Source organism: Rhipicephalus sanguineus, chromosome 8 (assembly GCF_013339695.2).
Source record: "Rhipicephalus sanguineus isolate Rsan-2018 chromosome 8, BIME_Rsan_1.4, whole genome shotgun sequence".
Lineage (NCBI taxonomy): Eukaryota > Metazoa > Arthropoda > Arachnida > Ixodida > Ixodidae > Rhipicephalus > Rhipicephalus sanguineus.
In genome coordinates this window covers 86701221-86773309 of record NC_051183.1, presented here as the reverse complement: position 1 = coordinate 86773309, position 72089 = coordinate 86701221, and the positions used below count along the sequence as shown (strand labels likewise).

At 44.7% G+C, this 72089-nt stretch overlaps 1 protein-coding gene across 1 annotated transcript; it reads left to right on the top strand.

Annotated features, from left to right (window-relative positions):
• The first annotated feature begins 19290 nt into the window (after positions 1–19290).
• Positions 19291–48257, top strand: LOC119402191 (venom metalloproteinase antarease-like TtrivMP_A). The gene is made up of 13 exons (XM_037669306.2): positions 19291–19389; positions 20028–20194; positions 21998–22090; positions 28646–28769; positions 31147–31298; positions 34329–34400; positions 36211–36338; positions 36687–36736; positions 38542–38650; positions 38768–38899; positions 39036–39186; positions 46447–46560; positions 48044–48257. The coding sequence occupies exons 1-13, from the start codon at positions 19341–19343 to the stop codon at positions 48083–48085; spliced, it is 1383 nt and encodes a 460-aa protein (XP_037525234.1). The 5' UTR covers positions 19291–19340; the 3' UTR covers positions 48086–48257.
• Positions 48258–72089: the final 23832 nt, after the last annotated feature.

Here is a 72089-nt window from a genome sequence, read left to right as displayed (position 1 = left end):
GAAAGAAAGAAAGAAATAGCGAAAGAACGAAAGAAAGAAAGAAAGAAAGACAGAAAGAAAGAAAGAAAGAAGGAAAGAGAGAAAGAACGAAAGAAAGAAAGACAGAAAGAAAGAAAGAAAGAAAGGAAGAAAGAAGGAAAGGAAGAAAGAAAGAAAGAAGAAAGAAAGAAAGAAAGAAGGAAAGGAAGAAAGAAAGAAAGAAAGAACAGTACGTCAGGCTGCACACGCCAATCTTAGATTGCCCCCCTCTTCCCTATTGGGAAAGGGCTCCTGGATTTTATGTGGCCTCCATTTACCTGTTAATATTGGTGACAGCTGTGCTGGCTTTGCCAAGAGAGCACAAGTGTTGACTTTGAAGAGTTGAAAATAAGTTGTGGTTCATTACGTGTGAAAAGTACAATGTCGAGAAGGGGCGCGCAATGGCAAGGAAGTCTGAAAGAGTTTTTACTTTGTGCTCTTTAACATCCTTCAAATTATTTCTACCTAAGAGATTTCCTCCGAATACGTATACAGACTACATTGTGATTCGTTGTTTTCACATTGCATCTTATGAAAATTGAGAGAAAATTTTAAATAGCAAGAAAGAAGAGATATTTAAACACACCTACATGCGCTATAAACGCCTATGGCTGAAAAATCGCGCAACTGGCCAAAATATACTCATCAGCGCACAAATCCAAACGTGGTCTCCGGGTTAAAAAACCACATAGCGTCATTACAGCTTGTAGAGAAAACTGTAGGTCATCTGGTAGTTCTTAATGCGCAGACGAGTTAGTCGTCTTGCCTCTTCGGAGCGTTCCACATATGTGGCGACTTCGAGATGGCCTTCGTCCCTCGCCTTTATAGCACGGCGCCAGGCATCGTTGTCATGTTACCTCTGCAACTAGCGTGGGTGGTGTTATCTGTGGTGATTCTTCCACGCCGTTCGCAGATCTCGCGCAAGAAAGGACACCCTCACACATCGTCTGTTCTACCACGGACCTATATTCCTAACATGTCGTTGATGTGTTTTATGGAGGTGCTCCGCAGACGCAATCGTGTCGGGCTGTTATGGGGTTATGTTGCGCTAATTTATCGCTTTGCGTCGCAGCATGCATTAGCTCGCTCATAAACGCATTCCCTCTATTGGTGATCAAGACTTGAAGGGCATCGTGTCCCCAGAAGTCGTGTAAAAATTTCAGAACCTCACAGGAAAAAAATTTGCCAGGGCTTTAAATAATAGCGGAGCTGTTAGGCTTTTCTTCAGGTCGTGTGGAGTCACCAGCAAACTGTCATCATCACGATCGGCCTTTTACATTTCCTGCTCGCTCCCCGGACACGCGCGCCAGCTGCTATCTTTCTCTCGGTACTGTTCTTCATCCCCTCTTTCGCTCCCAGAACACTTACGCCAGTTTGTCCGGCGTGGGATGCAAAAGTTTCATGGGCGAGAGAAAAAATACAGAGAGGGAGAAAAGTGAGACAGAAAGAGAACGAGAGAAAGTCTTGGCAAAAAAACATGGTTGATTCATCTGTCATAGAAATCGGTATAACACGAAAGTGAAGCCTGTCTTTACAAAGGTAGTGCTCATTGTACAGTGATATATGGGTGCTCGTACAATGTATATTGGTGTCTGGCAGCTTCAGCACCGTTTGACATGGATGCACCCACGTTGACGACTAGTGGCACACCACCATCGCGACGACTAACGCCCATGGTGATGACTGAAACGTTGTGGTAGCTGATGTTTTAAATATGTACTACCTGGGCACAGCGTATAGTCGATCCCGCACAAAGATAACATCAACAAGCGCATAATGAACACCGGTACTCGATATGCACTTCTTCAAAGCGTCGTAAATTAAGGATGGAAACGGCACCGCGTGCATTCCCGAGTAATAGGGTAACCTACGCCTGTGTTCTGGCATAGACAACCACACTGCGCTTCAGCTTTACGACAGACAAATGTTCGTAGCTTGAGCTACGACGACGTCCCTCGACATCGTTGTCTTTCATTAGTCGGTGCTTCACACTCGAAGCAGTCGGCGGCGAAACACCGTTGGTGCATGTGGAAGCTGCACTACTCCGCAGGGCAAAGAACATAACGAATGATGGAAGAGAGGGACGCACAGCATTGAAAGAGTGAAATAGAAATAGAGACAATGAAAGGAAAGAAAGAGAAAGCAAGATGGAGTGATGGAGAAAGACAAAGAAATACATAAATAGCTAAAAAAGCAAATAGAAATAAACATAGCTAACAAAGACACGCAAGAAGCAGAGAGATAACAGAAAAAGAAAAAAAAATAAAAATAAAGGGAAACACAGAAGGCCGCCAAGCTCTGGCTTTCCTTCAGGGTTGGCTCCGGCAGTGCGAATGTACCTTCATTGTTTTATTAAAATGATGCGCTAAATGTGTGTAGCCGCATCTGTTGGCATAGCAGGATCGCGTAGGTGGCACAGGGTATGTCGTTGTTTCAGTGGCATTCAATCTTCTCTATCCTTTCTTCTCGGGTCGCGGTCCATGTAGCGGGAAGTCTTTGTAGCTTCCGGCTAGCTAGATTTTCCGGGTTTCAGCCAGTGTCTTTTTTGTGGCTCTCTCTGTCTGCCTTCCCTTCTCTGCGGATTGCCGCTTCGTGCGCCACAGGAACGTAAAACATATGCCTCCGCCAGACATCCCGTCGTTCGATTGCGAATAACGCAGAGGCCGTATTCGGAAATTATCACTTCTGGTAATATCATCAGAGTACAGCATTGAATGCGTAGTGATTGATTGGGTGGTTGAGGAACGGCAGGTAAATAGTGACTCTAATCTAAGTGGCTACATGATTGCTTCGAATTCAAATAAATAAAATGCTTTCTCGTAACCTCTGAACTACATAAGAGTTGAAACTCACATGGACCTGAATCAGTCTTACGTTAAGAAGGTAGAGTCATTACAGTAAAAAGCAATATAGCAATAAGCAAAAGTGTTTATGACGTTGCACCAGAGAGGCGCTCATCCAGCCACTTGTGAAAGCGTTGTGTAACCTTATCGGTAAGGCCAAGTGTTGTACATGTGTCTATGCGGACGCCTTGTGTCTGGATACTAACCTTTACTTTTCATTGCATGAATGTAGATGCAAAATATAATCTCAAATATCACAACACCTTGTACTCATATCATAAAGGACAATAAGGAACGCTAAACGAAATATACATACCTGTCGTGCAATTTCAGTTGGGCTGAATAGGTGCTGTGCTGATCAGCGTCTAAAAGTGCACGACAGTACGATCAATAACGCGGAAATGGGTTATTAGGAATCTACTGCTATGTGCATGTTTACTTATAGTTTCTGTGGGTAGTGGTGACTCGTAGCCGTCTTCTCACTACTGCAGCTGCCACCGGCATTATGCGAGATTATTTCGTCTCCGAATACACGTCTATTTCTATTATAAGAAAGCAATTGACGATATCTTCTAGGTGCGCTCACCATGATACTACGATTGCGGATTTTCGCAGTCACATGGCATTAGTCCTGCATTACAGGATTTCATTTCTTTTCATTTTCTACCGGCCTATATGTAAGCGTTTTCATCATGAAATTTCTTTAGAATTGTCGTTTTCCAGCGTTCACGTGTCCCTGTCACATGTGCAATTGCTACAACAGCTCACGTGGATAGCCACATTAGAATGTCGTCTGGACGCTGTATTTCGCTGTATTAGATTTTCATTGTTTTCTGGGCTCCTCGTATGGATCATTCCGCATGGTGGTTTTTGTAGAATATTCGCTGTCATTAAACATTCAGGTGTGAGCACTCAGGCTGCGGCGGCGCCGTAGCCGAACAACGAGGGCTGCTGTGACGCCTGTGTATAGTTACATATGTGCCACGGATGACCTTCTCTATGTACTCGCAATGTACATTGTGCGTGCCCCACGCTGCTCTCACAGACAGGCACTTAGTGCTGTTCATTTATTTCAGCATCGGAGCATCATCATTTATTTCAGCAGCAGAGCTGTTGAGGTGCTAGCCATGTCCATCTAAGGTCTCTCGTCGTCACGCAGATCCCGCAAGCTTTTACCATCCACAGTGCATGCAACGACGCCTCGCAATACATCCTTGGTGTTGCGGATATCTCATTCGCAGCGGCATCGCTTGAAACGCTGCGTGCAAATACACCACAGCCATTAGAGTAACATGCGCTTTGGGCGAATGACCGGGTGGATTGGGCCACAGCACCACTGGAACGCTACCGTAGCGTTCCAACGCGACCGTAAATTGGCATATCGTCGCGTGGGATCCACATGGCTTAACATGAAAAACAGAAATCCTAAACTGCTGAAACTTTGGAGCAAAATGTAATGCCTGACAAAAGGGGCAACAGCCGATGCACTAGTACAATAGAGCACTACTATCACACCATAAGTAAGCATTGAGTAAAAAATAAAAAAAAACAACGTTACAACACAGATTTCCAAAACAGGAAATTGCAATAGCCTGAAGGACGGGGACATCAGCTTCTATATTTTAACGGTTTTTATTGAGTTGAGCTGGCTCTATTTTTTCCGTTATGGGCCCATTGTGGGGTATTACAAGCGGGGCTACAAAATAGAAAGAGCCCATTTACAGGCATACAATGATTCTGTTTGTGGAACTACGGACAAATGAATAAAGATCATAAATTTAGGCTTTCAGTAAGTAACGTATGCATTAATAACTCAGACTCGCTCAGAAAGAAGTATGTTTTGGATCTTAGGCGTCTCTCTTACTCACACTTAATTTAACGTTGAAATTCTGCACCGCGAAAGAATAAGAACGCGAAAAGACGCGTGAAAACGGGACACCCTGATATCAGCGCTCGTCCGGTTTCATGTTTCTCTTCTCGCCCATGTTTGATAGCGGTGCAAAATGTCTTTCATTTAAATGAACTGGCCAATTCCAAGACTCATACTCAGCTTACTCACTTTACTCAGCCGAACTCACCCAGACAACTTGCGGGTCAGATTCAATCGTTCGAATAAATCATTTGGCGGCCTTAGCTGCAAAATAATAACTTGCTGGCGCAAAAGTGGGACTGACGTGGGCGACAACATCCACAAATGTTTGCTTTCTAGCTAATTTAGTCGAAACGGTATATTTGAAAGCTGATTGCACTGAACACGGAAGGTTAAAGGGGCCATGACACCCAATTTTCGATCATATTCTGTGTTATGTGGATTAATCATTGTGAATTAACAAATAAGCTGGCGAAATTTTAGCGCATTTGGTCGAGCACTTAATTTATAATCGAATATTTTTATAACCACGCCAGCGGTCCGAGAGTCAGGCAACACTGGTGCACTCGCGAGCCGTGACGTAACGAGCAACTAGCTGTGCAAGCGTCTGCATCGCGGCGAACGATATTGTTCCGTGGTCAGCTGCATGTGATATTGAGATATTTCAGCTTTCTTCAGCTTGGTACTGAAATTCAACGATTTGCAGCGGCTGAAACTTTGGTAGAAGACGACGGCTCCGTAGCGTGCTGCACATGGCGTCACACGCGCCATTGCAAAATGGCGGTCGCCGGCGGTGGGCGGGGTTTACAGCCGGCGACTTCTAGGGCTCGTTTTCTACTGAAATATTCTTTTAGGGCCCACATTTGAAATGTGTATAGGCATAATATACCCTCTACATCTAGTTTTCGCTGAAAACCACAAATCTTTGGGCGACCGCGTCATGGCCCCTTTAAAGAACTCCTGAGGCATAGGCCGGACTAGACTTGTGAGCTCAATATCTCCCAGTATATAAAAAGAAAAAAAAGTGCATAAAGTAGACACAAAGACAGAAATGACGCCTTAGATTTGCTGTTCCAGAAAAGCATCACTTGAAAAGACGCCGCCGTACACGCAAACCGTTCCAATTTTCTGTGAAAATGTCATCCTGTCTCGGTAAATTTTACACTGCCTTTAGCTCTGTTGACACCTGTCACTGTTCTCACAGAATGAGCAATAGTGGGGGAGTTTATTTTAGGGGCTCTAAAAGCATGGCTGATTCCCCTTTCATAGGAGTCGGTATCTGTTTTGCAATAGGAGAATATTTCGGGCAAGTTTCAAAAAGCTTACGTTAGATGAAAACTGCTCTAAAACGAATGACAACGGAGCACCCACGTACATTTCTTCTTATCTTTATCAAGTCCTATAATGTAGATATATTTCTAATTTACTTCTATACACATATGTGACATTCAACAACGGTGTGGAGGCGTGCCTCACTTCAATATTGTTAAAAGGTGAGACACAGGTTAAGAGGCTACCGTAGCACTTTCTGAGGGACGTACACCATGATAAATTGTGTATAACTTGAAGCTTTTCCGTGTCAGCACTATCAAGTAAATCTTCATTAATGTTTAACCCATGCATCATTTCACTGCTTTAAATGAAAATCACATGTTATTAAGGGTAAGTTCACCGATCGCAGCAATCTATTCAAGCAGACAAATGATTCTTCGCTTTTTCGAAAAATAAGTACTATGCCAGAAATACGAAGCACTGATAGTAATCGCAGTGTATATTTAACAGCAATTCCAAATAAGGGTAACAGTGCTTTCAGATGTGTATATTACAGTAAGATATCGCGTACTAACAATATTAAAGATTATGATGTAATACGCTAGCAACGAAACCCGAACACTTCTCAGCGTATGACCGCGAACACTGCCTTTTACAACGCAAATAAAATTACCAATACGCTGCGCGTTGCCTTTGACTTCTTTAAATGGATACTGAAACAAAATCTGAAATTTTTGCGGAAGTGCTGAAAGTGAATTCTCATTTTGCGATTACATCTAGAAGAATTCGTTACTATCCAACTTTTCAGCGGGTAGCCTTATTTTCTACGTTTTTTTAAGAGGGACGTTTTGCTGGGCGAGTTGGTAATATTCCATTTTTAAACTTAGCGCAAAATAACACGGACAAAGTGAAGTGGTAACATACACAGCGCAGACTATCAACTGAAATTTATTGAAGAACATTCACACATATATACACAATGAACAAGACACGTGATGAAAGAATAAAAACGAGTTTTAGTGACTAGCACTCAAGTAATCTATTTCGATAGGGTGCAACACTATCGATGGCCTCGCGACACATGCCTCACCACATCTGTAGATACAGAACGCTTCCTCAATTTCTCGCTCCGTTTTCCCGTTAAATCTTGCCAGCACACTTGCTTCCGTCAGCCTGGGCGCGCAGCCGCAGTCCCTACAATGAAGCGAAAGGTTCGAACATGGTGGCCCATTCAAAGAGGCTCTGTGGTCAAATAACCTATTATTTAGGCAGCGCTCTGTCTGCCCGACATAGTTTTTCCCACAAGCGTGCGCCAAGTCACCCGGCCATCGCAAGTTGGAAGCCGTGATGTCAGGACACAATCATTTGACAGCCGGCTGGCCCGCCGCCATCTTTCGAAGCGCAAGCGCTGTCACATTACTGCACAATATGCAATATTTCGTGGTCCCTCTGCCAGCGGTGAATTCTCCTGTGATGATGGCGACCATTTCCAATTGCAAAGAAATATAACTGCTTACGGTTACAAGTCTCCTGTGCCAAACGACGGATAGGAGCAGGAGGTCGGCGACATACCATTCAGGATGCCAGAGCCAGCAACATGGTCCACCATGCAGCGTAAGCAGTGAATGAATTAATGTTATGGAAGATGTAAAATGCGTTGTTTCATCAGCTTCGTTGAGGCAGAAAAACACTTATTACGGCTTAGTCGAGGCATCGTAGTTCGTCGCTTTGTGATTACCTATGCGGTCAGCGTTCGGCTGCTACGCAGTTTTCGCGCGACGAGGCACAGAATGTGTGGAATTTCTCAGCCGTTTCACCGCGCTGTGCATAAGGCATCTACTGTAATAATAATATTATCTGGGGTTTAACGTCCCAAAACCACTATATGATTATCAGAGACGCCGTAGTGGAGGCCTCCGGAAATTTCGACCACCTGGGGTTCTTTAACGCAGTGACTATTCTGTGGTCCAAACCACACGATAGAGTGCAGCTTTATTCTGTGGACCACACAATAAACTTGCGCGCTGTGAGCTGTGCAGAAATGTTTTGTAGCCCAAGCAGCCCACCTCCCTTGACGACGGTTTCTGCGCACCGACCAGACCATAGGGTAAACTGCAGCATTGTTATGTGAACTAGACCATAAAATAAAGTGCAGCTTTATTTTGTGGACCACACCAAAGAGACTTGTGCTGTGGACCGTGCGCACCAGACATCGCTGTAGCCCAAACAGCCCACCTCTCTTGACGACGGGTTTCTCTCACAAATTGTTAGTCACTTAAGTCACTTTCACCACAGTACATTTGTGTCACGCAAAAAGAAAACGTGCACTAAGATCTGCACGGGAGACTGAAATTTTGAGTGATCCCCCCTAGTGTGCGAACACAGCCACAGATCTCCTTAAGAACAGCGTCAAAGTCACCGCGAGAAGGGAATCATAACAACAAAGGGCAACACTACTAAAATACTCTGGACTTGATTTCTCGCGTCAGGACACACTTCAGTCACTTTCACCGCAATGCATTAATGTCGTGCAAAAAGTTGGCCGCTTTATGCGTGCTTCGCTGCAAATGTCGTCTAAGGACGATAGAAGAGGCGCTGCGTGAGATATGGACGCCATCTGGAAATACATCGGGAAACATCAGTGCTGTGTTGCGGGCTGGTAGTCCCGGCGCAGCAGCAGACGAAGACCGGCGGTGACGCCAGCCAGCCCGAACACGCGGTTTGGCGCGAAGCGCTGAAGCATAAGCAACGTCCGCACTCAACGAGTACTCTCCACACACTATTTTATTTACACGTCGCCTGGGTAAAAGGAATGCCAGAGCGGCGCCCCATGGCATTCGTACAGCGCAATACAGAACCGAAACCGAAACACAACAATCAGCTCGTGCAGAGGGCACGGAGGAAGTCAAGTTTAACGCGCAGTCGCATTTTCAGCGCAGCTTAAGAAACTAGGGTCTTTAGAATTACGTATGTATGCATTTTCTATTAAAGGAACACACCACCTAATACTTGCCTAGTGATGTTGCGCCTCAGATATGCGTAATGTTTGCTTTTTGGTCAACAATGTACACAAGTATGAACCTAGTCAGCCGTTCAAGATGGCTGGCCCTTGGGCAAGTGGTTCAACTTTGGCCGGGTGGCTGAATCGAGGGACGTGCCGACAAACAGAAAGACAGACAGACAGACAGAAAGACACACCAAAATTTCTCCGTTTAATTATCCCACGAAAGACTATCGTCTTTACAAAAGTGCACCGAGATTGGCAAGGGGCTACTTTAGCTGTTTCTGTAATGTTTTCAGACGTTGACGATCATACAAGTACTCGTAATTATACGGCGCGTGCAAGTCTATCTAATTAAGTGACAAAGTGTGCTGTGTCCGGTGACTACTAGTAGGTTCTCGCCAATCTTATTGCGTTTTTTTTTTTTGCTTGACACAGGTGTACTGCGGCGAAAGTGGCTTAAGCGTTGCGTACTCGATGGATCAAGGCCAGAAAATTTTATAGACGCTGTCATTTGTTATTATAGTTTTCTGTTCGCGGTTGCGTTAGCGTTCTTTTACGGGTGATTTATGGCCGCGCCAATTCAGAAGAAGGATTGCTCAAAATGAGTCGCCCGTGCAAATGTTAGTGCACGTTTTCACATGACACAAACGTACTGTGGTGAAAGTGACTTTAGTGTTCCGCACGCGATAGATCAGGTTCACGAAATTTTAGAACCGCTGTCAGTTGTTATCCTTATACGGCTTCGTTTTGCTGCTTCCATTCACAATAACAAGTTTATCTGCGGCTGATATGAATACTGGCATATGTCAAAACATTCGAATCTTTCAAGCATACGCGTCTTCAATAGCGATTAAAAAAACGGCGAGCACATATTGAGACTCGCGAGAGAAGCTGTCGTCAAGGGAGCTGGAACGTTGGCAAATCGAAGCCTTCATGTGGTGGGTTCAGTTCCTTCTGAGGGCATTAACACACAGAATGAACCCTCGCAATTTGTGACAGAAAACCGTCGTCAAGAGGGGTGGGCTGCTTGGGCTACAGAACATATCTGCACAGCCCGCAGCGCGCAAGTATATTGTGTGGTCCACAGAATGAAGCGGCACTCTATTCTGTGGTCTGGACCACAGAATAGTCACTGCGGTTCTTTAACGTGCACCTAAATCTAAGTACACGGGCCTCAGACATTTCCGCCTCCATTGTAAATGCAGCCGCCGCGGCCCCGATTCGATCCCACGACCATCGGGTTAGCAGTCGAGCGCCATAACCACCAGACCACCGTGGCGGGGTGGCATCTACCGTCACATCTACGCTACCTCAGGCCACTTAGAGGTTGAATTAATCGAATATGTTGGCGTCGTCACAATTGAGAGCACGGAATATTCTAAAGGAAGCCTGATTCGCTTATCACCGCTAGATGGCGCCACCATCTCATACTTCTGCTCTTTTTTGTTTTTCAGGCTCAGCTAAGTGAAGCGATGGAGTGCTCCGCGCTAGCTAGTCAATCAATTTTTAAATATGTCCAGGCTTGGCGTGATGGCTGACAGCACGCATCCAAAGACTACGCCGCTTGTCTTCTCTAGGAAACATAGGCGTCTGGGTGTCGTGACTGAAAATGTTGTTATGACAGCTTTCAGCGCAGCAGTAGCTAGGGATTTCCTTCCGCCATGGCGAACGCTTCAAAACCGAAGACCGAACGCGGGAAAGCATGCGTCATGCAAAGAGGTTAGTCTGCCCGACGTTTCAGACGTAGCACAGTTGCAGGTAGGGAGCGCTGACAGCAATGAAAAGGCACTACAGCCGCCAAGGCTGCGGCGTCCGCGCGTGCGCAGGGCGTCATGACATTTTGCAGCTGCTACCGGCAGCCGCTAGGGCGCTAGGCACAACAAAAATCGCTAGAAAAAAAGATTTCTCGCCTTTTTTTCAGATAACTTTGTTGTATTTCCTATTTCTAGCAGTTGAACTCTTGTTCTGCTACAAAACACCACCCGCAAAGTTATCGTTCCGCATGCCTTGAAGATAATGCTGTCTGCACTGCGCGCACCAAGTGAACAGGCAGCGCATATCGGTCATCGTCTGGAAGCTCTATCGGTTACTCGCAAGATTCGGCGTCCCGGCACCCTTCATGAGCGTTCCTACACGCAAAATCAGTCAGGCTGTGTATACAGGACACATGCATTTAGCTCTTCGAAAACGCGTTTGAAAGCGACTGTTCCTAACAACTGCACTTGCATGATTTGGCAGGAGGACGCCCGGCTAATTCATTCTTCTAAGAATAATTTAAGAAGGCAAAGTCTTCTAAGACTTTGCCTTCTTGTGGAGTTCGAATTACACTTGTCTAGAGCGGCCAATCGACTGCTCCAGCCGCCATTTCTGCTGCGCAAAAATCCAGATACTGGTGCAGTAATGATAGCAAACATAGTTATATCGCGTTGCTAGGTCTTTGCGGTATAATTCAAGCATGAACCGAAGCTTGTTGCTAATGCGAGGTAGCAGCTGCCCACGGCGACAGCGTTCACCGCCACACGCTTGACCGCTCTAGGCAAACGTGACTCAGATTTACGTCGAAATAAATGTTGTTATGTTATGAAGCCTCAGCTCGGTACAATGTTAGTCGAACACCTGATTTTAAAGTGCGAAGGTGTATACGCTAGGCGTGCATTGGCCGTAGCGAGTGGTGATGCCAATGGCAGCAGTTACACTTACAAAAGATTCAGCGATTCTAGAAAAAGGACGTATTTGTTGATTGCTCCGTCTTAATTCTCTTTCTCTCTGAGAGTGATGAATTGAACGAAATAGCAATGAAGCTGATCTCTGAAGCAGCAATCGAAGTTGGAGGCAAAGCGAAAAGTGATGGAGCAAGCAAATTCTTACAAACAATCAAGGAGTTAATAAAAAAACGGCAACACATGAAAGTGACCAACTCAAGGTCTAAAACAGAATTCGCTTAACTAACAAACCCGATCAACGGAAAAGAAGGCAGTAATGTAGAGAAATACAACGCCAAAGAAGTAGAGCCAGCGCTAAAAAAATTAGTAGTTCGTTTGAGCTTCGCCTTCCAGAGTAGAACGCGATGGTGTAATCTGGTCCCGTACGCATCGCCTTCTCAATCGCTAGCACGGCTTAGCTGTCGGTGGACGCCTAGGCCTACCGCTAAGGAAGGAACGTCTGTGCGCGTAACATTAGGCCTTTCAAGCTATCCTAGAATGCCTACTGCAATAACTCTTGCAAAGTGCCCACAACTCCGTAATCCTTCATTTTGCGAATTGGCCAAATACCCACTACGCGTCCGTAGGCACAACACGTGCACATGCACAGCTGTACACTTTGATGGTGCTGTTGCGGCTGCTGCTGATGAATAATTATGCCTCAGAGCTTTGTAATTCGTATACCTTTAAACCACGAACTCGTTGCACAATTAGCATGTCTGGACACTTGTTGCAATTCTACGCTTCTGTCACGCAACAATAAATGCTTTAAAGACAATCTATGACGTTCGTATCGCCACTCTGGTCTAGTGGTTATGGCACTCGCCTGCCGACCCGAAGGTCGAGGGATCGAATCCCGGTCGCGGCGGCTGCATGTTCGATGGAGGGGAAAATGTTTGAGGCCCGTGTACTTAGATTTAGGTGCACGTTAAAGAATCTCAGGTGGTCGAAATTTCCGGAGCCCTTCACTACGGCGTCTCTCATAATTATATCGTGGTTTTGGGACGTTAAACCCGAGATATTATTATAACATTCGCATTGGTTTCATAAACAGTTTGAAGAACAGGTGTGACTCTGTGGTAGAACACCTGCTTGCCACGAAGATGACCTGAGTTCGATTCCCGCTCGAACCGAATAAGTGTATTTATTCATTTGCATCTATATCAATTTTCTCTCACAGCCGCCGACACCGACACCGGAAATACTGCGAAACAAGCTCTTTAGCGTTCTCGCGTTAAAACAAGGAGGCAACATCAGAACAGTTCAAGGAAACTCTGCATATGGAGGACAAAATACACGCTCACTGGCGCACTTTTTTCCACAGTTTTAGCTACATAGGATGCATCAGAACTCTACTCTGACTTATTCGGTTTCCAGGGATTTCATCCATCCTCGAGTGAAAGTACAGTTGAGCAAGGCTCTGAAGTTTGACATGGAACTGCTGCCGAGGATAGAAAGGCCAACGAGATAGCCTCGCGGGAAAACAGCCGCAGATGATGACATAATGGCCTATTTCCTAAAAGGTAGAGGGGTTTTAGGTGGGCGATAGTTGCGACGCTTTACGCGCAGTGTACCAAGAGAGAGAGATAAAAGCGAAGGAAAGGCAGGGAGGTTAACCAGGTTGTACCCGGTTTGCTACCCTACACGGGTGGAGGAGGAAGGGGAGAAAAAAGAATAGAGAGAGCGAGGAGGAAAGAGGGAACAAGTAATACGCGCACACACATCAGTGTTCACCGCATACACACAGACAGTCACAACGGAGAAATATTTAACATCGGTTCCTCTGCGAGATGTTAAAAAAAGGTTTCCAAGGACTGGCTCCAAGGAATCGAGAACTTGAAGAGCGCATTGAGCTGACGGAGTTGTGCGCATCGTGGAGAGTGCGCATCGTGGTCATGAGAGACCTCAACACAGCGAGGACTTGTAGGTTCTTGTCGTGGCAGTCATCTGTGGACGATGAAGCACACTGCGGGGCATTCTGCATCGGCTCTTTATGAGTGCGCAGTGGTGGCAGCGAGGGCCACGCGACATCCGCCGCCGCTTTCAAAGCTTCTGCGTCTTTCCGGCTCTCCAATTTGGTACACTGCACTGCCGCCCAATGCATCGCACTGTACCAAAACATTAAAAGTGCCAGTGAGCTGGAAATTACCAACATAATATTATTACAGATGAAAGACGACATAAAAGACTTGAATCATTATTAACCCATAAACTTACACTATTTTATATACAAAATATTTAATGAGGGATTTTCTCGTGAACACTTGAATTTAACCAACGTAGAAAACAGCGTGGTTTCCGCTAAGGATGCTCTACGATGGACCACATTGATATCATCAACCAAGTATATGAGAAATGGGCCTAAAATGAATAACCCTGTCATTAGGCATCACAGACTACAAAAAGGCATTCCATTTATTTATGTTTCTCTCTCTCTCTCTGTATATATATATATATATATATATATATATATATATATATATATATATATATATATATATATTATATATATATATATATATATATATATATATATGAGTGAGAAGGACTCACGTACGAAATGTAGTTTTATTAACGTTTCGGCTGGTGGGCCAGCAGAAACGATAATCAATATATATATATATATATATATATATATATATATATATATATATATATATATATATATATATATATATATATATATATATATATATATATATATATATATATATATATATATAGTACGTAGATTATGAAGAGTCTGTCGTCGGTTGCCGTAAAATAATTAGGAAAAAAGTTTACGCTTCTAAAAAACTGTATATTTGTCGACGTTTCCATCGGAGACCGATCTTCATCAGGATGAAATTTACCAGGCTTCGACGCCCTTTTATATCATCGTTCTCCGAGCCGAGAGAGAAAGAAAAAGGTTACGAAAAAGTACATGCAGAAAAAAAAGGGGAGGAGAGAGAGAAGTAAGAAACCTGACGAAAAAGAGTCGCGAATACGCTTGTGCAAATACTTTGACTGACATAAAAATAACACGTGTTTCTTGAAAAAAAAAGTCGTCAACACCCCACGTGCACTTACTTTGGCCTACGAAACATACGTGTTTCGTATGTTTCGTAGGCCAAAGTATGTGCACGTGGGGTGTTGACGACTTTTTTTTTATGTTTCGTAGGCCAGAGTATGTGCACGTGGGGTGTTGACGACTTTTTTTATGTTTCGTAGGCCAAAGTATGTGCACGTGGGGTGTTGACGACTTTTTTTTATGTTTCGTAGGCCAGAGTATGTGCACGTGGGGTGTTGACGACTTTTTTTATGTTTCGTAGGCCAAAGTATGTGCACGTGGGGTGTTGACAACTTTTTTTTATGTTTCGTAGGCCAAAGCATGTGCACGTGGGGTGTTGACGACTTTTTTTGTATGTTTCATAGGCCAAAGTATGCGCACGTGGGGTGTTAACGACTTTTTTTGTATGTTTCGTAGGCCAAAGTATGTGGACGTGGGGTGTTGACAACTTTTTTTTGTATGTTTCGATGCCAAAGTATGTGCACGTGGGGTGTTGACGACTTTTTTTGTATGTTTCGTAGGCCAAAGTATGTGCACGTGGGGTGTTGACGACTTTTTTTTGTATGTTTCGATGCCAAAGTATGTGCACGTGGGGTGTTGACGACTTTTTTTTTGTATATTTCGTAGGCCAAAGTATGTGCACGGGGGTGTTGACGACTTTTTTTGTATGTTTCGTAGGCCAAAGTATGTGCACGTGGGGTGTTGACGACTTTTTTTGTATGTTTCGATGCCAAAGTATGTGCACGTGGGGTGTTGACTTTTTTTTGTATGTTTCGTAGGCCAAAGTATGTGCACGTGGGGTGTTGACGACTTTTTTTGTATGTTTCTTAGGCCAAAATATGTGGACGTGGGGTGTTGACGACTTTTTAGGGGCGAAGCTCCTTAAGGCGGCACCCGTTCGTCCCTCGTAGTCGTCGTCGTCGTAGTAGTAGCAGTAGTAGTAGTCGTAGTCCGTAACAGGTCTTACGCTTTGACCTCCAAGGTGGTGCCGATGGGAGATTTTTCCTGTGCGTTTTTGAACAATAAAAAATTCGCAGCGTGCGCGTTATATAAAAGCGGAATTCTTCTGTCTCTCATTCCCCATTTGCAGCCATTGGCATGTTCCAGTAGGAAACGTTAGTAAAGTAGAAGTGTAAGTGTTAGCTAAAAGCCGACTTCTTCTGTCTCTCATTCCCATTAGCAGCCATTGTTTACCTCCAAGGTAGTGCCTGGTGAGATTTCTCCTGTGCGTGATCAAACAACAAAAATTTTGTTCAAAACGCCCGTGATTGATGAAATAAACCAACGAAAGACGCCAGATGTTTTGTAAAAGCAAAACGAAAGAACGCCAGATGTTTCTAAAGCAAAACGAAAAGACGCCAGCTGCTTAACGAAAGACGCCAGATTTTTCTAAAGCAATGGTTTTCGAAACAATGAAAATTCACAGCGTACATGTAAAATAAAGTGAGCTGCAAGTCGTCATAACTCATCCAACGTTTAGTATAAACGCGCCCGATCTCACGTCGGTTGGGCAGAATTCACGGAAGATTCACGGTTTAACGATGAACCTTTGCAGCTTCGCCCACTCATCATCATTCACTCCGTGGATATGCTGTGATTTTTTTTTTATGTTTCGTAGGCCAAAGTATGTGGACGTGGGGTGTTGACGACTTTTTTTGTATGTTTCGATGCCAAAGTATGTGCACGTGGGGTGTTGACAACTTTTTTTTGTATGTTTCGTAGGCCAAGGTATGTGCACGTGGGGTGTTGACAATTTTTTTAGGGGCGAAGCTCCTTAAGGCGGCACCCGTTCGTCCCTCGTAGTCGTAGTCGTAGTCGTAGTAGTCGTAGTGCGTATCCAGTCTAACGCTTTGACCTCCAAGGTGGTGCCGGTGGGAGATTTTTCCTGTGCGTTGTTGAACAATAAAAAATTCGCAGCGTTAGCTAAAAGCCGACTTCTTCTGTCTCTCATTCCCATTAGCAGCCATTCTTTACCTCCAAGGTAGTGCCTGGTGAGATTTCTCCTGTGCGTGATTAAACAATAAAAATTTTGTTCAAAACGCCGTTCACTGATGAAATAAACCAACGAAAGAAGCCAGATGTTTTGTAAAAGCAAAACGAAAGAACGCCAGATGTTTCTAAAGCAAAACGAAAAGACGCCAGCTGCTTAACGAAAGACGCCAGATGTTTTCTAAAGCAATGGTTTTCTAAACAATGAGAATTCACAGCCTACATGTAAAATTAAAGTGAGCTGCAAGTCGTCATAACTCATCGAACCTTTTGTATAAACGCGCCCGATCTCACGTCGGTGATGATGTACTGGGCAGAATTCACGGAAGATTCACGGTTTACCGATGAACCTCCGCAGATTCGCCCACTCATCATCATTCACTCCGTGGATATGCTGTGTTTTTTTGTACGTTTCGATGCCAAAGTATGTGCACGTGGGGTGTTGACAACTTTTTTTTGTATGTTTCGATGCCAAAGTATGTGCACGTGGGGTGTTGACAACTTTTTTTGTATGTTTCGATGCCAAAGTATGTGCACGTGGGGTGTTGACAACTTTTTTTTTATGTTTCGATGCCAAAGTATGTGCACGTGGGGTGTTGACAACTTTTTTTGTATGTTTCGATGCCAAAGTATGTGTACGTGGGGTGTTGACAACTTTTTTTGTATGTTTCGATGCCAAAGTATGTGTACGTGGGGTGTTGACAACTTTTTTTTGTATGTTTCGATGCCAAAGTATGTGCACGTGGGGTGTTGACAACTTTTTTTGTATGTTTCGATGCCAAAGTATGTGCACGTGGGGTGTTGACAACTTTTTTTGTATGTTTCGATGCCAAAGTATGTGCACGTGGGGTGTTGACAACTTTTTTTTGTATGTTTCGATGCCAAAGTATGTGCACGTGGGGTGTTGACAACTTTTTTTGTATGTTTCGATGCCAAAGTATGTGCACGTGGGTGTTTGACAACTTTTTCTTGTATGTTTCGATGCCAAAGTATGTTCACGTGGGGTGTTGACAACTTTTTTTTGTATGTTTCGATGCCAAAGTATGTGCACGTGGGGTGTTGACAACTTTTTTTTATGTTTCGATGCCAAAGTATGTGCACGTGGGGTGTTGACAACTTTTTTGTATGTTTCGATGCCAAAGTATGTGCACGTGGGGTGTTGACAACTTTTTTTTGTATGTTTCGATGCCAAAGTATGTGCACGTGGGGTGTTGACGACTTTTTTTTTCAAGAAACACGTGTTATTCTTATGTCAATCAAAGTATGTGCACAAGCGTATTCGCGACTCTTTTTCGCCAGGTTTCTAACTTCTCTCTCTCCTCCCCATTTTTTTCTGTATGTACTTTTTCTTAACCTTTTTCTCTCTCTCTGTCGGCTCGGAGAACGATGATATAAAAGCGCATCGAAGCCGGGTAAAGTTTATCCTGATGAAGATCGGTCTCCGATCGAAACGTCGACAAATAAACACTTTTTTAGGAGCGTATATTCTTTTCCTAAGAGATATATATATATATATATATATATATATATATATATATATATATATATATATATATATATATATATATATAGCAGAAGCAAGGTGTTGACGCACAAGTGAAAAGAAGCTTTATTTGACGTTTGGACCGTGGGCCCGGCCTTCTGACGCCGGGCCCACGGTCGAAACGTCAAATAAAGCTTCTTTTCACTTGTGCGTCAACACCTTGCTTCTGCTATTACTCCCGGATCCGGCGACACCTTTCCTCGAATATCTATCTATGTATCTATATATATATATATATATATATATATAGTATGTAGTACCCTCAAGGCCCGTGATACGTGTGATAGAATAGTCTTGAAAGCACTGTTTCACCTATCAGTGCCTAAACGCACACAAATACTCCAGTCAGCATCCACGAAGACTCCACAAAAAGGCATATCGGTAAGGGGCCAGACAATGATGTGTGCTCTCCCCACTGTTGCTCACTGGATGCATAGAAGGCCAGTAATGCCCACTAATTCACATCATGTCATCTTAAGAAACTCGCTCACCTCCATGTGCGCGAATCGCCATGCCAGTGTTCTAAGAACGAGCGTTCACTGTAACTTAGTGATGTTCCTTTATGTTTGCGTTTCTGAGCGCGGTAATGTTTTCATCGCCAAATAGATTACCGTCTACTGGAACATAGGTAGCATACAACTATTCGTCTTGAATCTGCGAACCTTTCTTCCTATTTTTTTCAGATGATGATTCGCCTTAGGAGACAAACCTACACTTTTTTGGTGTAAGGTATATTTGCCCTGATCATGAATCACACTCAGAGAAAAGGTCCTGTATGACCTTGAACACATCCAGGAACATGAAGATCTACCGAACATTGTTTTGAAGTGCAGTCTGTCATACTTTATAAATAACACGTTCACCTTTCTTTGATGCAGGTTTCCACTCTTGCAATGGGCAACAATTTTTGACCTACTCAGCAAGATGTTCCAGACGTTAGAGGTAGTTCTTTGTGACAAGCACCAATATATATATCAGTGACCGATATTTCAGCATTACAACAGGTTTGAAATCGTAGGAGTTTGCTTTGTTGATTATGTCACCTTGAAAATGCTTGTTTTCATTGTGTTCGCAAAACTTGCCGTCTTCACTTATGCAGGTAACGTTTCCTAAGTGTTCCTAAAACGGAAGATTCACAGCTATAAGTATACAGCTAGCGCAGTAACTTGATCCGAGTTTGCCATTAATATATTAGATTATTAAACATAGGCATCATTAGTACTTCCATATGCATAAAATATATAATTCCAAGACCAATCATGTGCCGTGCGAACCTCTATGTGCTGTCTATGTTAGACCAGATACTAGCGACTTAGGCTAGTGGCCCAAGTATTTGTACGCGTTCTCTGTAATTATGTCTCAATAAACACAATTTTCGTTTATTTTCTGTTGTGAGAATTTATTCCTGAGTTGAGATTCTTATGTTTAGGCTTCTTGTACCAGATTGTGAAGTATGATTAGACTGTAATCGCTCGCATATCGCTCAGGCAGAAACGTTGCTGTATGCTCGTATGTTTCATCACAACTTCACACATATATTTCTCACATATGCTGCGTTAATCATTACATACTGTTCATTTCATCCTTTTGATTATCGGCTGTTTTCACGTTATGAATTGGGAGCATAAGTGCATAGCTAAAAAATAGGAATCAATAAAGCTATGTTGGTGTAGACTGCCTTTATTCTTTCTTTGTCACGAATATGCTTCCTTTCCCTGCGTTGTGAACAATCAACAGCAAGTGAATTCTTGGTGTACCCGACTATTCTGGAAGAGCGGACGACAGCTTCGAATCTCGTGCTACAGCTCAATCAGGATATTACACTCCACCTGAAAAGATGTTCTGTATTGGCCGACGAAGTACTGGTGGCCACAAGCACTGCAGAAGGAAACCAGATGGAGCTGGTACGTACATATTGTATATGTGGTATATGTTACGTGAATGTTTCTGTGAAATTTTCGTCTTTGCAACTGCCAGCATTCAGGTTTTCAGGACGGAGTCGTCATTACATGACTTACTTTTTCCCCTTTATATGTGCTGTAATATCATGATCGTACAGAAGATCTGCAAGAGAGTCCACGTCAGAAAACATTCGGCAGATCCCACGCACCGTGGGATCTGCCGAGTCGATGTTATTCGAAGCATGCGGCGCGAAGGTGACTGTGGCATAACTTTTTTACTGAGCGAAACGTTACAAATTGACACTAAATATTTGTATAAATTTTATATGCACACATATATGTTGAAGGGCCGCATATGTTTTATATGACCAGTTGCTTACAGTTGCATAACGCTGCCAATGGCAACGTGGGCATTACCAATACCAGAAGCGGTAAGCTGATATGTAGTGTTTATACTTGTCCCTTATTATGGAGAACGCATGCACGTTTCACGAACCCGTGTGCATGTGTGGAAGAGCTTCTTGACAGTTCTTGAAGAAGGTCATCATCACCGTGATGACTTCTGATCGGATCCGGTCGTGATAGCGGTGACGAGGGGTCCATGTGTAGTGAAGTACGAGGTATAGTACAGCTGTTGGAAATTGTGAATGCCCCGCTCATTTCGTCGGCAAATTGTCTGTCGATATAGAATGTCGAGGCTGCTAGGCCTAGAGATTGCTATGTAGATCAGCATCAGTGGATAGTAATTGTCGTATTTGTAGACTGCCTGGGCGTATGTGGCCTACGTAGCCTAGTGTACAAAGCGGCTGTCAATCAATCTGGCATCATCCTCGGTCAGCATGAGGCCGTCGCCCAGCCTCGTAAGAAATGAAGCGGAGAGTGCGTCGTTCTTGCGGATTAACCACACTTTACGGTGCAACGATGTGAATATCACACGTACATTTCGTTAATGTATTCCTCCGGGCTCGAGCAATGCTTCAATATAGCTTGCTGAATCATAGGAATACAAATGCAATGTTTATTAGACCGCAGCCCGTGGTAAACGGGTATGTCCCACGCGTGTCTACAGGAAAAGGTTTGACGACGTACGCGACAGGATGTTCGCGTTATTCATGTCATGACCCGACAGTCATATTCGTGAAATCCTCTTACCCTCCCATGCCAATACTGGTCTACACCAAGCTAAGGAGGCGGTAATGAGAACACCCAGACGCAGGCGGCTAGATAGATAGATAGATAGATAGATAGATAGATAGATAGATAGATAGATAGATAGATAGATAGATAGATAGATAGATAGATAGATAGATAGATAGATAGATAGATAGATAGATAGATAGATAGATAGATAGATAGATAGATAGGAATGCTCAATATGTGAAAGGTTCGCTAAGAAATGCTTCGCATTTAATATTACCCCAGCGTGTAGCTGCATACCTTCATTAAATCCATCGTATTGAACATTTTATTTTCCGCAAAAATACAGTGCAATGTATTACGCATGTTTCTTTAATATCGAGATTTACGTCAGTATCATTAGGAAAATATGTATCTTTATTATTGACGGGTTACATTCGTAACGTAGTGTGGTGCCATGTTTCCTCATTTTGAGCTGAGCACAAAGAAAATAGCACAGCTCACCTTCAAAAAGAGTACCAAAGCTCGCTCCATCCAATGCAACGATTTATACTGCAGACAAGCTCTTGTAATTTGTATATAATACTTTCAGTTAAACTTGTGTATGAGTTTATTCCTCGGCAATTGTTGTACGTGACTTTCTCACAAAAACATGTTTCGACTTTGCAGGTCAATACATCGGGTATTCAAGCAAGTTTGTACCATGACACACACCACCAGTCTTCCGTGATCGTACGCGCGAGAGATGGCGCAGCGCAAGTAGTAAGCTATTCTGATTCGGTGAAAGGAGTATTTCCTATGCTTTACGCTTCTGTATTTAATAGGTCAATTTAGTTAAGCTGCTATCACAAAAAATAAGAACGCAGGAATAAGGGGCTGAATTTTTATCGTATACTATTTACTTTACTAGTCGGAAACAGCCACGTGACACGACAATTGATCTATGTAAATATGCAGTTTTTGTTCCGCTCACATCATCTAATAAATTTTGCTTATTATAATCTGGATTGAATAGTTAAGAGGTGTCACGTTTCAGCACGTAAACGTTGATGAATACAGGTGCACATTAATGTATGAGCCAGCACTCAAGGATCACCAAAAGAAGTAACACGCACTTCACTAAGCTAGCAATGATCAACGCGCTTTGTGCGGGCATTGAATTGTATATAAAATCGCACTGTCATTAAAATAAGACCACATCAGCACGGGTCACAGCTTTTGCTTCATGTGTTTCATTGATTTCTGAGAGACTAAAGGAACTTTATTCTCAATTATCACATAATGCGCGCGAGAAGGTCGCTGTTCCGAGGAATCGAAATTTAGGATTTGTAGTATTGATTTTAAAGGCCAACTGCAACGAAAATGACTTGGACGGAATTCCCTCATGATGCGTAGTATAGGTTAAGTAATGATAATGGCAGAGAATAATCTTGCAGTCGCGTATCTAATTTATGACCGGTGCTCCACTTGTCAGCTAGCAGATGACGTGTAGCTCTATGATGTGTCCGGGCAAATCGGATACAAACGGAAATGACGTAAATCCCAGCCCACCACCGCTGGGGGCAGAACTCTCCGGAACCGCATCCCTCCCCTTTCTGCGTGGCTCCCCTATAGGAGTGGCTAATTCAGAAGAGTTTCAACTCTATTGTAGTAGGACGTCATCTAATTGCGCGTTAGTAGACTGCTTGGACACGGAGGTCCAGGCCGGGACGAGCTTTCACTCTTTTCCGAAAAACCTAAAGGTCCGAAAGCTGCGGGTTATAGCAGTGAGGTTAAAGTATAGGGAACAGCGGTGAGTGCGGTGCTTTGCCCAGCGCAATTCAAAGATAACGTCTTGATATAAGACCGGTGTCTATTCGCCCAAATGTCATCGAATATGAAAAAAGCGCTGAATCCTGACGCAGTGCCGTCTATATTCAGCCAATGCAAACCCAACTGCAGGAAGCCCTGACCGCCGTTTCTCCGAACGTATTCGTAGTAAACAGTTTTATTATACAGGTATTCCTATTAAACAGATTTACTATAGCCTGGAACGCTTGTGTTAGCATGTTCCGCACGCTAAAATATTGCGCGACGCAATTCAAGAGAGATTTAGCGCTAAATAGAGTCACTGGAAAAATTTCAGAGTATCGCATCTGTTTTCCGCGCGCCGCCGCCGACGCGATTGGCTTACTCGCATCACGTGACCTCTCACCGCCATATCCCTTCCAAGCGCTTTGGGTGCAGGCGCGTTCAATGCAGAGCGTGGCCGGACATTTAGCATTACCACGGTTCGCATAAGTACTTCGTTGCTTTTTTAAACGCGTCATGCAGGTGCAGACGGGCGTAAGCAGACATTTTTTTCGGGGGGGGGGGGGGGCACGGGCCAGGTGTGCCACCCCCTGGCTACGCCACTGCATGCAGATGCCAGAAGAGAGCAGCTCACCATCAATCGAACGTGACTGGTGAGCTACTCTGGGAATCTCGTTTGCCGTGTGGGAAAAATTAATGTCAAAAGAGCGCCGTTTACGTGGCTGCATAGTTGGCCTGAACGAATTCGCCCCCCTCGAATAACACTCCTTCCTGCAGTGAACTACACTAACTTTGCTGGAAAAGATCTTATGCGACAGGATACTTCACCTTTTTGGTTCGCTGTGGTCAGCGATATTGAAAACTACATACCTTTCTATTTGCTCGGCTGTTTATATCTCGATCTGTTGAACAGATTACGCATGCTATCCGAGTTATAAGCGTGTCGCGCACGAGAGCGAAAACGAAGATTTATTAAAATAATAACTGTTTACTGGTATACCTTGAAGGCAATTGTGGCATGATCTTTGGCATTGCACAAAACAGAAGCGTGGAACTCTGTTGATAAACTTGGTATAAGGCAATGTTATCAAGCGTACTTTTACATTTGTTGCAAAAAAATGCTGCGAATGCTGCACTGCACCGAGCGTACCCTTAAAATACTGTATAGTTGGTGAGAAATGGTCACAGCAAAAAAAAAAAAAAAAGCAGATCCCACGCACTGAGGGAGTCGATTTTATGCGAGCTCTAGCTCTATATATATACATACTGTGTTGCAGTAGCATGCGCTTTAAAAACTTCGGGATGTGCTATTTCTGATCAAAAGAAGATAAAGCACCGTGCCGAGGAAGTTTTAATAAGAGTGCATTATGAAAAAAAAAAAGTGCAGCAGTGCAGAAACTGAACCCCAGCTGTTTACGCGCTGGCAACGCCAAAAAAAAGAACTGTTTGTCGGAACACAGCAACATATTTGCAAATTCATTGCAACGTTGGGAATATTAAGGAGACAAGAAATAGGAAATGAAACAATTAAGTATTGATGTCAATAATTTTTGATGGCCAATTTTCTACGTATCGTAAGATAAGATGCACCTTACCTACCGCACGCCGATTCGCCCGTGCGTTCGGCTGCTGGCGTTCCGAATCAAGTCGTCGCGCACAACTTCCAATTACCGTACACACACAACTTCTACAACATATATATCAACCAGTTGAACAGCAAGCACGGTGCGCAAGCAAGCTATGCGTCAGCGATCAGTCGAAGGACGCAATGTTGAATATTCTCGATGTTGTTCGATAACGTTCTCGAGTGCAGTGAACCTGAACACCGACTGCAAAGCTAGCGCAAACAGTCAAGATTCACCAAATGTCGAAGTAAATGGCATCTCGCACGATGTCACTGCGCTAATGCAACTATGTTTACAGATCCGGACCTAGCGAACACGACCGGGCGTGACACGAAAAGAGACCGATGAAGCCATGAAGAGAGTTCGCGAGCACATGGCAACATTCGCCGTACGTTTCATTAGTTACACCGCTAACCACGCAGTCGATAAATACCTGTCGATGACTCGAAATCACTTCTAATATCCTCTTGAAGAAACACACACATATAATGCCGTTCTGCCGAGCGTAACACGGCGCTGAGGCTAAAAGATCGGTCACTTCTCAACACACGCTAGCAACGCGCCGGACGGTCTGGAAGGGAAGTGGCCGCGGCCGCCCAATGTTGCCCGCGTGCAGCCTACCTTTGCGGTACTCTGATTTTCCAGTGACTCTAGCGCTAAACTCTCCACTGCGCCATCTACGAGCGAGTAATCAAAGCTCCAAAAGCTGATCGGCTCGTCATATAGCTGCAAGTAGTGAAAGCAGCAAAGTTCGACAAACATGTAGTCGTACTTGCTACCACAGCTGGTGCTAGCCACCGTACTTGATCTTTCCAATGCGTTCAGAACAATTCAAACACGTAAACATATTTAAAAAAACAATAATAATACAACAAAATATTAAACCTTATGTGCTACACCAGGTTTAATATAAAAGTCAGAGAAGTGGTTAAGGAAATGCAGGGACATATTCAGTCAACATAGGAGTGTGCTAAACCTATAATGAATATCGAAAACAACGCTGTCTCACCGTCCGTAGTCTTTCACTGAAACGAGAATGCCCGAAGCGTAAACCAGCAGCACCATAGATTGTGAACCACGGAGTTCTTCAAGACCGCAGGGCGAGACGATAGGTGCGAAGCCGGCAGGCCTTACTCAGATAAACGCTTTAACGCGCACAAGAACATTTATTATCATAAATCCGTGTTTCCTTCACAGTGCATGTTTAGGCAGTTTGTTTTTCGTTGATATCTCAAAAAAGAAGTGTGGGGCCCGGCCGCGAAGCAGATGTTGCGAAGCGCAGAGCAGATGATATACTTGCATCGGTCGGTCTGTCAGCCTGGGAGTAGCGTCACTTCCGGCGAGCTGTAATGACGTCGTTTCTTTAGATTCGGCATCGAACAAGGCTGGAACCATCAGCGGAGCAAGTGTTCGACCTAGATAAGTTTTGTTGGTATTTCCAAGCTTGTGCTAGTAGTACAAAGTATATCTACACGTGGCTAGACTTGGCTCGACATGTCACATGACTACGTGTTACGTGGTGTTCTGGTTGTAGTCACGTGGCTAGCAGTTACGTGGTTTTTGATGCGAACATGTAACTTGAATAGCTCTTACGTGATGTATGACGGGGACATGCCATGTAACTCAGTTATTATGTAATGTTGCGTAATTTTAGTCGCGTGACAAAATATTACGTGGTTTTAATCATATGTCACTAAATTTTGCGTGATGTTATGTGATTTTTAGTGGCGGGCGTAGTTACGTGATGTTACATGATTCTAGTCACTTGACTAGACGTTACGTGACTTCTGACACGTGGCTCTTTATTAGCTGATGCTTCGCACTAGTGGTGCTAAACCTGCAGGGTGTGTGGAGGTGGGCGGCCTTATTGGTTTGTCTATTTTTTTTCTATCTTCATCTCTTTCTTTTTCTTTCATCTTACTGTTTACTCTGTCTTTTTCGTCTATGTTTATTCCTATTTTCTTCTTCCTCTATCTATGTATTTGTTTGTCTTTCTCGCTCCTTCCTGCTCTTCTTTCTTTCTCGCCCTCGTTTTAATGATTCCCTTTTTTCTTTACCTCTTTTTCTGTATTTATGTATGTCTCTATCTTACTTCCTCTTTCTGTCTTTTTCATTTTCCTTCTCTCTATTTCTCTCTACTTCCCTTCTCCTCGACGTTGCTATAGTATACTACAGAAGCCTATGCTATGCCCTGCTGGCGTGTCTGGATACCCGAGTTGTTTGGACGCTCGCCTTGGGATCGTGGATAGGCGGATTCCAATCCTGCCGCCTCTTGGGAAATTTCTTTCGCCTCATTTTCTCTTCCTTTATATCTCTCTGCCTCTCTATTGTTTTCGTTCTTTCTCTGTCTCTCTGTGTACTCGTTCTGTCCACTCACCCATGAGGGTTATTTCAGGCGACGCCCGAGAAATCGGCTCACGCGTTTTAAGAGTGTAGCAGGTGACGAAGGAAAGCACATATGGGCGCTGTTATCGGATCGAAACAGAAGTTGAAAAGGGCGAAGCGTGCGCGTACTGGGTCATGATGAATAGAATTATTGTTCGCACTACTCGGCGCAACGAAAAGCTTACAGAGCTGCGCTCGTAAAATAGTGTTGGCGGCAAGTTTTTTTTTTTTCATTCGTAAACGCTTGCATTTCGAAGGCTAACTTTGGCAGGTAGCATTTTCTCCAGCTAGAGTGCTTTTAAATCGGCTATTGGAGGTGGTCAAAATTCTGTTGCGGTTTGGCTTTAAGGACACCGTGGAAGTTGTATCAAAGAGCTACTCCATCTCAAATTCTCTTAAGAGCCAAGCTCTTTAAAGCAGCCGTAATTTGTGCGGCCTATCCTGTGTGTCCTATTCTGTGCGGACTATCAGGTATGTGTCAGAGAAGCTGGGTAAAGCCCACTCCTCACCGCCGGTCCACTAAAAATGAAGAAGACAACAGTTAGCCCAACAAACCCAATACTTCCCACTGACCCAATAAAAAAGAAGGCAACAGTTGGCCCAAAGTGTTAGGCCGCCTTGGCTTTCAGTAGCAACCATGGAATGACCCATGTGTCCGACCATGGGACCGAGCATAGTTCGTACTCCCGAAGAAGACGCTGCGCTTCGCGAAGCAAGGCTCGCTGCTATGCGGAAAAGGCAGCGGCGATGTCAAGCCGATCCGAGTACGCAGTGGCGGCGACGATGCGAAGACTCCGAATACGCCAGCCGTGAACGTGAGTCGAATTCTGCACGCATGCGGGCTTTACGCCACAACCCACCATATCGGGAAGACGAGTATGAGCGGCAAAGAGCCGGCGCTACCATGACCCCCGAAGCAAGGTTCGCTGCTATGCGGGAGAGCTAGCGGCTACCCGACGACAACGCTGCAAACGGCCTTGACGACGACGACTACGGTGATTATTACTAATAAAAAGTTCTGGACACTCTGGTTTTATTAAACCAGAGAGAGAAGCCTAATAACAGCCTTACATAGCCTAATAAAAGCGCGCAGTTTACACTCGGCCGCGGAAAGCTAAAGACTCAGCGAAGCTGATCGATCATCTGCGTCATAACTACCAGAATAACCGCTTCGGCGTAGCTCCGGACAAACCTACGTATTACGAAGTTCAATCTACCCACACAAAATTTAATCTCGATATAGCCAAGTTCAACTTAGCTAGTGCCAAGGTCAACCTTGATAGAGCAAAGTTCAGCATTGCCACACCTAGCATAACCTCGATATAGCCAAGTACTACCGAGCTCAACCTAGCTGTAACCAAGTTCTGCCTAGCTACAACTACAATAAGCAGACCATCGATCAGCCTCGCTGTGTTTTAAGCTTTGGGCAGCCAAGTGCAAACTACACGCTTGTTTTCATCAACAATGGCTGAAGTCATGCAGCATGAACTTTTGAGCTAATTATCACTTTTTACAGGAAGGTATCATAAACCACAAGCTGCGGATAAAGCCTGTTCCAGAAGGCAAACGTTCCTCCCAAGGTGAAATGCTCCATAAGATATACGAAGTCGATGTACCGACGAAGATTCCTATAAATATGGGTAAAATGTTTTATGGAATTTCCTCAGTGCTCACGACGGAGTTGTTCCTCCGGCATTTCTACCAGTTCATTGGTATCGTGCCATAGTATACAGGTGCCTGAGCTTGCGTAGATTACATACACCTAGCCATGGCTTTCTCTAGCACAGCATTCAGCTCACATAAGCCTACTGCGCGGACAAGTTTCGGAAAGTGTTTGAATAGCCGAGTGGTTAAGAACTTGTTTCGGCAATTTTGATAGAAGGCGCGAATGTGAGATCAAGCATACTCACAACGTAACTGAATTGCTACCCCATGGCTTCATATGCTTCATTCTGTGTAATTTCTTCCAAACGGCCAGCAAAATCCGCGATGTCGGCGAGGCTACCGAAGTAGTCGGCCCTAATAATAAAAGTCCCCCTTAAGGTAGCCAGTAGATGTACTTTACTTTGCGGTAGTTAAGTACCGTTTCAAGTTTACCTTATTTACAAGATCGCTCTGTGGAACGCGTTAAACGCCGATCGGTTACTTAAGTCATAAGTTAAGGAGGAGTTTCGTTTGTGAATGCGGGCCTTAAGCTTTTTGCTATGCCGTTTCGCGTCGACAGATAATTATCACCATAATAAAGCTACACACGCAACCTTCGTCCTGTCCTTCCTCTTCTTCATCTTCGGCTTGGCTCGCCAATTTGCCCGGCGTCGGATGCAATAACTGTGATGGGGCACGAGAACGAGTACAGAAAGAGAGGGAGAGATTGAAAAAAGAGAAATGGAGGAGTTCTTGGCAAAAAAAAAATTCTTCGTGAGGCTGGATTTGAACCGGCGTATCCACGCACGCTATCAGAGCATAACATAGCCTTGCATAGTATGATATAGCAAGGGGGTTTAAAAGGAAAGTGTGGGTGAGAAGGAGAGATGTGAGGATGAGGAGGATTTCTAGGTTATAGATGTCATGACCGTCATTTTCGTCATACCCTCATGCCCTCCTATGACAGTTTTGGCTTACACGAAGTTAAGGAGGCCACCACGAGAGCACCCAGACGCAGGCGGCTAGATAGATAGATAGATAGGTACACAGGAACGCCCAAAATCATTTTAACTCTCTAAAACAGACAGACGGACAGACAAAGAAAGAACTTTAGTGAAGTCCTGAGGGCTAAGAAATGATTCTCAATTAATGAAGAGAAACAAAGAAAACCGCCACCTCTGCACGTCCTTCAGGCTTGGCACCACATGTGTTAGGTTGCCTTAATTTTTTTACGTGCTATGCATATTAGGGGCCCAGCGTGCCACCCATCCATAGATCTCATGTGGTATCATCACGCTCACAATCAAGTGGTGAATGCAGGCCTAAACGAGGCTAGCCATGCTCAAAACCGGGTTAAAATAAACGAACGAGGTCTAGAATACTATAACTCACAAGAACAACCATGATGTAATGACAATAATAACTCAATAACTCTAAAACGCTTCGGGACAACGCGTACTGTCCCCCTCTCCAGGTGCGTGATTGCTCCTCCAAAGGGTGCTTCTCTAGCACCGGTGTTGCGAACTCCTGTGAGAAATTATTCACAGAGATATACTAAGAATAGCGTGACCGGAATTGCTGGGTATTGGGCTGCACGCTTCTTCAGGTTTCACGGTAGTAAAGCAACACCTAGCGTTGAATTTAGAACTACGCCAATCGCTACACAAGAACGACATGCGCGTGAGATTTGAACTATATTTAGCATTATATGAGATTTGTGGCGTTTTTCAATCATGCTAGCGACTGGAGGCAGAACTTCATTTGGAGGGGCTAGCTTTCTTCTTAGACACAATGAAAGGTATCCAACAGATAGTTGCACCCATTCTGATGGTAGAATCCGATCCCACAAACTTGCACTTACAGATCCGATACCCTACATGTTCAGGTACGACCGCGGTGCTTCCCCGCCTAATCGTTGGGTGTTTCTGTACCTGTAATCTCTGGGAGTGTTAGCCAGCGCCACTCGTTGACAATGCGGCGTTTCCCGTGGATGACATGGAGATTGAAACGTTCATCGAGATGTTTGAAATATAATAACCTCTTTCAATTTATAGAAGCGACAAAGAATTTTGCAAATTCCTGTAAGCAAAATAAGGATCAAAATATTCATATAAGGTACACAATATTTTGCTCGACTTGCTGCAGAGAACTAATGACAGAACAACGAGTGATGGGTAACCGCATATTGCGGGACATCTGCTTTACCAACTTCGATGAAGTGGCATGCAACAAAGTGAATGCAGTTTACATGCGGTAATCATCAGTTTCAATCATTTTGTTCGAAATCCTAGCAAAAATCATGGCAATTATAATACAAACTGAAGGTAACTGCTCTGAAAGAAAAATAACTGTCATCTTCCCACTATTTTCTAGGAAGCGGCATTACTCGGCGAAACATTTCCCAAAGAGAATTGAGCTATGATCGCTTTGCTGTAGAGGTTCACGTGATATCCGACAGCGTGCACCAAAAAGATTTTGCAAAAACTGAGGACCTGATTGCGTATTTTGCTGTCCTGTTAAATGGAGTGAGTACAATTTCCTGCTACAAATTATCATACATCGATATGTTGTTTCAGGCGCCCTTCGCGAGTGTTTCCGTATGCATGCCTAATATGTCATGTGAACAGTAAATACCCACCAGTTTAGCGTTGTGCCGTTTTAGAATATGTACTTGAGCATTATGAGATGGAGTATTTTAGAATAAATCAAATTGCAGTTGTCCTATAAATTACCTAAAGTGGTTGCTTGGGCGAGTTGGTACGACCTACTTCACATAAAAAACAGCGCTAAAAAACGGCGGACAAGAGAAAGAAGGACACAGACGGCGGCGCTGACTTACAACAAGATTTATTTGCCCTCACCGCGCAATATATACTCCGCTTGGTTTGACCCATGAAGTTCCGGACAGAGGAACCATCCGGTTCCTAGATATGATGTTAACGCTAAGTCCTACCCACGTGTGTTGGGCATATGAACCTCGCGCAAACAAGCCAACCCTTCCTTTTGGATCGGCACACTCAAAAGTGGTGAAGCGCGCTATTGCGAAGACTTGCTACACACACGCACTGCGAAGGTCTTGCCATCACATGATTCGGTGCAGCTTTAGTCAGCAAACTGAACGCCTCACTGAGGCTGGTTTCCCGATGTATGTCTTGACCGCCGTTGCTGAGCGTCTGCTCAGGGAAATCAGAATGAACACAGAGACTAGTGCTCGCACCCGTGCAAAGGAAAAGGGACGTGACAAACGAAACTTTGTCGTTATTCCCTATATTCACGGCGTCACCCACAACCTCAAAAAAGTGGCCAGCAGGTGCGAAGTTGACTTGGTTTTTTCGGCCCCAGAAAGGCTAGCTAGGTTGTGCAAGGCCGTGAATTCATTCTGGTGCCAGGGGAGAGCTAGCATGCCAGACCAGGCATCGGAACAAGTTCCTTCCATGCATTGAAAGGGTGGTATATTCTCTACCCTTGTCCTGTGGCAAAAGGTACATCGGCCCGTTTGGCCGATGTTTAAATGAGCGGCTGAAAGATCACGCTCACAATGTAACTTCAACGGGTTCGGGCCACCTAGCCGTTCATTGCCGAGACTGCGGCTGTTCTCCCGACTTCCAGAATTGTGCAGTGGTTAAGCGTCACCGGGAACAGATGATACGCGAAATTTACGAGTCTGCGGAAATGGCTAGGCTGGCCGATGCGTGTGTCAGCAGGCCTTCAATTGCCTTATCCCAAAAAGAAATTGATTTTCTTCAGAACGTTTGCACACGTGAGGCTCATAGCGTGCTATCACGATGATTATGTCCCATAGGTTTTTCACTGTTTTTATCTTTTTATTGTTCTTCCTATATTTGTCAGGTACTGCACAAGTATATGTTGCGCGGTGAGGGCAAATAAATCTTGTTGTAAGTCAGCGCCGCCGTCTGTGTCCTTCTTTCTCTTGTCCGCCGTTTTTAGCGCTGTTTTTATGTGACCTATAAATTACGAAATATTGACGTAGTAAGATTAATTTCATTCGGTAACAATCTCAAGTCTTACATCTCCTACTGCAGAAAGCACGGAACGTAACTTCTTTACGTGAGGGCCGAGCCTAACAGTAGGCCGACAAATTGGCACTGATCCACGGCGACAATGAATTTTTTTAGGTAATTGTTAGATTGGAGTAGGGCAGTTTGTGGCTAAAGAGCTATAATATACTGTTGCCTTAGAAGCATCAGATGTAAAGATATTGTGAAACTAGTTCTTAATGACTGAGGTGAGCTTCCTGTGAAAACGACACTAATCGGTCTATAACTCTGCCATGATTATGGTATAAATATGATTCGGTGTTAATTGAGTAGGAAAATCGATCAAGGAAATAAATTAAAATCAAGATATGAACAAGACCGGATTCACTAAGCAAACTGCTGTCTAGTGGCAAGAATTTCGATAACGTAGGTCGAGCATTCACTGCCTCTGGTCGAGAATATATAAAAGAATAAAGATTACACGAACCTCGACCACATGAAGCCAAGGAGCAGCTTGCTTGGGTGGCACCTCAATTTGGTCATTTAGGGTGTAATTCTCCGTTGTAATTTACAAGGAATTACATGACAATATATAAATCGCTTAGCTTAAACTTTTTTCAACTGCTTCAAATAAGGAACAACAATGCGTTCTAGGTGAAAGAACATGTTACATGATACTTAAATATGCACTTTTTATGTGCAGCTTGCATCTTGCAAACAATACACGATGTCATATCTTAGTGCGTATATGGAAAGTGATTGATTCCGTGAATTAGAAAGGAAGTTGGGGATGACCTGCCGTGATGATTTATCGTTCCGTTGTTACGCACGTACATTTTTCAAGCGAAGATTAGTATAAGGCATTGTACTTCAGTATTCGCTAAAATATTGGAGCATTTATGGGGTGACTAGATGGTTACGGCAGTATGGGCAGCGGTGAGCTCGTCACGCGGTTGCAAGTCGTTGAAGTGACATAATGATGCCCAATCACTCGGACTTGTATACATGAGCGCTGCAGAGATGAGGGATGTCACCCTGGCTAAACAAAATATGAAGAGATGGCAAAATGCATCAGAAAGGAAGGTGTGAATAACCGACAGCAACATTTGTGATGTCAATGTTCTGCATCAATATATATATATCCTAAGTGGATAGCTATAAAACACGCAGTAGCTGCGCCTTCGCTAGAAATTACGAAGAAATCCGTAACTACCAATCAAAGTATATATAAACGAAGTTCGTCAAAGAAATAGCAATTGCAATGGAGGTGTGGTGTCAGGGCGTGAAAAATTATTGCAGTGTCCAGAACCCCGGTAATTAACGTAATGTAACCTTGAAATTCGATTGCAAACAGCCAACAATCCTGGCGTTATTATTACTCGATCAATAAACAAACTTTTGCGTCAAGTACAAAATGTACATTGCATAAAATTTACGAGAGGAGCTCAAGCTCACAAACTTAAATGGTGTTATTATGCTGCGTTAATACTTTTCATGCGGGGTAATTGTTATTTTGTGAATTTTTCAATGTAATGAAACTGAGGACTCATACTTTAGGTGAACTTAAGGTACGTGGACATGACGAAGCCAAGAATAAAGTTCATGCTGGTCGGAATAACAAGGAGCTTAGTAAGTAGCATTTCAATGCTCGAAATAAATATTGGACTTGCTTTGAACTTTCCTGAGTTTATTTGACAGCACTATAATAAATCTTGAAACTAATATCTGGAATAATTTCTTGGAGAATGCTGGAAAATGTTGTTTAGCGTTGTAGCAGTGAATTTACTTCAAGCCATTTACCACGCATGCTATGATGTACACTATACAAGGGCCTTGTGCTGATCATTTGAAATGAACGCCGTAATTGAATATACCGCTAAACCGGTGCGTCGCTTGCCTTCCGACAAGATAGCTACCCGACACTGTAAGTCTTGCAGCTTTCCTAAAGGTGGCGTGTACTTAGATTTAGGTGCAGATTGAAGAACCCCAGGTGGTTGAAATTTCCGGAGTTCTCCACTACGGCGTCTGTCATAATCATATCGTGGTTTTGAGACGTTAAACCCCAAGTATTATCATTATAGACCATACAAAAAAAAACTCTGCTCACCCACACAAAACCTTCCTCACCCACATTTGGCGCAAAGAAATCATAAATAGCACAAACTTGTGCTATTGAAACCGAATCCCCTCGGTCCGAATGCGAGTGCCTTGACACTAGGCCATGCACACACGCTTTCCCAGTGAGATCCGACCTGTAACATATGAATGCGTAATGGGAGGGGATGAGGAGAGGAGAAGGGGAGAGGAGGTGTGTGGAGAGGGTTCGCGCATGCGCAGTAGGGGTGGTCACGCCGCACACCACCACCGGATTGAACTCCGCCATAAGATGCTTCGCATCTAAAAAGAAAGAAAGTAAAGCAGTACGTCAGGCACGCGCACACCAAGCTTCGCTTGCCCCATTTCCTTGGTTGGGGAAGGTCTCCTTATTTTTGTTTATTCCTGGAATATTTTCATGATAGAATTACGGTACACTGCATGTATTTCGTTTTTGTGAAGTTGGGACGGATTGCAAAAAAAAGTTTGGGATGTTATGACGCTGAGCCCTTATGCCCTTGTTTGAAGGAATAGGTGCCCATAACCTTCATTGTTATCGGTGGTGGTTTCCACCGATTGTCGAGTTAGCACGTACCAACAGGTCAGTATACTGAAATGTCAAGTAGTTGAAACTTGACGATCACGAAACCATTTCGCAGCATAAAATTTTAGTACTCAGTCGCAGTCGCTTTGGTCGATTTCTAGGGTGCCTTGATGTTGCAATTAGAATCAATCGCTCTTTTTTTCTGTTCGCCATTCACTGATTCATTTTGCTGGTGAAGATGATTCCTGATTCATTTTTTTTGGTGAAGATGACGTCAAGCGCTCCTCTTTGTTGGCTTTAGATTTGTGAAAAGACGTATCATGTTTTAAACTTTCCATTGCCTCGGCAAGTTTGCGTCGCTTATTCAGCTTATCATAGCAGCAGTTCATGATGCCGACAGATGCGCAGGTGCTGACTAGACGTTGACACAACTTTACCGAAATAATGAGGAAGCACATCTATAATGAGGAAGCAATGTTAATCAATTGCTGTTTCATTGCAGTGTAGGTTCTTTAGTGCATCGTACAGTTGATAACTGTGATATCGAATACCGAGAGTTAATTACATAAGATACCAATAGTTCGTGTCGTCTGAGCAGTGAAGCCACTCGAAGCGATGATTATTGTGCGAATGCATTGCGCTTGGAGCAGATGGCTACCGCTACAAAATATTTAGTGTTTGAAACATAAGTTTCCTCCCGTTTCAGTGTGACTGCGTTACTTTAACAAGAAAAAAATGTTTTCTGAAAGCAGGAAAATACTATGAATTTATTTGTCATTTACTAATGAGACCTACTCGCAGGACGACGCTTATGCCAGTTATCTTAAGCCTGGTATTCTCGACATGGACAAGTCATTGGATGGCTTGTTTAAATTTAACGCAAGAGGCAGAGTTCCTGGGAGACCCGACGTAGTGCATCTGGTAACAGGGTAAGATAGCGTATGAATGTTTCGCTGTTTGCTCATGTTGAGCTGTTACTTGAGGACGCGGGCTCGAGTTCCGGTTACGGTGGCTGCATTTATGTATAGGTCTATATTGATGGACATCAGGTGGCGACAATTAACCGGTCTTCCCCCATTAGCGAGTGCCTAACATATTTAATCGTATGTGAAGCCGCAGCAATTATTGTATTTAGATCGTTTTCCAGAGGCAATTTTTTACACGCGAAAAGGCATTGCGCGACACTTGAGCGTCATTATTATACTCCCCGGTGTGAAATCATTCTCACTATTTCAATTTATCACGTGCCGGTTTCTACTTTTTTTTCACATATGTAGCCAAGACATGGCCCGTTTCGAAAATGGCGCTCTGGATAAAGAATACACAGGTGAGATGTGTATTGAACACGGCTGCCTTTTTGGAGAAACGTGCTTTACTTTGAATGTAGTGGCGAGAATTGACGAAATATTTATTAAGCTAACTTTCTGTGTGACCAAGTGTAAGAATAAATTTTTTGGAGTGAACGAAGCTCAACGTTAAGTAGTCAGACAAATGCAACAAACTCATTATATTCAGTGAAAATAAATCTCCATTTTGGGCAAATGCTAAGAATCAATTAAAGACGACATCAGGGCAAGGCGGAGCAAAACGCGACAAATTTTTGAAAATAGTGAATATCTGTTTTTATTTCACTCGTTACCATAAAATGTCAACACAGGAACTTTCTTTTGGGTACAAGGTATGTGTTAAACAAATATGGCCATGCTGTGAAGGTTCAAAATATTATTTTAAAAAGAAGCAAAAAATACACCACATGTCTCATTTTGCCCCAACCTGCGGGGCAAAACGAGACATGTGGTGTATTTCATGCTGTCTCGTGCTCTCTCGTGTGGCAACACGAGACAGCATGGAAAAATTTTATCCTTTCAGTTCTTGCAGTAGAACCACTTCAAATTCACTCCGATGGCCGCCACGCAGTCTTAATGCGCCCAGTCTTTGCTCTCCACGCATTGAATCCACACAGAACCCGGAGCTGTGCTGCTCTGAAACTCCTGAAAAGCATTCAGTGTTTTTTCATGTTTTCCTCCCAAGAAACTCCAGATCATATTCTCTTGTACGTCCGCACCATCCTTAACAAAAACATGATATATAAGGAGTGTAAATAAATAGATCACTTAATAAGACACTCTTTAAGGCAATTCAATGCCTTTTTGTCGCGTTGTGCCCCTCTCACATACCCGAATTCAAAAAAAATTCCCTTTGGCCCATGGCACCAAATGAACTGAACTTTTGGTGGCATGTATCTAGTAGTATAAAGTAACAACATAAATATTTACATTGTTGTACTGATGCCGGAAGAGCTTCATGCACAGATCCGAAAATTTGGCAGAGCAGAATTTCGCCCCATTTTGGCGGGTCACGAACACACTGACATCAGCCGCGAAATCTTTCCGGCACGAACGCTGTGAGCAATCATGAACTTTGACGCATAAAATGTCGAAAACTACAGACCCTATCGCTGAAATAGAGAAACGAAGAAAATGTACTTTTTGTACTAGCTATACAGAGCGGCAAAGTCAAAATGTCGCGTTTTGCCCCGCGTCTCAATTTGCCCCGCCTTGCCCTAAATCTCCCGCCACGGGCCTGGCTTCCACTATTATTGTTCTTACGACATAAATTCAGCATACTCTGATTCACAACGCTTCATGAACACATCTGGAAACATGCCTAAATAAGTTATTTACAACTGAGGATGAAAGAGCGTGTCTATAACAAGGGTACTGAGGAACAAATACCACAAGACAAGCCCAGTAAACTGCTATGTGCTTCCAGATTATCCGAAACAGTTCTTCATGAGTGAAAAGCTTCTTCATTAATGAGGTTTCTGATTCTGTACAGCGTAATAAATAGGTTTTAATGCATATATGTCCACGCCTTCCGTTATTAAATGGGCCTTCTGAAAACGACGTATGTGATTCAAATATTCAAACATTCCTTTTATATTGAAAACTGTTTTTTTTTTATTCTTAAGTTTTTATGCAATTCAGATTGGTTACTCTTCGCACAAGATAATTTTATATATCTTGGTGACATTTGTCCACCCACATAAGCCATATACATTCACCATCAAAGCTTTTGTATTACCATTTGAACAACGTGATATGAAAATCTACTCCTTTATATTTAATCCAGGACTTGCCTATGAGGGCCCTCCATGTACAAAAAGAGCCGTTTCCTTAAGCGAAGATATTGCCACTTCATACAAAGGCGTCTTTATCATGGCTCACGAACTGGGACATGTGTAAGTAAGCGTGTCTGAGATGGGTACGAAATAAAATAGATGGTTAATAGATAGGTCTGATATGGGTAAAAAATAAAAGCTGCTTAACAAAACATTACTACTGCTTACACCCTAAAGGATGGGATCGCCTCATGACGAAACAAATAGATGCCCTTGGTCCGAAGGATATCTCATGAGCTACGTCGATGGAGGAGTGAAAAAATACCGACTTTCTAAGTGCAGTGAAGAGAGGATACGAGACAATCTAAAGTAAGAAATTTTTCTTGCCTTCATTTTCCTTGAACCAATACTTCAGTGTCAAGATAAACCTTATAAACACAAGCTATTTAATTATCACCCCTGTAAGTTGCACGGCATGCCTAGACGAGTGATTCCACTCTTGCAGATACATGCCTAGGAGATGTGTAGGAATACTGTCGCAAACTACCTACATGCACCGTTATAACAAGTTTCCGGGCCAGAAAGTGAGCAAGAAGCATTACTGTCAGAAGCGTTTGAAGAAATACACAACTGCAAATGATATCTTCTACGAAAAGGTAAGCACATCTGGCTTTTTCTGTGAACTAGTGTTCACATACATTTTACCATCGAGATTGTTAATATGAAAGAGCAGGTAATGTGGTGAATGCATCAAATTAACTAGAAGTACAAGGGTTTTAACCTTTCGCACTACATGTACGCTTGCTATTCAGCAAATATAACAGCATATTGCTGCAAATATCTGGTGATAGAAAATGGTGGTAATAAATGGATAAGTTTTTAGTCTGCGAGTAAGATAACAAAACAGCCAAAGTTTACCAAAATATCTGCGCAGTTGCATTAGTTTTTTTTGCTGCTTAAAAAACGAGGTTGCAGCGCCTGAATACAAGCAATGTATATAAAGTGTTAAGAAACTGATATGAATGGTTAAGAATGTGGAAGAGAGGGCCTGGGGATTGAGCAGAGCGGAAGAACTTCAAATTCTAGTTACATTACGAGGTACAGCATTTGGTTTGGTTAGAATGGGCTAGAGCAAGTTGCGGACGTAGTAGTGAGACCAGAGATTATCGCAGCAAATGAACGTCCTTAAAAAGGGGGCGTGCTTTCGGCTTGCTGGAGTACAAATACAGAAGGCTAAACGCTCCCTAAGCAAAGGTCAGCGTTAAAGAGGATTTTATGGTGAGCAAGAATAGCCTTGATTTTATGTTTTAGGACGTGGCGCATGCGCAAGTTGTCACTGTACATTTCAGGACCATATAGACGCGACTTCCACACTGACATTGTTAGGTACTTCGACAGTGTGGAACTATCTTTCTGCGACACCTCTTTCTAGCCAGTTTCGTTTCACACACTTCCATAGTGTCTAAACTTGTCCCCTATGATAAGGCCTGACGGTGCAGAAAAGGCTCAGGTCCACACGCCCACATGTAACTGTACTACATCTGCCTTCCAACATGTACAGGAGTGCCTAAAGGTTCCCGGGCCGGCCTTGCACAGGATACCATGGGATAGTGGGCTGGTAACTTTCGGCTACCCCTACACATACGCATGCAATGTGTGTAGGGGAATGTTTCACAGGTGTCATGCCTGGAGCTGCTAACATCAATGTCGACGACTACAGCGAGGGTAACGCAGTCTGAACCGGACCACGGGAGGCAAGAAAGATTAAGTAGCGCCAACGAATATTCAACAAGCATAGTGACTGAACGGCAGTTCGGCAGTGCTATGAGAAGGCGGAAAGCGTTCTGTCTTGCCGTATGCGTACTTACTGCGGTGGGATATGGGGTCGGGGGCAGGCCGCCACCCTTAACTACCGAAAAGGGCGCCAAGTACGCCCCACACCTTTCCTCCTTGTTTAGCAGGGTGATCTGGACCTTTATCACCCTCCTTTAGCATGTAGGCCTTTCCTCCGGGTAGTTGTGAATGTCCAGGCAGGTTTTCGATGCTAATGGTGGCCGAGGACTCCTGATTTTTTTTTTTTCAATAGCTGTTTTCTTCCACCTTGACCCAGGGAAGCCTCATACCTGAAGCAGGCCTTTGTGAGAAGCTTGTCATTACTTCCTTTTCACTTTGCATGTTTTTTTCCGACTCGATTAACGGGAGGGGCACGGTTGGTGAAACGTACCTCCCCCTAGTAACGAGCCTTGGTACCTGTGCGCCGCTGGGTGAGTTACAAATGTACCAGTGCAAGGAATTTCTGTAGATCACAAGCGATGTTTGCGACTTCAGGAACGCACACAGACCGTGGAAGAATTCTCGTTCGAGCTTTTAAGGATGACGGACGAATCTAACCATGTCGCTTATCTGTGTTGTTCGAAATGCGATAAGGATGAGCGAGTAAAAGCATAGGAGTGATAGCTAGAATATCGGCGTCGTTCTTACTGCTGAAGAAAGTAATGTTTTACAATGCTGTTTTTTTTTCTTTTCGTAATCTTTTTCTACATTTCTAAAACTACAAGTAAATATGTAATTAGAGGAAGAGAAAAACGTGAGAGTATAGGACACATCCACAGTTTGCTCTCCTTTATGAGAAGTATATAGTGAGCCAGTGAGAAACAACGCAAAACTGGAAAGATCAGCACATATTTTCCAGAAGACGCAGTATCTCGTATTACCTGTCAGTACATTGTCATCTTTTCCATGGTGTACAGTTTCTTTCATTTCATGGCGCCAGCTTGATGGAATAGCTCGGTGATTTAATCTGGTGCTTTTAACAGCGGAGCTCTTTTTGAGCTAGGCTTTTGCCCACGACGCCAAAACAGAAATGATCACCATCATCAGCCGGCCGCGCTTTCTTCGTCTTCTTAATCTCCTGCTTCGCTCCCGCAACACGTGCGGTGATTTCGCTGGTGCAGGGCACAGTAACCTGAATGGCTAGAGAACGAGTACAGAGAAAGTGAAATAAAGAAGCATAGATAGAAAAAGAAACAGAACAATTTTTACCGAAAAGAACTTATTCGCGATGAGGTATTCGAACCCGCGTTCCCGCGATCCCAAGGCGAGCATCTTATCCACTCAGCTATCCAGGCAGGCTAGCAGAGCATAGCATAGCCTTGTGTATTATAGTATAGGAATGGGAAAATGAAAGTGAGAAGCAGGAGGAGAGGTGTGAGGGTGAATAGGAGGGAAGAGAGCAGAGAGAATAATAGCATACAGAAAACGAAAAAAAAAAAACCAGAAATAGATGGAATGAAAAGCACAAAAAAAAAAGCGAGAGAGAAAGAACGAAGGAAAGAGAGTAAAAGAAAAAGATGGCTGATCCTTCCGTCATAGCAATCGGTATAACACGAAGGTGAAACGTATCGCCACAGAAGTTGTTTATTGTTTATAGTGCAGTGTTATATGTGAGCTTCTACGATGTCTATTGTTGCTTGGCAGATATATCATTACTTGACGTGGACGCACCCACGTTGACGCCTAGTGGCACGTCTGCCTGCCGACGACTGACGCTCATTATCATGATTTAACCCTTGCGGTAGCTGAAGTTGTCAAGATATACCTGGACATCACATATGGTGAATCCTGCGGAAGGGGGCGTCAACAAGCACATAGTGAACACTGATACTCGATATGCACACCTTCAAAGCGTCGTGAAGCACGAAGTGAAACGTAAAGAGTTAATTCTCACGGGGCGAGCGGGGAACGCAGTGCTCCAGCCACGAGAGCGTCGCAGAGCTATTATTCGATATGGATGGTTCCTATGAGCGAGGCTTGGGTTAAAGCCACCACCACGTTGTATGTTAAAGCATTGATGAAACTACGTTTTTATTTTTTAACACGAAAGTGTTTTATGCCGGGGTCTAACAAGACTTCAGTGACGTATTTCCGTCACGGAAATGACGTCGAAAAAATATACACGATCAGATGGCAAAGGTACCGTCAACGGGCATCGAACCCACGACCGCTCGGTCCGCAACAATAGATGCCGGGCACGCTATCCACTGCGCCACGGTCACAGACTGTGGAGGGTTTACAAACGCGCCTTTTATATCTACCAATCTCCCGGTCTGCTAGGTGGTGTTGACCTCTGGGAGTGGTAAGGTAAAGTAATTCGTCATTGCTGCGGCCTCCGCGACTAGCACCTGCAACGCGTTACGCGTCCGTCCCGTTTGGCGCGTTTTCAATATAAGTTGAATTTTGTCAATGCCTTAACACACCGCTAGGTGGCGACCTTTGCCCAAGCGTAGTAAAAACGTCGGCCTCGCTCATAGCATCACGTTAATACAAACCGAAAATAGCTCTGCGACGCGCGCCTGCCTCACCTGGCTGTAACACCGCGTTCCACGCTCACGCGCTCGCCCCGAGAAAAATTGCGGCCGGGCTACCGAGGCGGCACGACGCGCCTTGCGTTTCCCTCTAGTCCGGCCGTGGTGTTCAATCACATTTTAACATGCCGCGGGATGGCGACCAAGTTCTGCGCCCAATATGCAACGCTCTTGTGGCTATCACACCTCGTTCTCTGATTACGCTTTGACCATTAACTACTACAGCTACCACAAGGGTTTGTCTAATCATCTAACATGGACGTTAGTCGTCGGGATGGAGATGTACCACCAATCGTCAAAGTGGGTGCATGCACGTTAGACGGTGCCATTAGCTGCCAGACATCAATATACATTGTGCAAACTATCTTACATCAATGTACAGTAAGCATTCAGTTACTTCTGTAAGGGCACGCTTTACTGTCGTGTTATTCCGATTCCTATGACGGAGGGATCAACCCTGTTTTTTTTAGGGGCGAAGCTCCTTAAGGTGACACCCGTTCGTCCCTCGTAGTCGTAGTCGTAGTGCGTAACTATTCTTACCCTTTGACCTCCAAGGTGGTGCCGGTGGGAGATTTTTCCTGTGCGTTGTTGAACAATAAAAAATTCGCAGCGTGCGCATTAACTAAAGGCCGAATTCTTCTGTCTCTCATTCCCCATTAGCAGCCATTGGCATGTTCCAATAGGAAACGTTAGCAGAAGTGTAAGTGTTAGCTAAAAGCCGACTTCTTCTGTCTCTCATTCCCATTAGCAGCCATTGTTTACCTCCAAGGTAGTGCCTGGTGAGATTTCTCCTGTGCGTGATTAAACAATAAAAATTTTGTTCAAAACGCCGTTGATTGATGAAATAAACCAACGAAAGACGCCAGATGTTTTGTAAAAGCAAAACGAAAGAACATGTTTCTAAAGCAAAACGAAAAGACGCCAGCTGCTTAACGAAAGACGCCAGATGTTTTCTAAAGCAATGGTTTTCTAAACAATGAAAATTCACAGCGTACATGTAAAATTAAAGTGAGCTGCAAGTCGTCATAACTCATCGAACCTTTAGTATAAACGCGCCCGATCTCACGTCGGTGATGATGTACTGGGCAGAATTCACGGAAGATTCACGGTTTATCGATGAACCTCCGCAGCTTCGCCCACTCATCATCATTCACTCCGTGGATATGCTGTGATTTTTTTTTTATTTTCGAGCCCGGTTGGCACACTTGTCACCACCCCGTTATAAAGGGGGCATTCATAGCGTCCATCCATCCATCCATCCATCCATCCATCCATCCAAGAGCACTGTGAGAGGAACGTGTGAAAGATAAAAGGTGCATTCATGTAGCCTCCGTTATGTATTTGGCGGTAGCTCATGGGCTAAACGCCCGCCGCCGTCGTCGGAGACCATGATGTCATGGGTGCGACTCCTTTGTACGGAATATTTTAGTTTTTTTTCTTTGCTATCTGGTGACGTTGATTTTGCTGACGTACTTCCGTGACGCAGATACGTCATGAAAGTCTTGGTGGACCCCGGCATAAAACACTTTCGTGTTAAAAGTCAGAGTTTAGCTGCAGGGGCGAAGAAAGAAATGTAATAACAACAAACTAGAATGTCGCACGAAGAACAGCAAACAGCTCGATACTCGCAGCTCGCCGCTAAAGCGCAGAGGATGCACATAAAGAACACACACAGGACGTGCGCGATCAATGGTTATAGCTTGACACTTGCAGCGCACTGCTCAAACACAAGGAAGGACGCTTAGAGAAAACCAGAGGTACACGCAGGACGAAAGCGAACAAAGAGCTGTCACTGTTGTGACTCCTGCGTGCTTGAGCAGCGCGCTACACCGGGGCGTTCTTAGATACTTTTTCTGATTGACGACTGCGCCACGCGGAGTGACCGCTACACGTATCATGCTGTGCGGTGGCGTTCGACGTATTGTCTACCCAGCGTTGCACATCGCGAGTGGGTACATGAATGGGTCACTTTTTAATACGCGTCTCAAAGGCAGTTTTCAAACTAAAGCCAAATATTGGAGTGTTGCATTATAGCGCAACCTTCGGGGAATATCGCTGCTGATACTGCACACGCTGAAGCGCCTCCGAGGTCTGCGTACTGCCAGCAGTAAATGATGTATATATAAATAGTTCGCCGTTAGCATTCAAATCAATGCATGGCGCGTGGCGCAGTTGCCTAACGCGGCACGCTGCGGAACGAGGGGTCGCAGGTTCGAATCCCGTGACGGCCTACAGAGTCTATTCTTCTGATTTATTGTTGTTTGTGGCTTCTATTTATATATACATATATATATATATATATATATATATATATATATATATATATATGTACGCACACACACACACACACACACATATATATATATATATATATATATATATATATATGACGCGATATGACACCGACGGCACAAACTGGCCGAGAGTGTCCATGCATATTGTTGCCCATATTCTTGCTATAGGAATAAATGGAGAGAGAAAAAAAGATAGAAGGAGCAAGCGAGAGAAAGAAAAAGAAAAAAATGAAAAAAAGAAAGATATATGTAGCTAGAAAGAGAGAAAGTGAGGGTAAGAAACGAACAAGAGAGTGAGAAAAATAATTGAAGGTGAGGAGGAGGAAAAGAAGGACGGGGAGAGTAAAGCATAGCATGGACAGAATTAACAAGAGGGAAATAGAGAGAAACACATGTGGAAAGATAAAGAAAGAGTGAAAGAGATACAGTCGAAGAAAGAAGGAAACGGAGCGAGAGAGAAATGAGGTACAATGTAAGAGGAAGCACGCGAGAAAGAGAGGGGAAGAAATAGCAATGATGAATGAAAGAGAAAGAAATGAATAGATAGGGAGAGAAAAAATAGAAACAAGTAAAGAAAAGCGACAGATAAATGGAAAGGGAGAAAAAGAGCACGAAAGAAAAAGATAAATACAAAAAAAATCAAGACCGCCTAGCTCCGCACTTCCTTCACAGGTTTGGTACCTCTAGTGCGAACCTGCTTTAATATTTAGAGCGCAGCTCTTAGGCACGCGTTTCTGCGTTGAATGGCGTCGCCGTCGGCGTAACCGATAGAGTGAAAAAATATGAAAGAGAGCGAACGAGCAGTCGGTCGGTATCACAAGCCATTGGCCTCTAACTTCGTTTCCTTAAACAGTTACAAACACTTACCCCTCGATCGGAGCTCGTGCGTACGCAGGGCTGGCACGTGTATACTGCGGCTGGCTCCGCTTGTGCCAACGGGGCTGTCAGCGTTTCGCTTGGTTCGAGACGCCTGCAATGCATAGAGTGGTGTGCGTACCAATCGAGCGCCGGTAGTTTCTGTGGCAATATATAACTAATGTTACATTCCTACTACTGCGGATAGCCAAAACTTCAAACCCAGTTGGTGTTGCTCCAACATAATGCTGCGCTCAGAATTCGCATTAGGGAGTACCGTAATCGTCGGTGAATTTTTTCGTGTTATTTTTCAGTTCGGTTAACAATATATAGTTTGATCTTCATTTGCGCGCTGATGTAGATCGACAGCACTTGACAAAAAAACTTCGGTTCTTTTTTCCAGCCTGAGGATGCAAGCAAGAAATGCAAAATGAACTGTTGCTTTCCAGTACCACCTAACCTGAAAAATTGCCTTGAGTGTAACATACTGGACGGAATGGAGTGCGCTGGAGGAATGGTTTGTATCGTCTGCTTTCGCACGGTTTCCTTCGAAATTTGCAAAAATAATGTTAACAGCTGGAAAATGAAACGCGTACCAGGGCATAGAGGGTCCAGCCATCATTTATTAACGTGCCATGAAGAGTGGTTGTTCGAGCTAGTTGGTGTTCTACGAAGGCTACATCGTAGCGCATCCTTCTCAATGCAAGCACTCCGGCAGGAACCCAATGTAAGCGTATTTGAATCTCTGATACACCCTATCGCTGAATACTTACCTTTGATAAGGACAATCCCTTCCATTTATTTATATATCGTGACGTATTATACAGCAATAATATAACATTAATATTAATATCTGGGACTTAACGTCCCAAAACCACGATATGATTATGAGAAACGCCGTAGTGAAGGGCTCCGGAAATTTCGACCACCTGGGATTCTTTAACATGCACCTAAAGCTAAGTACACGGGCCTCAAACATCTTCGCCTCCATCGAAAATGGAGCCCCCGCGGCCGGGTTTCAATCGCGTAGTATAAAGCGAGTTTCAGCGCTGAAAGCTGTGTCACTTATTGTCTGGAGGAGTAACCTCACAGCATGAAAATCCACTGGTCGTCCCCCCAGACCCCAGATGGCTTCAGCGGACGTGGGTATTCTGTGCGTTGAGGTACAGAACGCGTGAAAGTCTAGAACTACTTTATTAACACTATCCTCTTTTCGCAGTTGAGCCACATCAGCTGATACATATGGCGTGTTCATATGAATTAATAATTATTGCAATGATACGGCCTGAGTATTTCTATCCCGCCTCCCCAAACGACCATCGCATAAACTGGTGAAAAGTGTACATCCAGCAAGTATCCAGCGTTTTTTTAATGGCTTGTTTATCATTTACTCGCGCCATCTATCTCAGCGCTTCCCGGGATACCCGTAGGCTTCGAAGAGACAGCTGCTTGCTTAAATAAACGCGCATTCTACCAAGCTTAGGCAGACGAAATGCTCAATCGTTTTCAAAATTCGTAAGTACAGAATATTAGCGCAGCGCGCTGCGGATGCCTGCACGTGGAGTTAAATATTGTCGAAATAAGCCAAAATAAAGGCCACCTGGAACTGAAGTGCCTAAACATATGAAGAGGCGAATTTCACCTTGGTATGCCGAGATCATGGTTTGGAATGGCAGTGAAAATTGCCCTACCATGCTAAGATACGAAGTGACGCTGTAGTGTTGGCTGCGGAATAATCTGCGGCATTCATTTCATATAGTATACGCTAATCTGGCTAGAACTTGAACTTATCATACACGAAACAAAAAATATCCTTATGGGAGCTCAGTAAAAATAAATCGCCTGCAAACATTTTTATATGTTACCTGAAAATATTTGTGATATTCAGACTAGCTAGCTCTTGCTTCTTCTTTATAGTCTTGCGAAACTGTTCATATAATTCTGCGACGACTCCCTGTTTGTTTCATGTTCTTTGCAAAAACCGTTTTTCTATATTGCAGACATGCAAAAGAGGAGTCTGTGGAGAGCACGCATGGCCTTGACTAAGCGTACAACTGGTCATAATTCAAGTTCACAGAAAAACGATGGAATTGCAGTGTGTGTTGAATTCTTGATGTCATGATATGGGTAACAATTTCCACAAGGCATTGTGTATGGGGAATCGCCAGAGAGGAGGAAATATTAAATAATTGTTCAATATTTTCAGCATCATTTTTTTAAATGCTCGCAATCTAAGCGGTATCCCATCCTTGCAAAAATGAACTATTCGTAACCATTTCGTTTTTGTATTCGTGATGCCTACCTACGATGCCGCTACGGAAGCTACAAGCGGCTTATTACCATTTTGCATTCTTTAAATACTTTATCCTTCGCCCAGACACCTTAACAGTCAGCCTTAATGATTGATCCTAATTCAAGTTATTTGATACATGCAAGCTTTCATGTATTCTGAAAAACGTCGCAAGCTGGCGTGTCGCTTTGCTTCAGTTGACAAGAGTCGTCATTAGTCAGTCACGGTGCCTTCGGCTTAAGTTTCACTTTTATACTCAATGTTCTGGTGTGGCTATAAGTAGACCCTAGGACGCACATAGAAATTTCCTTTTCTGTACAACACTCACGGATTGAAACGCAACATCGTTTGTTGAATATAACGACTGTTGTGAGGAAGTTCTCGTGGCTATCGGGACATGTCGCTAGAGATTTGGACCTAAAGGTAATGCTGACTGGGATGTAATTCTTATAGTGAAAATTGCGCCCCTATAACATGTACTTTAGACCATCGAAACGAAAGTACTTGCTTAACTTAGCCTTAAAATATCGTGTTTTTATGCTCGAAGTAGTGCTTTCATTTGAATCATTAAAGGGGTCCCGAAACACTTTCTAACATGGTCAAGAAACTCAACCAATCGGTAGACCAGGCCCCTTTGACCCTGTAAACCTAACGCTGCAGAACTTCACGCGGCAGCAGACTTGCAATTAGATTTAATAGACGGCTAGTAGTCGGTGGACAGTACGTGGCCGTTGGCTGATTCAGTGATCGCATTATTGTGCTCGTGTTCATGACGCAGGCCAATGCGGTTTCTTGAGCATTTTGCATCCCTTCCTCTATGTTTCATCCAAAGCGTCCGCCGTGACAAAAGAAGAAATGCGCTTTAGGCATGCGAAGAATCCTGCGAGAGAGAGAGAGAAATAACTTTATTGGGTCCTGGCGGCGTTTTAGGCCAACTGGACGGCCCAGAGGTGCTCTTCCGGATCCGAGCTTAGCAGTAAGGTCTCCCACTACTCATCATTATTTATAGTGCGACCCTGTAGGGTCGCCTGAGGGCAAGCCTACAGAATGTGTCGCAGATTCGCCCGTTCCCAGCATAGCTAGCATTTGCCATCGCATTGGTCGGGGTAATAACGACTGTAGGCCACGGGATTCGGGTGAGTGTTGGTTTGCAGAAGGCGCCAGACCGCCGTCTGTGTCTTATTGAGTCTCGTGCAGGCAGGGGGATAGGGAGCCCTCGCCAATCTATAATATTTAGTGATTTCAATGTAACTGACCACGCGCTCCTCTCTCATCTCTGGCTGAGCGTGCTCACTGGCTCGCTCTGTCAGTACTCGAGCCACTGTGCGAGCCGCCTCGTTTCCAGGGAGCTCCGCGTGTGCTTGACAGATTCAAAAAGATTGTGTCAGTGTATTCGGAATGCAATGAATACGCATTGTTAGATCTTTCGATGATATCTTGGAAAAGTGTTTTTAGGACGCCGTTACTACCAAAGGGAGAAGGGGGTACACCAGAACCATCGGCAGACATTGGCCGTAGGAGCACGTTTATGATCTAAGTCTTGTTGATCACATAAGCGTCCTTGCGCTCACTCATCGCCGTACAAATCTCTGCGTATTTGCCCAAGGTTGAGCTTGATGTCAGGGATATCATGCCAGCGTTTCAAGACACATATTTTAAGGTAGTCTAGTGATTTGCGTGCACTGGTCGAGCCTCTGCATTATATTCCTTGCGAATGATGAAAGGGGCTGGAGCTTCGATGTGCTAGAAGATAGCAAGTTCGAGGACTACGTCCATCTCTTGCTCTGTGCGGCTTGGTATTTTACAAGCAGGCACTTGATGTATGATGTAGTGTCATTTGTTCTGTGCTCATATATGCCACATCTGAATCTGTGCAGCATATACCACCGCTTTTGTAGTTAGTGAGAGGCCAGTAATTTCTCACCGCAATGTCCTTATACCGTAGCAATATCTTCAAAGACCTGTTCGACATTCAAAACTCCGAAACTAATAAACAGCGGTGACTCGGTTCATGATCAGAAGGGAAAGGCTTCAAGGACGCTTCAGCTTAGCTTTCAAGATTTGAACGTGATTTTGTAATCGGGCTCCCCTGGCATCGCATTCTCGTTCGCTTGCCTTGGTTCGGCTCTCCGTGGACTAGTAAACCGTGCCGCGAGGAAAGGAACATATGTGGCCGTGCCTACTGCCAGCAGAGTTGCGAAGCGTTTACCGTGAAAAAAATCATCATTTTGCGAAGTAGGAAGTACAGCACAGGGCGTCCGCAAGGCAATACGCGCAGCGACGGAGCTGCACACTTTGTTATTCCTGTGGACAATGATGATAATCGTGATGAATTATGAATTAGCTCTCTACTGGGAGCACCGCTTTCGACTGCGCACTGGTTGAGCAATTGACATGGTGTGAGACCTGGTGCAACAATACATTTTTACCACAAAATAATGCGTCTGTTAACACGACTCATCGCTCTGAATAACACCTGTGTAGACTTTTTCCCGGAAGCGGTTTCAAGTAGTGATATTGCTCTGTGGTAGAACATCTAACTGCACGGCAGCATGCCTGGATTCAACTCCGGTTGCAACCCCTGGCTTTTATTCTTTGCATCAACATTGATTTTTCGGTCATGGACAACGCCTCCGACACCAACACTGGAACTTCTGCGACACGTGCTGCTTAACGATGTCCTATAAACAGCTATACGGCGTATGAAACAGCATATCAGTTTGCTGCTTGTTGTATCTGCGGTTACGCTAGCATTTTTTGCGGGAAAACGTGCCAGATACACGTTCTGATGCTAGGCAGCACATAACAAACAAATTTACTATCTTCTGTTAGGTTCTCGCGAGCACGAAGAGACTGAAATCTGCGTTCTAAACGAAGAAATGAAAATACTGGCTACCGGAAGTAGTTAAAACATGAATAAATAAGAAGCTGATGGACGTCTTCAAGCTGTGGCGTAGCGGTAACGTGTCCGACTCAGGATGCACGGTGCGTCGAGGTGGTGGGTTCGACGCTCGCTGGCTCGTTTTTTTTTTTTTTTTTGATGTGCTTTTTTTGTCGCAGCGCTCGTGTTTCAGCCCTAATTACGATCTGCGCATGACCACAGATTTTAAAAACAATTCAAAAGCCCGATTTCGGCCCGTAACGTGTGTCCCAGTGTGCAGCGCGCCAGCGTCCAGCGTGCCGCGCTGCACACCAGCGTCCAGCGTCCCAGTACCTAGCCCCACACTGGTCCAATAATCAGGTATGGCACTGGGACAGTGACACTGGGTTTTCCAATAGGGTCATTTTTCTTTATTTGTTTCTATTTTTTCTCTCCCTCTCTATACATTTCTTTCTCTTTCATTCATCATTCCTATTTCTTCCCCTCTCTTTCTCGCGTGCTTCCTCTTACATTGTACCTCATTTCTCTGTCGCTCCGTTTCCTTCTTTCTTCGACTGTATCTCTTTCACTCTTTCTTTATCTTTCCACATGTGTTTCTCTCTATTTCCTTCTTGTTAATTCTGTCCATGCTATGCTTCACTCTCCCCCTCCTTCTTTTCCTCCTCCTCACCTTCAATTCTTTTTCTCACTCTCTTGTTCGTTTCTTAACCTCACTTTCTCTCTTTCTAGCTACATATATCTTTCTTTCTTTTTTTCCTTTTCTTTCTCTCGCTTGCTCCTTGTATCTTTTTTTCTCTCTCCATTTATTGCGATAGCAATAATATGGGCAATAATATGCATGCACACTCTCGGCCGGGTGGTGCCGTCGGCGTCATATCGCGGATACATATATATATGTAAATATAAAGAGGAGCCACAAACAACAATACATCAGAAGAATAGATTCTGTAGGCCGTCACCGGGATTCGAACCTGCGACCCCTCGCTCTGCAGCGTGCCGCGTTAGGCAACTGTGGCATGCGCCATGCGTTGATTTGAATGCTAACGGCGAGCTATTTTATATACACCATTTACTGCTGGCAGTACGCAGACCTCGGAGGTGCATCAAGGAACATCAGTCAGTTACAGCGAACGCTCGTTGTTAGAACACTGGCATGGCGATTCGTGTACATGGAGGTGAGCAAGCACATCTAACTTCGATGCGCCTCCGAAACATTAAGGTAGCGTGATCCAAATTGTGGGCATTACTGGCTTTCTATGTATCCAGTGAACAACAGTGTGGAGAGCACATATCATTGTATGGTCCCATTGCTTATCGATATTTTATTGTTTTTTTTGGAGTCTGTGTGGATGCCGACTGGGGTATTAATACGTGTTTCAGGCACTCATTGGTAAAGCAGTGCTTTCAAGATTATTCCCATCTCTAGTAAATAGAATACCTGCTCATTGTCTGTGAAGCCTAAATGAAGGGGTTTGTCAGGCACGGCAGATTTCACCGTTCCCTGGTTGTTCACATCGCTGTGATCCACGGCTGATTTTGCTTAGCGGAAAACGCCTTGTTTTTTACGTTGGTTGAAATCAAGTGTTAAGGTAAAATACCTTAAATAAATATTTTGTATATCAAAGAAAGTAAGCTGACTGGCATTTGATGATTCAGGTGATTTTGTCCCCTTTATTGTGTGTTATTATTATGTTAGAAATTTCCAGCTCACTCGCACTTTTCATGTTTTGTTGCACTGCGTGCAAAGCGTCGCAACGTTCGTCCACATAAAACCCCTCTACCTTTTACGAAATAGGCCGTTATGTCGTCATCTGCGCGCGGTTTTCCGCGGGGCATCTCGTTGTTCTTTCGACACTCTGCAGAAGTTACACATGAAACTTCATAGTCTTGCTCAACTATATTTTCACTCCGGGACAGATGGAATATCTGGGAACCGAGTATGTCAGAGTAGAATTCTGCTGCCATCCTATGTAGCTAAAACGGTGGAAAACAGTGCCCCAGTGAGCGTGTATTTTCTCCTTCATAAGCAGAGTTTCCTTCTATTGTTCTGATGCTGCCGCTTTGTGTTAACTCAAGAGCGCTAAAGAGCTCGCGTCGCAGAGATTCCGGTGTTTGTGTCGGCGTCGCTGGTTGTGAGCGAAAAAATTGATAAATGAATTGATGAAATGACTAAATATATGCATTCGCTCCGAGCGGCAATTGAACTCTGGTCTTTCCCGTGGCAAGCGCAAGGACATACCATGCGATATAACTATGTTTGCTATCATTACGGTGTCAGTATATGCATATTTCGCAAAAAAAGGCGGATGGAGCGGTCGACTGGCCCCTCTAGAGAAGTGTAATTCGGACTGCACAAGAAGCTGAAAATTAAAAAAGAGAACAATTCGGAACATTGACCTTCCAGACACCACAGCGCAATGCTTTAGCGGGCTGCGCTTCAATATCTAAACGGCATATAGACCTGCTCTGCAGTACCCATCAGGATCATGGCGTCCTCGCCTCCAAAGCATTCAAGCGTTGTTGTTCGGGCCAGTCGCTTTCAAACGCACCTTCGAAGCGTCAAATGTATGTGTCCTGTACACGCAGCTTGGCCGATTCTGGTATGGGTGCGCTCATAACGGGTACCGGGACGCCCAATCTTGCGAGTAATCGATATCAGTTCCAAACGATGACCAATATCTGATACCTGCGCGCTTGGTGTCACCAGTGCCGCCCACGTTATCTTAAAGATATACGGAATGATAACATTGCGGGCGGTGTGTTGTAGCAGAACAAGTGTTCAACTTCTAAAAATGGCAAATGCAACAAAGCGATTTTTTGAAGAATATGGCCGCGAAACATCCTTTTTCGGCGATTTTGGTTTTGCCTAGCGCCCTAGTGGCCGCCGGTAGCCATGGCAATACGTCATGCCACCCCAAGGGTGCGCGGCCGCGGTGGCCGCGGTGCCTGTATTGCTGTCGGCACAACTGCTTGCAATTGTGGTATGTACATACGTCTGAAACCTCGGATGAACTTATCTCTTTTTTGACGTATGCTTTCCCGCGGTTGGTCTTCGCTTTAAAGCGTTCGTCGCGGTGGAAAAAAAATGTCTTGCTACTGCTGCACTGAAGGCTGTAATACCTGCATCGTCGGTCGCGACACACCGTATCATACGTTTCCTAGAGATGACAAACGGCATATACTTTGGATACGTGCTGTTCAGTCGTCACGCCAAGCCTCAACACAATTAAGAATTGACTTCACTTGCTAGCTCGGAACACTTTGCAACTCTACTTTAAAAAAAACAGCGAAATCATGGGACGGTGGTGCCATCTAGCTGCGATGCGCGCAAACGAGGCTTGCTTTAGCATCAAGGAGGATACTTGTTTGGCATATTCCGTGCTCTCCATCGTCAATAAGGGAACCAATTTGATTAATTGAACGTGCACATGGCTTGATATAGCGTGGATGTGACAGTAGCTGCCGTATGCACCGCTCTATGAATCGGCTGAGAAAATGCACACATTCGGTGTCTCTTCGCTCAAATATGAACTGCGCAGCGGTCGAACGCCAACCGCACAGGTAAGCAAAAAGCGGCGAACTACGACGCCTCGACTAAGTCGTGGTAACTGCCTTTCCGCCACAACGAATCTGTTGAAATCACGCATTTCGCATCCTCCATAACAGTAATTTATCTGCTGCTGCAGCCGCTGCACGTTGGACAATGTTGCTAGCCCGGACTACCTAACTGGCACGTCCGCAGCCTCCTGTTCCTCTTTGCCGTTTGGCACAGAAGGCTCGTAACCATAAGCAGTTATATTTCTTCGCAAGTTGAAATGCTCTGCTTCATTACAGGTGAATTCATCGCTGGGAGAGGGACCGCGACATGATTGCATATCGTGCAGCAATGTGACGGCGTGCGCGCTTCGAAAGACGGCGGACGGCCGGCCCGCTTTTGAATGAGGGTGTCATGACGTCATGGCTCCCAACTCGCGTTTTCCGAGCGGCTTGGCACACGCTCACAAAAACGTACAAAAAAGACCACCCGCTGAAAAGCTCTATAAGTGACGACTTCTCTCCTATGTAATCGCACAGTGAGAATCAATTGTCAGCACTTCCGCAAAATTTTCACATTTTGCTTCACTATCCCTTTAAAGAAGTGAAAGGCAACGCACTGCATATTGGTACTAATATTTTCTTTGTGAAAGTCAGTATTCACGGTCATCTATTGTGATGTGTTTGGGTTTTCTTGCGCGCCTATGACGACATACCTTACTACAGTAGGCGATAGGCTACTGCATTCTATGCGGCCGACAATACTGTCACCTTTATTTGCAATTACTGGTAAATACATTACGACTGCTCTCAGTGCTTCCTATTTATGTCATATTAGTTATTTTCGGAAGAAGCGAGGAGGTACTTACCTGCTAGAATAGTTTGCCGGGATGTGATACGTACCCTTGATAGCATGTGATGTTGATTTATTGCAGTGAAATGATACATGGGTGAAACATTAATGAAGAAATACATTACTTCATAGAGCTCACACGCAACAGCTTCAAGATATACACAGGTTATTGTGTTGTACGTCCCTGAGGAAGTGCTTCGGTAGTCTATCAACTTGTATCTATCTTTTTTTGGCAATAATGAATAAAGGTAGGTCCCCATAACATTGTTGAACGTCACATATTTGTATATTAGCAAATTAGCGATGTATCTACATTATAAGACTTGCTAAAGATGAGGGGAATTATACATGGGTGCTTTATTGTTGTCATAGTTTTTAGAGTAGTTTTCATGTAACATTCGTAACATTGTAACATTTCATGTAACTTGCCCGAAATATCCTGCTATTGCAAAACAGAGCGAAAAACGAGCGAATTGAGGTGTAGGGGAGAATATACATTTCGTGTACTACACATCGCTTAAATTTTATCAAATTAAGAAGAAATGCTTATTTCAGACAGCTCCTAAAGTAAACTCCAACACTACTGCTCATTCTGTAAAAACAGTGACGGTGTGAACACAACTAAAAGTCGTGTAAAATTTACCGAAATAGGACGGCCTTTTCACAGAAAACTGGAATAGAGGCCGCCGTCACACAGCGAAACTGACAAGCCAAGCATTTTCTTAAAGCTAAAGGTCCGTCTCCTTGCATGGCAGGAAGTGGTATTTTCAGTTTCAGTTATATAACGAAGCTTTCTTCGCATGTACGGCTGTATTATTTTTCTTTTCACGTGACACTTGTCTGGAGCAGCACCCCTATGAAGTCATTTCTGTCTTTGTGTCTACTTAAGGTGCTTTTTCTTTTTATGTTCTGGGAGATATCTGGCACACAAACCTGCCCAGCCTATACCTCAGGAGCTTTTTAACCTTCTGTGTGCAGTGATCCGCACTTTCGAATATACGGTGGTGGCTAAATTATCCAGAAAGCAAAATTGATATCACAACGATATGCACTATAAACGCCTATCGGCGTGATTGAAAATCCGCTAAATGGGCGCAGATCTGTCGTCTCCTCCAATTTCAGATTTTCTGTCCGATTTCCTAAGACAGCAATGTGAAAATAACTAATCAGAGTGCACTCCGTATAATCATTCAGAGAAAAAACGTTTATGTAGGAATAATTTCAAGCACGCTAATGAGCACAGCTAGAAAAACTCATTCAGACTCCCTTGCCATTGACATCCTAGTTTTCACACGCAAAAAAACATAATCCAATTTCTGCTCCTGAAAGTCAACATTGGTGCTCTCTTAGCGAAGGCAATGCAGCTCCACCAATACTTACAGGCAAATGGAGGCCAGCGAAAATTCAGGAGAGCTTACCCAAAAGGGAAAAGGGGGGCAAACTCAGTTTGACGTGTGCGTGTCTGACGTACTAGTCTTTTTATTTATGCTTTCTTCCTTTCTTTCTTTCTTTCTTTCTTCTTTCTTTCTTTCTTTCTTTCTTTCTTTCTTTCTTTCTTTTTTTCTTTCTTTATTACTTTTATTGCGTTAGCAATTATATGGACAGTCTCGGCTGATTTTTGCCGTCGCTGTCGCCGCCGTCATACACCGTATTTGTGTATGCCTATATATATGTATAAAAGCCACAAAGAAAAATAATTCAGAAAAACGTTCCGACGCGCGGAATGGAACGGGCGACCTCTCGCTTTGCAGCGCGCGGGGTTAGCGGTTAGGCAACTGACAGATCCCTCTTTCAGCCTGCTAATGGCGAGCTATTTAAATACCCATTTACTTCAGCATGTTTTTTTGTCACCACATAGATGGCGCGACGTGCGCGCCTGGCACGCTTTAAAGATCGTCGCCCCGCTCCTGGAAACGCTGTTGCTCTTCGCCCAACAGGGCGTGGTCGCCTTCGTGGGCTTATCTCGAGAAAAGAAGGGGGCGGCGGCGGGGGGGTGGAGCAGGGGGTTGTATGTCTTGTGCTTTCCCCACGATGTCCGCGCTGAAGTCAAAGAGCATACGAAGGTCACTTCGCTCGCTGCAGCAGCCACAATTGCGAAAGGAGCGCGCTATTCAAACAGAAGTAACAACTGTGAGAGTTAGTTCGCACTCGTCCTGTGTGTACCTGTTCGTTCGTTTCGTGCGTCCTGCTTTATGTTTGAGCAGTGCGCTTCAAGTGACGCATGACAGTTCGCGCTCGTCCTGTGTGCGTTCTTTTCGTGCGTCCTTTGGGCTCGAGCAACGCGCTGGCAATTTCGAGCTGCTTTCCGTTCTTCGCGTTACATTCCAATTTATTGCTATCGCATTCATTGTTTCGCCGTTGCGGCGAAACTGTGACTTTTTTTGTTTCTTTCTTTCTGTTTTGTTGCTTTCTTTCTTTCTTGGTCTATAGCATTGAGCAATGCTCCCTCCTCAATGCTTTGTTCTTCCATGCCGGCAAGTTGACCTTCATCTATGTGCTTAGCAGGGCAACACTTCAATTGCTACCGCTAACAATGGCGGTCATGCGTTGATATCCAGGCAACAAAGAAATGCGGGAACTAGAAATGACAAGTCGATAATAAATCAAAATGACATATCAGAAACTGTGCATCGCCGACAAACCCACATTCACAAGAGCATCACTTTCGAAACCGGGCATATAATTACAAATGTGACCGGCACACTTTTGAGTGCAGCCGTGTTTCTGCATACTCGTCGGTGCTGGCTTTTGTGCGTACGACACGACCACCGAAACCCCTGTGCAATAAGAAGCTTTGCTTAAAAAAGCGATCTTAGTATGTCAGCCCTTTCCCGGAAAACCTTCATGATGCGTCGCTTGGCCTGTAGAGTTTATTTATTTATTTATTTATTTATTTATTTATTTATTTATTTATTTATTTATTTATTTATTTTTACAGTACTGCTAGCCTCTAACTGAGGCTGTAAGCAGGAGTGGGAGTAACAAGCACTAAACGAAGTGAACAAATCAAGATACAACAGTCGTGTCACAAGAACAAGAAAAGAAAGAGCGCTCCAGAAGATTAAGATACAAATCCGTATACGCAACTTTTCAAGCACTGGTAGGCGAAAACTCATTGCAAATAGATATGACAGTATTTCTTTTCACGTAAGGATGAAAAAAAAAAGAAAAAAAGACAAAAAAAGAAAGCGGAGACGCGACAGCCATATCACGTCAACTAAAAGGGGTTAAACAAAAGGGGTTATAATGCGGTCTAAATAAAAATAAGTGTAAGGCATATAGATAGCGTTCGAAACTATAATGGTCGTGAATGATCGTGAAAGCGATTACAACTGAAGAATTTGTACAAAAGAATCAGTGGTCGGACATTCCACAACGCCGGCTGGAAGGCGGTTCCACTCTCGAATTGTCCTCGGAAAAAAAGAGTTTGCAAATGTTTCTGTGCGGCGAGAATATTCTTTTATTTTTTTATTATGGTGGGACCGGGTGGCTCGCTTGGGGCACGATCATAGCGACCACGCAGTTCCGAAGGCGCGTGCGCGGCCTGCGCCCACAGTCGAAAACGCAACTGCTCGGCACAGCATCCGTTGCTGATTAACCTGGCTCGCTAATGCACAATAATGAATGGCTACTACACAGTTCTGAAGCGACGCGGCGAAAACGAAACTACTGCTTGTCGCAGCTTTAACCCGCAGTCGCCGCTGGCGCAATAGACGCGATCATAGATATATCACCCACGCAGTTCGCGTGCACCGAGCAAAATCGAAGACAAAGCAAGTAGGCCGCAGCCGTCGAAGTCTTTGTCGCCAACAACGTGATTATGGCTAGATCGTGGACGGCGACCACGCCTTTATGAAGGACCGCAACCGTTTGAGCTGTTCGCGAATTCCGTTTTTCCTCCTGTGAGTCGAACTCCGAGTCGAACCTCGGATTGCTTGGTGCGCTCCGAGGATCGTCCGAATTAACCGGGTTGCGGGCAAATATGACCGAATTAACGAGAGTTTGATACCCTTAAACAATGCATAAGCTTGCCGCGACCAGAGAACACGTCCGAAGTATCCGATTTTCCGAATTAACGAAAAGCGAATAACGACCTTTTAGCGTATAACTTTTCATTTTCGTCGGCTGACCAAACAGCAAATGTATGGGGCCCTTATTTGCTAACTCCACCTTCACTGCTTATGCCAGGGGTTTAAAATTCACGTCAGCTAACGAGCCGCAGTCAGGAAAATTTATTCCCCGCAAGGGCCAGGACACAATGACGAAGGTAAGAGCGGGGGGCGGGTAGGAATAATTTGTACACAATGTCAGGCCATGTATAAACATGTTCCGCCGCTATGTCAGGGACGATTTTCTCCCCCCTCCCCTCTCGCCCCTGAAAGTGCATTGCGCTTGCACGCCGCTCGACCAATATAGCATTGAATGCTTAGGTTTGTTTTGTCGTCAAACACAGGGAAAATCCAGCGCACAATCATGACGTCGAGGAAGAAGCACACCACCACAGCGCTGATCGGCCTTGTGCCACATTGTGATTTCTGTGCGCCACACCAGCGGCCGCGTTAATCCTTGGATTATGCCGCTTTTGAGACATGGCGAGTTGACGCCGCAGAATGGATGTCTGCGTTACGTCATAAAAATGTGTATCTACTGCATTGAATCGGTGTACTTACTATTCGTATTAAGGCGAAAGTCTTATATGCCTCGTCAGTATGGACGTCTGCGTTACGCCATAAAATGTGTATCTAGTACATTGAATCGGTGTACTTCATATAAAGTTATTCGTATTAAGGCGAAAGTCTTATATGCCTCATCAAGCGGGAAAAGTGACCTGTAATGCCATGTGACGCTCCCTCCTAGTCCTTTTCCTTTGTCCATGTACAAGCCCAATCAGTAAACACACACACACACACACACACACCACACACACACACCACACACACACCACACACACACAACACACACACACCACACACACACACACACACACACACACACACACACACACACACACACACACACACACACACACACACACACACACACACACACACACACACACACACACACACACACACCACACACACACACACACACACACACACACACACACACACACGAGATCACGGGAAATACATCATCTCCTCATTATGCGCTCGTGTCGACCACCGCCACGGGACCGGCGAGGCTGCAATCGTCCGAGGCGGCAGAAGAAATGGACATAGCCCTAGCCATACTCCATAGTGGCAACGAGGACACACTTGTCGTGAGTGACGCCAAGACGGTGGTGCGAAACTTTACGAAGGGATGGGTCTCCGTCGAGGCGGCGCACATGCTGAACGCCAGAGTTGCGGACTTTAAGTCCGGCGCGATCACCACCAAATCTCTCAAGTGATTCCCTGCGCATGTGGGAGAGCTTGGCAACGAACAAAGACCCGACCTCCCGTCGAACCACAACAAGCGCGCCCACCGCTTCGCGAGACTGCTAACCCGCCGCGACGCGGACGAAAGGGCCACCGCTGTGCGAGACATCGTCGATGGCAAGGCACCCAAGGTTGGAGGACATTCTTCTGCGACGATGATAACAGACCCCGAAGCCTTACAGGACTGCGAGGACATCATGGTCACGTACCACGAGATCTTCAGCCACTATCCGGAAAACGCCACCCCACAAGCAGCTAGAGAGGTCTCAGGCGTCTGACCTGAGACGTCTGCAAATTGACACATTCGAATATCCCTGGCATCTGAACAGGCTATGTCCGTCGCTCCACCCGTCACCCGGCTGTCCGTGGTGCGGGCACGAGACAGCCGACATGGCACACACACTTTGGAGGTGCGAGTGCGGTATTCGCCGCCACTACCCGGACGAGGGAGTGTGTACCCCATGACGACTAGCTGAGCGGTGGCGAGTCGCCCTTCTCAGCCCCCATCTAGTGGACCAAATCTGGGCTGTCCAGCGAGCCAGGGCTAACGCCGAGAACGTCGCACGATGTTCCCCGGACGACGGCTCCTGGAAGCCTAACCCGGGTCAGTGATTCCTCGTTGGACTCTAAATAATCTAAAGTTCATTACCTACCTACCTAATTATGCGCAAGGGTCAAAAGGTCATCACAAACTCATAATTTATGAAGGCGAAAGCCTTTTATGTCTCACGCGAAGCACGAAAGGCTGGCTCAAAAAATCTAGTGACCTCTAAAGCGCGGAACTGCGCGCTACCTTCGCCTTTGCGGCCTTCGTGCGAAAAAGAAAAAGCAAAGCGGCGCTTGTGCGATATAAATTGCAATGTAAAATAGTCGCACCCGATGGCTTTGGTATTCAAGCCGTCTTAGGAGGATGCATCAGGGGCACTGTGAATCTTCTTCCTGGTTTCTAGGATATTCACCGTCCCTCGGTACCTTCAAAGCCATCGTGCTGAGGTAGCCAAAACTTCTTTATCATATTGTCGCGACGTCAAGACAGAGGCCGTAACGCACAGAATGATCGCGTTTTTTGTCTACAACTTTTGCTTTTAAGTACATGTGAGAAGTCTGGGATGCGTGAGAAAGTATTATGAAAGAAATAAACTTACGGAGCAGCCCGACCTCTACGGACTACGAACTGGTACAGATACAGGTTGTCCTGTGATGTCATTTCCGGGTTTTAGTTTTCGCACTTTGCGGAGTATCAACGTGAAATATTTTTGCTATAGCCAAAGTAAAATGTAGTGATTAGTGATGCCCAAAATTGCGCTCAATCTGAAGAGAAAAAAAGTAAAGTAAACCGGCAAGAGACAGGCCAAGGTGGATACAGTCAGGATCAAAAAAAAAAAAAAAAATTAGGATTTTTCCTGACAAATCACACGATGCTTTAGAACAACAAGAAAATATGGACGTGGAATGATGAACAATACCTTAACCACACTGATTTACGAAACAGCAATTTGAAGGTAAATCACGAAGGCAAGCATTAAGTAAATTCTCCAAAACTACAAAAAATAATAAAGAAACGACAACGCGTCAGTATTACCAACTTGAGTGATCAAGTAGAATTAGTAGACTAGAAACTAGAACACCACTATGTTAGTTGGTGAAATCATTTACTGTTGCTGAGCGCTCACTTATTTTCTCTGATAATAATATCTGGGTTTAACGTGCCAAAACCACGATATGATTAAGAGGCGTGCCGCAGTGGAGGGCTCCGGAAATTTTGACCAGCTGGTGTTCTTTTAACGTGCACTGACATCGCACAGTACACGGGCATCTACCACCACGCCTCCATCGAAATGCGACCCGCCGCGGCCGGGTCGAACCCGCGACCTTCGGGTCAGCAGCCGAGCACCGTCCGCTACACCACCGCGGCTGACTTACTTTCTCTAGTATTAGCAAAAAGGTTGCCCGTGGTGGTGTTGCACACGTCACCGGTCCCAGGAAAATTAATAGTCGAAACAGTGCTACACTCCAAGAAAAAAAAAAAGGTCAAAAGGGGGTCACGGCAACCGACTCTCTTCGGTAACTCATTTGACCCCTTTTGGAAGGTAGAATCAGAAAATGATATTTAACTTTTCTGCAAGAGTCAGTTGTCACTCTTGCAGCGCATTTCGATCGGCTAGCGTGTCGAAGACGTCGCCGTATGCATCATATACATCGCGTGGTCGCGTGGCTGCCTGCCGTTCGGCGCGGTTCACGCAGTTCGCGTACGCTGCCTGGCGCGGCTCCGGGGCTCGCCGTCACGTCGGCGCTGGCTATGCACGAATGAAAGCAATTCTTTTCTGAGAAATCGCTTCAAAATTTCGTTTCAGAATAAGCACGGCTATTTTGCGCCAGCATATTTCGACACCCAAGCACATCCTCCGGCAGTCAGGGGCACGCCGTGAGCGGTTACTGACCGCATGTTTTACAAACGTATCCCATCCTTAAATACTCAGCAAACACATTCGAGTACGAGCAAACACATTCGAGCACCCAACGACACGCAGCGCGCGCGGACGCCGTCTACGTCGAGATCAGACATGTCATATGCTAGAATTGGCGCACATAATTCCCACAGTCACGTAAACTCACTTGATTCTGTTAAAGCATCATCGCAGATGTTGGTAAAACCACGAAAACAGCAAACAGAAGCCAAGGAAAAAAGTGCACGGCGGCGACCGCAACAACGCGCGCCGTCGAAAGTCTCTCGCTTTTTCACCTTACCGGCGAGGTGTGTCCAACTTAAGTGACCAACGCGTACGTGCTGGAAGCATCCTACTATATCTGCACCTCAAACTAGCGTCTTTAGGCCAAGAAAAACCATAATATATAGTGCGTCTTAGCGTTCTGTAGACGGGCATTTTTTTTTTCACGTTCCCACGCTAGAAAGCACACTGCGCACCCAAGGTTGGTGGAAATGTTGTTATGAAGTAGACTAAAGCGCATCTCCAAACAACCTCTTGCACCTTCAGTAGTGCAGACACAATGTGCGATCAGCAAGAAATGAGCCTTGATAATTGTTTACATCGCTAATTTTATGGGAGCTTGTACAGCAACGCGCATAACGGCATCCGCAACAGCCCCGCGGACGCAGGCTGCTGTTGGAAATGGCTGGCAGATAACTTCCGCAGAGCTGCTGCAGACGCCCAGCTAAAGATGTATAATTAGCACCTACGAAATCAGTACACTCACCCAGAGCTCGGCATACTCACTCATGAGTACACTCACTCACACTCACTCACACTCATTTGAACGTTGTGAGTGTGAGTATGAGTGAGTGACGAGGGGTGTGAGTAGAGGTGAGTATGAACGTGAGTGAGTACTCATGAGTGTGAGTAAAGTGAGTATGAACGTGAGTGAGTACCCATGAGTGTGAGTAGAAATGAGTATGAACGTGAGTGAGTACTCATGAGTGTGAGTAGAAATGAGTATGAACGTGAGTGAGTACCCATGAGTCTGAGTAGAAATGAGTATGAACGTGAGTGAGTACTCATGAGTGTGAGTAGAAATGAGTATGAAGGTGAGTGAGTACTCATGAGTGTGAGTAGAAATGAGTATGAACCTGAATGAGTACCCATGAGTGTGAGTAGAAATGAGTATGAACGTGAGTGAGTACCCATGAGTGTGAGTAGAAATGTGTATGAACGTGAGTGAGTACTCATGAGTGTGAGTAGAAATGAGTATGAACGTGAGTGAGTACTCATGAGTGTGAGTAGAAATGAGTATGAAGGTGAGTGAGTACTCATGAGTGTGAGTAGAAATGAGTATGAACCTGAATGAGTACCCATGAGTGTGAGTAGAAATGAGTATGAACGTGAGTGAGTACCCATGAGTGTGAGTAGAAATGTGTATGAACGTGAGTGAGTACTCATGAGTGTGAGTAGACGTGAGTATCAACGTGAGTGAGTACTCATGAGTGTGAGTAGAAATGAGTATCAACGTGAGTGAGTAGTCATGAGTGTGAGTAGAAGTGAGTATGAACGTGAGTGAGCACTCATGAGTGTGAGTAGGCGTGAGCATGTACGTGAGTGAGTACTCATGAGTGTGAGTACACGTGAGTGTGAACGTGAGTGGGCACTTATGATGTAAGTAGGTGCGACTATGATCGTGAGTGAGTATTCATGTGTGTGAGTAGACGTGAGTGTGAACGTGAGTGAGCACTCATGAGTGTGATTAGGCGTGGGTATGAACGTGAGTGAGTACTCATGAGTGAGAGTAGACGTGAGTTTGAATGTGAGTGAGCACTCATGAGTGTGAGGAGGCGTGAGTATGAACGTGAGTGAGTACTCATGAGCCTGAGTAGACGTGAGTATGAATGTGAGTATCGACGAGTGTGAGTGGACGTGAGTATGAGCGTGAGTGAGTACTGATGAGTGTGAGCAGACGTGAGTTGAATGTGAGTGAGTATCGACGAGTGTGAGTGGACGTGAGAATGAACGTGAATGAGTACCTATGAGCGTGAGTTTGTGATTATAAAAGTGGGTGAGTATCAGTGAGGGTGAGTGGAGTGAGTAAGTGAGCGAGTATCGATGAGTGTGAGTAGAGTGAGTATGAAAGTGAACGAGCGCCGATGAATGTGAGTAAACGTGAGTGTGAATTTAAGTGTGTGCCGATGAGTTTAAGTGGGGCATATTTATGAACTTGAGTGAGTGCCGATGAATGTGAGTATGAATGTGACTATCGACGACTGTGAGTGGAAATGAGAATAAGCGTGTGGCAGCCCCGATGAGTGTGAATACAGAAGTGAGTGATTTGAATTTAAAACCGCTCTTTATGCAACGCGCCGTAACTATATGCACCTATGGCACGAGTGTTTTGCTTTTAAGAATTTTGTCAATGAAAACAAATTTTAACGAAAAAGAAAGCGGGAACCTCGTTTCGTGATAGTCGCAGGCTATCCGCTGATGAAAGCACTCCTGAAAAATCACAAATTGCTTCCGGAGTAAGCCCGGCTTTGCGCGGCATATCCGGCGTCCAAGCGCACCCATTGGCAGTTATAGGCACGCCGTGAAAGCTTATTTCCCGCGCGTTTTACAAACGTAATCTGTCCTTAAAGACTCGGATAAACACATGCGAGTGCGAGCGCCCGAACGACACCGAACGCGCGCGGACGCCGTCTGTGTTGAGATCAGCCATATCATATGATTAAGAATCACCCTACATAGCACCCACAGAGTCACGTACGCTCATTCTGTTCTATCGTAACGCAAAACGTCACCGCAGGTGCAGGCAAACCCCGAAAGCAGCAACCAGAAACGAGGGTAAAAGCATGCACCGCGGTGGCCCCGGCAGCGCGCGCCGTCGGTATTGTAATATATACAGCTGTTCACCTTCCCGACGAGGCGTGTCAAATTTAAGCGAATGCCGCGTACGCGCTGGAAGGGCCGTACTGAATCTGCGCCTCAAACTATCGTTTTTAATTAAATTTATTTAGTACACCGAAGTGTTCACCACACGGACTGACTCTTTTTTAAGACGACAGTGTTTTTATGCCGGGGTCCACCAAGACTTTAATGACATAGGTCCGTCACGGAAGTACGTCAGCAAAATGAACGCCATCAGATGGCAAAGAAAAAAAACTATAAGAAAATGTTCCGATGACGGGAGTCGAACCCATGACCTATCGGTCCGCGCGATGATGGTGTAACGAATAGAAGAAGAGAGAAACAGAACCCGGCCGTCTGGCTGTTTCGAAGGATTCGAACCAACTGAGCGTGCCAGCGCCCGTGGCAGTTGCTCGTGAGCCTCGCCTCTTCGTCCTCTTTTATTTGTAGCACACTCCCGCGGCCGACAAACTTATGACGGGCTGCCTGCTTCGAGGAGGTAAACTTTCTGGACGGGACGTCTAATTATGGAGTCCGACGCCAACCTCAGCCAGCTTGCTCGTGCGATGTTGTTGCGACCCGGTAGCAGTTCGGTCACTCGAGCCATTTTCCACGTTATTGTTGGTGAGTAGTCGTGCACCAGGACGATGTCGCCAACATGAAGCCGTGCTGTTGTCTTGGGTGCCGCTTCGTGGGCCGATCGCAGAAGCAACAGGTACTCCTTGCGCCAGCGCTTCCACAGATGATCTGTCAGCGCTTGTCGATGTAGAACTCGACGTCGCAGATTGACGGCCGTTGACAGAGGGATTGCGGCGCCGAAATCTTGCGGCAAGCATGTTGCACGTTTGCCGAGCAGGAAGTGCGAAGGTGTCAGTGGGCTTCGGTCGTCGGGGTCAGCAGATAGATAAGTCAGCGGGCGGCTGTTGATGTTCGCTTCCACCTTGCAGAGAACCGTCGAAATTTCTTCGAAGGACAGATGGCTGCGACCGAGCGCTCGTTTCAACGTGTTCTTGGTGATGCGTACGAGTCGCTCCCACCATCGGCCCCACCAAGGGGCTCGCTCGACACTGAACTTCCACTCGATGCGATGGTCACATCAGAAGTCTTCCAGACTGGAATTTACGTGATTTCCGAGCTCTCTTGCGCTGTGATGGAAGGCCAGTGCGTTGTCCGAGTATATGGTAGACGGTATTCCATGACGGGAGATAAAACGCCGAAATGCTGCGACAAAGCTGATGGCAGTCGTGTCCGTCGTGAGTTCTAGGTATAGAGCGCGTGTTACAGCGCATGAGAAGATGGCTATGTAGGCTTTAGAGCCAGTCTGCTTCGCTGCGTGACAATAAAGTGGTCCGCAGAAGTCAACTCCGACAACCGCAAGTGGGCTTGCTTCAGTAATTCGGTCTTTCGGTAATGGCGCTGTGGGTGGGGATTCCGGGGCAATCTTGCGTCGTCGGCACATCAGACAGCCTTTTAATGCGGATTTTAAGGTTTTGCGGCCTTTCAGCACCCAGAAACGCTCACGTAATTCGGTGAGTGTGTGCTCAACACTTGAGTGAATCATTCGTTCATAAGTAGAACAAATTGGTAACACAATGACATCTTCGCCACCAGGAAGCACGATAGGGTGACGGAGGGACATGATGCCGGGCAGAAGTTGGAGGTGCCCTCCAACGCGTATGAGTCCGTCGTCATCGATGAACGGACGCAGAAGCAGGAGATGGGAGGAAGTAGGCACCGATTTTCCAGCCGACAGTGCTGCAAGGTCGTCAGGAAAGTGCGAATGCTGGACTTGCTTGATCCAGTAATGTTCAGCTAGTGCGATTTCTTGGGCATTTAGCGGTCCGACTGTCGACGCTCGCCGTGTTGCTGCGTTATCGATGAAACGGTAGATCCACGCCGTTACTCGAAGAAGGCGTGAGTACCGGCCGTAGTCGGTGACCATGAGTAATGCTTGTTGTTGGGCAAGGTTGACGACGCATTCGGCCTCCGGCACTACTTCTTCAGCGGTTAAAATGGGCTTTTGGCATCTCCCGTCATCCTCCCAGGCGTGCTTGGGAATAGGGAGCCATGAAGGACCTTTCCACCATAGAGATGAGCGAAGAAGCGCGACCGCAGTGATACCTCTTGTCAGTAGGTCGGCCGGATTTTCCTTGCCTTTGCAGAGCTGCCACTTGTGGCCCGCTGTACGCTGCTGTATTTCAGCGACTCGGTTTCTGACGTAGACGTCGCGGCGCCCTGGATTTTGTGACATCCGGTGGATGGCAATCTGAGAGTCAGTCCCAAAAAAACGGTCTTGTCCTTTGGAAACATGATATATGTTCTTGATGTGGTGGTAGATGCGGGCCGCTGTAAGGCAGGCTAGCAGTTCCAAGCGAGACAGAGAAATAGCTTTCAGTGGTGCAATTCGCCCCTTGCTCATAAGAAGCTAAGTACTGCGTTCTTGCGAGTGCATTGACTCAGCACACACGTAGACAGCTACGCCGTAAGCCCGCATGCTAACATCTGCGAAGACGTCTCGCTCGGTGGTTCTAATTAGATGTCCTAGCGCCCTGTTGACTTGTCTTGGCAAGCGAACCTCGCTTAGCGTCGGGAGCTCGGAACACCAGGCGTTCCATGCTGTTAGCTGTTCTTGTGGTAGTGGGCAATCCCAAGGATGCTTTAGTTTCCAGAGATCTTGAAAAATCAGTTTGGCTCGAACAGTGAACGGCGTGAGGAAGCCGAGAGGATCGTAGAAGCTAGCGAATCCTTGGAGCATTGTTCGTTTTGTGGTGGGCATAGTTGATACCATAGGCGGAGAGTTTTCATTTTATCGGAGGAGTGGGGGGCCCGACTTGCTCTTCCCCATTTCTCTCTCACTCTCCCCGTATATATATTATATATATATATATATATATATATATATATATATATATATATATATATATATATATATATATATATATATATATATATATATAGGAAGAGGTATACGCTTCCAAAAAACTTTATTTGTCGATGTTTCGGTCGGAGACCGATCTTCATCAAGACGAAATTTACCAGGCTTCGATGCGCTTTTATATCGTTGTCCTCCGAGCCGAGAGAGAGACAGAAAAAGTGAAAAAAAAAGTTCAAGAAAAAGTAAGTAAAAAAGTGAAAATATTGAAGACAATGAAAACAGGGTCGTGAACAGATCACGTGCACATACTTGGACACGCTAACAACACGTGTTTTCTGGAAAAAAAAAGGCCAACAAAGTCAGCTCAACTGTCTCTTTACGACTCTGTTTTCTTTTTCCTCAATTTTGTTTTTTACTTTTCTTTTGCTTACTTTTTTTACTTTTTTTACTTTGTCTCTCTCTTGGCTCGGAGGACGACGTTGTAAAAGCGCATCGAAGCCTAGTAAATTACGTCTCGATGAAGATTGGTCTCCGATCGAAACGTCCACAAATAAACAGTTTTTTAGAAGCGTATACCTTTTTCTTATTTATTTTACAGCAACCGAAGACAGACTCTTCATAAATTACGTGTATATATATATATATATATATATATATATATATATATATATATATATATATATTATAATATATATATATATATATATATATATATATATATATATATATATATAGTAGATATATAGAGAGAGAGAGAGTAAGAGAGGGGGGAGTGCGTCCAACTTCCAAATTAAAGAATTTAGTATAACTTTAGTCTCTCAGGTGCCGACACCGCGATACCATTATGAAGATCTGTAAGTGGGAGACTCCAGATTTATTTTTTTCAATTCACACAGACATCCATCCACCTCGTAACTCTTTGCTTAAAGCGAAAAAGGGCCTCATAGGCATGCTACTCGTTGACTGCATCGCATAAAATCGATTCTCACAATGCATGGGATCTGCCGAATATTTTTTTTTATTAGCAGGCTTTACTTTGTTAAAACCTGCACCAGACAGGAGAGAGTAGGCCAACGCTGGCACGGGAAGCGTTAATTATGCCAGTGAATTCAATCCAAGATGGCCGTAAGTAATTCTCAGATGGCAGCAAATACCTTTTGGTACCCCTACACCTTGTGCGAAGCTGCGGTTACAAATCTTCTCGCTAAAGGTTGTTTTCTGGACGAATAATTGAGTTACTCTTTGGTGACCGAACTTGCAGTAAAGCCCTTTACTGATAAGTCAAAAATGCGTGCCATCTTTTCTCGGCACTTTGATAGGCCAGCATGTCGAAGGGTACCCATTTGTAGACAACCAAGAAAGCTTAGTACACGTTTTTTTTTTATTGGCGAGTAAGTATGTGCGGAAGCATTCAATAACTTACTGTTTCGGGATTGCTTTGTATTCTCAGTAGCATTTTTGTGTTCTCAAAAGCAGTCACTACGGGGTTCAGACAATTAGAGCACAGCTCTGAGGTGTCCGTTCCTGCGTTCAGCGGCGTCGCCGTTGGTGTCAGCGGCGTAATCGATAGCGTGAATGAGGACGAAAAAGAGCGAAAAAAAAAAATCACAGCATATCCACGGAGTGAATGATGATGAGTGGGCGAAGCTGCGGAGGTTCATCGGTAAACCGTGAATCTTCCGTGAATTCTGCCCAGTACATCATCACCGACGTGAGATCGGGCGCGTTTATACAAAAGGTTCGATGAGTTATGACGTTTTGCAGCTCACTTTAATTTTACATGTACGTTGTGAATTTTCATTGTTTAGAAAACCATTGCTTTAGAAAACATCTGGTGCCTTTCGTTAAGCAGCTGGCGTCTTTTCGTTTTTGCTTTAGAAACATCTGGTGTTCTTTCGTTTTGCTTTTAGAAAAAATCTGGAGTCTTTCGTTGGTTTATTTCATCAATCAACGGCGTTTTGAACAAAATTTTTATTGTTTATTCACGCACAGGAGAAATCTCACCAGGCACTACCTTGGAGGCAAACAATGGCTGCTAATGGGAATGAGAGACAGAAGAAGTCGGCTTTTAGCTAACACTTACACTTCTACTTCTACTAACGTTTCCTACTGGAACATGCCAATGGCTGCTAATGGGGAATCCAGAGACAGAAGAATTCGGCTTTTAGTTAACGCACACGCTGCGAATTTTTTATAGTTCAACAACGCACAGGAAAAATCTCCCACCGGCACCACTTTGGAGGTCAAGATCTGGTACTAGCGTTACGACTGGTTACGCACTACGACTACGAGGGACGAACGGGTGCCGCTTTAAGGAGCTTCGCCCCTAAAAATCTGTCAATATCACGAGCCACTGGCCTCTAACCTCGCTTTCTTCCTCCGTCACGCGCGCTAGCCCCTCGGTCGGAGCTCGTGCGCATGCAGGGCTGGCACATGCACTGCGGCTGGCTTCGCTTGTCGTAACGGGGCTGCCGACGTTTCGCTTGGTCCGCGACGCCTGCAATGCACAGAGTGGTATGCCTAGCACTCGAGCACTGGCAGTTTCTGTGGCAATATGTAACGAATGTTACATTGCTTCAACTGCGGACAGTCAAAACTTCATACGCAGTTGGCGTTACCCGAACACGAAGCTGCGCTCAGAATTCGCATTAGGCAGTATCCTAATCGTAGGTGAACTCTTTATCTTGTCATAGCTTAAGTCGTCGCTTCAGTTGGTGATCAACACAACATATTCTGCACGTACAAATCCGTTTGAGGGGCATTTTCCACTGAATGTTTGACTTGTCACTTGCCCATGAGCCGAACTTTAAAAGCCTGAAATGAAAAAGAAGCAGGCATAAACAGC

Coding starts and splice junctions, on each gene's coding strand:
- LOC119402191 (XM_037669306.2), top strand. CDS start 19,341: ATGCTTGTTTTCATTGTGTTCGCAAAACTTGCCGTCTTCACTTATGCA. Junction 31,299..34,328: donor TTGCTGTCCTGTTAAATGGA/GTGAGTACAATT, acceptor CTCATACTTTAG/GTGAACTTAAGGTACGTGGA. Junction 38,900..39,035: donor AGGATACGAGACAATCTAAA/GTAAGAAATTTT, acceptor CCACTCTTGCAG/ATACATGCCTAGGAGATGTG.